The 60948-nt window shown below is 38.2% G+C and overlaps 1 protein-coding gene across 4 annotated transcripts; it reads left to right on the forward strand.

The window, feature by feature from the left end:
- The first annotated feature begins 6891 nt into the window (after positions 1-6891).
- On the forward strand, positions 6892-60741 carry nsmfa (NMDA receptor synaptonuclear signaling and neuronal migration factor a). Of its 4 annotated transcripts, none has more exons than XM_028463267.1 (15): positions 6892-7192; positions 22531-22592; positions 22893-23768; positions 26021-26093; positions 26738-26743; positions 38084-38136; positions 40707-40796; positions 45601-45731; positions 45843-45926; positions 46053-46086; positions 46561-46631; positions 46792-46871; positions 50148-50250; positions 54568-54643; positions 58327-60741. In XM_028463267.1, the coding sequence occupies exons 1-15, from the start codon at positions 7122-7124 to the stop codon at positions 58422-58424; spliced, it is 1908 nt and encodes a 635-aa protein (XP_028319068.1). In that variant the 5' UTR covers positions 6892-7121; the 3' UTR covers positions 58425-60741. The 4 variants fall into 4 exon arrangements, with proteins under 4 accessions (XP_028319068.1, XP_028319069.1, XP_028319070.1 ...); XM_028463268.1 differs by having other exon boundaries at positions 22893-23705; XM_028463269.1 differs by lacking the exon at positions 40707-40796.
- Positions 60742-60948: the final 207 nt, after the last annotated feature.

The following is a 60948-nucleotide window of genomic DNA, read 5'->3' on the forward strand; positions in this document are numbered from 1 at the left end:
ATTTGAGGTAGAGATCGTGGGGTTTTTCTCATTTCGCCATTGACTGGTATGTTTTCGCTTCGATAGTTGTAATGTCCCCTTTGGGTTGTTTATTTCAATATGTTGAATAAATCCCTCCACAGGATATTGTAACATCTTTTGTCTAGATCTGGAGGATATCACGCAGGTATTGCTCCAAAAAGTGTCACGAACACGCACCGGCCATTACAGACAAGACCAACTCAGGAACTTGACGGACATCCCAAAAGTAAATAAGGGTAGCGGGGCTTTTGCGAAAGGTCAATGTGGTCTCTTCCTTTATAAGTATATACATGAGATGTTTACTGTATGCAAGGGAACCGCGGCAAGATTTATTATCAAAAATAAACATGGGGGTGAAATTAACTAGTAACTTTTACTTTGAGTACTATTTAATTCAGCTACTTTTTACTTATACTTGAGTATTTTCTGTATGACTTACGTACTTGAGGTCAATTTCAATCAAGTAACAGTACTTCTACTCGAGTAGGTTATATCAGTACTCTTTACACCTCTGCAAGCAGCATTGTAAGATCATCGTTTCTGTGGCCAAACTGACATTTGTTCATTCATTTGTTTTGGTTTGGTTTGTTCTTTAATTTGAAAGAAAGCGTCTGACTCCTGCTAATGTATCAGTTCAAAAAAACAAAGTCCAAATATGACAAAAAAAAAAGACCAAATCAATAACTTAAAGGGTGTTTGTAACAACAATGGTCCAAACTGTTCTCTGACTAAGACGCTGACTCACTGCTTACTTCTCACTTCTCTCACCTGCTTATCAAACCTTCATTTACATCACTTGTAGTCCAGACATGTTTAGGGAAACAATGCTCCACCCAAACTGGTGAAGCATTTGGTTATAAGAGAGCATGAACGAACAAAAGGAAAACTCTACATTGACAATCAGTGACTAGTTGGTTTCAAATGGAATATCACATTAAAAAAACACATTCAGACAGGTGAAGTGCTTTCCCAGTGTTCTTAATTCGTAGTTTAGTGCGACTGCCACTATTCATGGTCCAGAGCATGTGAATTAAAAGCATTCAAATAAAGTGAATGAGATCAAAATGCATCTTAATGTTTCGTTTCTATTGGACAGTATGTTTTTTTTTTTAATGCAGGTTGGACATAAAACTGTTTTTATTACAGCCTCACTAGCATTTATATGTCTTAGGATTTATTTGATACAGACTGTAGGGGTTGTCTACTAGGGTCACGGAGCTGTTTTAATGAGGTCACAGACATTTATGTGAGTAAAAAATACAAAGATTAGTTCTGATTTCTTTCTGAAGGGAAATATCCAGGCAGCAACCCACTGTCTATTCACACCTCTTACAGTCAGGGATGGATTTGTATGAATATATAATTATATTATATGTATGAATTGCAAGATATCAATTCATTGATGCAATATTTTTTTTTTCCACTTCTTTCAGCTGGTATAAGGCATCATGCAATAACAGCACATACATGCACATGCATTTAGAGTTAAAACAGATTTGTATTACCTGTAAGTTGGACCTTTACAAAACCCAATTACATTTTTTATGTAATTGGGTTAAATTAATTAAAAATCAATATTTTTATAAAAGCTAAAATCAAAAATACAAAGATATCAGTACAATAATATCATTTATGAGATCAAACTGTGTGTCCTCAATGTTTGTATGTTTAAAGTTGTTAAAATCTAGTTTTGATCCATGCACAACAATGAATATTGTCATAATGTGGATTTCTGAAAAGGCACACAATAGTTTAGATTTATGTATAAAGTTTAAACCATTGCAACCCTATGCTTCAATAATGCATAGATTTATATATTATGTTTCAGAATAATATTAGATTTGGATTAGTGGTCATCTCAGATGAGTAACAGAGAAGAATGAATGTCTGTAATCAGTATTGATGGGATCAGTGTGAGTATGAACTTTAATGATCTTTGAAGTATGAGGGTTTCATGTTCATTGTGTTGGTACAGAGCCAGATACTATTCAAATGAATGATGTTAGTTTCATTAGTTTATGAAGCTCTCAGTACTACACAAGCTCTTGGATAACTCATTGTTAAAGTGTAAATAATTCCCATTGAGACCATATGACTGCACGTCCTTCAGGTCACTTGGTTGGCTGCTGCTTCAAGCGTCTTTGCAGACTGGAATATATTCCTACTCTGTAATCCATCAAAGTGTGAGAGCTCGTCAGGGTCACAGAAGACTCTAATATGTTGGGCAGATGTGGATTTATGGCAGCCATGTGTCCTCCTTCTCCTCTCATTTCCCTTCAGTCATTGTTTTCTCTCTGTGCAGCAGAACCACTTATAGAGTACTTCTGTCATTCACTGAAACCCTTCAACCTGCTTTTTTCATCGTTCTTGTCCTCTTGTCTTTTCTTTTTTCACATGTGTGAGAATATTTTCATCTGGTTCTTTGCATTCATTCATCACCATACTTTCTGTGCTCATCTACAGTCCATCCGCACGCACTCCCACAGTCTCGTCAGAGCTGCCCAGAATTATTTACTGCTTAATGGCCTACAGCAGCTCACACCAGCCCAGAGGTGCTTTGCTTTATCTATTGATTTTCATTCCTTTTGTCTTAGTGCATGTGAGAGAGTAACAGCATGTCCGCATAGGACAAGCACACACAAAGAGGAACGTAAAAACTCAAGGACATCTTGCACATTCAAGCCTTGATTGATGGATTTGGCGTTTCAAGGCTAATCGGCCATTAATGGGCGCTGCATTTGCCGCCTGGGCATCTCTCTGTTTATATAGAGTATGTATGTGCCAATGGTCGTGCATGTATCTGTGTGTTCATTTATTCTTGCACTGACTGTAATGAAATATATTCAACCAGTGTTCACCCCCAAAAAACAAAGACCATCCAGTGCTGGAAAGACACTTTTTATTTGCATTTTGACATTAATGTGGATTAATCATGTTGTGTAGTTATGTATATCAACACTATTATGTTTGTTCTCCCTTAGTCAAGAACAGGGGAAGACTGGCCATTTGGCATACTGGGTATAATCCCGAAGTAGGCCAGTCCAGTCAGCTACTTTTTTTTTTAATGAGCGATTGGCGACAGACATAGTAACAGGTGGCCAAAAAATGGTCCAAAAGTGGCCAAACGTCGCAAGAAAAGAGTGTTAAGTGACTAAAATAGGGCAAAACCAGCAAATAAAGAAGAACCAGGTTAAATGGGCAAAATATGGCAACTGATAGTGAAAAAGGGCAAAAAATGTGGAACAAAAAGAAGCAAAAATGTAGGGTAAAAAAAAAAGCAAGTGGTATTTATTGGGCAAAATTTAGCTTATTTGGATAAAAAACGGTCCAAAAAAAAATTAAAGAATGGACAAAAATTGGAGAAAAGTGTCATAAAGAACTTGCAAAAATGGACAAAAATAGGAAAAAGGGATATTTATTGGCAAAAAGTAGCTAAAGTCTGAAAAAAGTGTCGGATAAAAATGGGACTAAAAAGAAGTTGCAAAATGGTCAAAAAAAATAGGTAAAAAAGGGTTAAAAAGTTTCTCTCTTTTAAGGTATTCTGGGGGAGTAATAATTCAAATTAAGACACAAAAAGCCACATGTTGAGGATAACTGACTTAATAACGGCTTCTATGTGGTGTCCACTGATAATGTAGTGGGCTGATCTGAACAGAAAATGCCTGGGATGAATTTTTGTTCCAGTCCAACCCTGGTCAAGAGTGTCCATCATAAGGCTATAGAACTCATATAACCTCTAGATATTACACACATTCATTACTGCTGTCTAATTATAAACCAATCAACATGTAGGATGTTTTACACTGTGGGAGGAGCGCTGCATGTGATTAAAGCTCTGCACACACTGGGAATGCATGCATGCCTTACAAATAAAGATGCAGTGCCAGTATTCTGACTATTCCTGCTTTTGGATTTTATTTTGCAAATTGGATTTTTTTGATAAACCCTGCATTTTTTACATTAATGTTTAGGTTTTCTATACTGTCCATGTAATAGTGTTCTAATGTACATATTTTAATTAATGACAACATGAACAGACATTTAGACTACTTTTTTTTTATTAATATTTGACAAGATGTTTGCCTGTATTTTAAATATTTTTTTTAAAACACCTAATAATTTAAAGTAAATAAATGATCATGATGTTGTTTTGTGAGTTGGGTAATTTTCAGTGATTATCATTTTAAAAAGAAAGTTGATTTCTCATTGATTTGCGAGTCAAATATTATACGACAGTTGGTGGTACCGAATCATTGGCACATACCAGTTAATAAATGGGGCCCATTACCCTGTACGTGTCATGTGGGCGCCAGGGGGGCCCCATTTTTCAAATGACTACTCCTCCATTAGTTCTTGTTAGATCGGAATGCAGTTTGGTATGAATACTCTCGGAGTCCTTTTTTTTTCATTATGGGAACATAGTCGTGTGATATATTGTATCAAAGGTAATTCAAAGTAGATTACGATTATGCCTTGCACAATTCCATTAGGGGCTTGAGCCTTTTACGGCAATTTCCATTAAAATTTGTTCTAATTTATTTGTGAGTCAAATATTGGGACAGTTGGTGGTACCGAATCATTGACACGTACCAATATATGAATGGAACCCAATACTCCATATGTGCCACGGGGCACCAGGGGGCAAATGACTACTCTTTTGTTAATGCTTGTTGACTCGGGCTGTAATTTGACATGAATATTCTATGAGCTGATGTCAAGAGTCGCTTGGAGACCTTTTTTTTTTACTCGCTGGAACCGAGTTATTTGACTGAATTCTCTGGAATGTGGGATGTGCTATTCAGCGCTGAGACGTTCTGCAAGCCCGGCTGTAGTTCATCTGAACTTGTTAACCAAAAATATTGCTTCCATGTTTTAGTTTGTCAATTTTCCTCTCTCTCTCTCTCTCTCTCTCTCTCTCTCTCTCTCTCAAATTCACATTCAAAACAGCTTTATTGGCATGAGAAAACAGGTTTACATTGCCAAAGCAAGTGTGAGAACCATGTACGCACGAAAAGATTAAATGTTATAAAATTTGTGCAAAACAATAAGATTAAAATAAAATAATAAAATAGGCTTTCACTATACATGTATATGTAGAACACAATTTACAATTAAGTTATAAATGTTGTAAAAGTCAAGGTTATGTACAGAATGTTGCATATATTGATATACATACACATATGCGCCCGGTTATACAAGCACATACATATATATATATATATATACACTGTATATATAAATATATATATATATTTGTGAAATTCTGCATGCAGAGTCTCAATTTGGTGTTTATCCCATTTATTAAAGTCCTGGCTCACGGGTGGACCCCAGACTTCACAACCATAAAGAGAAATGGGTTCTATAACTGAGTTTAATATTTTAAGCCAAATTTGAACTGGGATGTGTAATTTAATGTTCTTTTTGATGGCGTAGAATGCTCTTCTGGTCTTGTCCCTCAGGTCTTTAGTAGCTTTGTTGAAGTTTCCTGTGGAGCTGATGTTCAGGCCCAGGCAGGTGTAGTTTTTGGTGTGTTCTAGGGGTGTTTTATTTAGGAGGAATTTGTGTTTAGAGAGCTGGGGGCTGTGTCCTTTTTGTAATGTCATTATTTTAGTTTTGGATTGGTTCACTTGTAAGGCCCAGGTTTGGGAGGATTGGAGGTGTTGCTGTAAACCTTCTTTGGTTGGTGACAGCAACACCAGGTCATCGGCAAACAGCAAGCATTTGATTTCTGTGTCTGCCAGCGTGATGCCTGGTGCTGCAGACTGTTCTAATGATTGTGCTAACTCATGTAAATGTTGAAGAGGGTTGGGCTCAGACTGCATCACTGTCTGACCCCCAGGCTCTGAGGGAAGAACTCTGTATGTTTATTGTTGATCTCAATGGTGCACTTATTGTGGGTGTACATTGATTTTATTTCGTCACATGTTTTTCCTCCTATTCCACTTTCTAGTAGTTTGTAAAGCAAGCCCTGGTGCCAAACTGAATACATTTTTTTGAAGTCAACAAAGCAGGAGAATAATTTGCCTTTGTTTTTGCGAGTTTGTTTTTCTATCAGGATCCTGAGGGTAAAAATGTGGTCTGTTGTGCGGTAATTTGGTAAAAAGCCAATTTGAGTTTTGCTCAGGATATTTTTTTTCGGGGATAAAGTGAAGAAGCCGGTGGTTAAAGATCATGCAGAGGATTTTACCCAGGTTTCTGTTGACACAGATCCCACGGTGATTGTTTGGGTCGAGTTTGTCCCTGCTTTTATGTAACGGCGTTATCAGCCCTTGGTTCCAAACATCAGGAAAGATGCCAGTGCTGAGGACGATGTTAAAGAGTTTTAATATGGCTAACTGGAATCATTGGGGTCCGTATATTTGATCATTTCGTTGAGGATGCCATCATTGCCACAGGCCTTCTTGGTTTCTAGAGATTTTATTTTCTCTCTCTCTACAGATGTGAAGTCCTCTACAGGGAGAAATATGTTCATGTTCAAGCTTTCCAGAAGTTTTACTGAACTAACTAGTCTTTGTAATCCTTTGCTGTCATTTTGGCTTGAATCAACAAAAAATAAAGAGTGGCACACATCAGCCTCTGATCAGAATCATAAATAAAGAGATTCTGCAATGATCCGTCTGCTTTTGTCTCAGAGTCAACATGAATGAATGAATGAATGAATGAATGAATGAATGAATGAATGAATGCATTAATTAATTCATTCATCAATCTCTCTTCAAGTAAAATTACATAACATATTAAGATTTGTCAACTAAAGGTGGATCACATGAGTCAAAGGGGTGACTGGCTGTCCCATCTTAGTCCCTCCCTTAATGATGATGATAATGGTGATGATGATGCTGATGGTGATGATGATGGTGATATCAGCCGCCCCGTTGCATCTTTAGATCAATGAGAGAGCGAGAGAGAGAGAGAGAGAGAGAGAGAGAGAGAGTCAGTGGGTTCGTGTCACACTCACAGACAGAAGCAGAGCTGAGAGGCGGACGTTCTTTTCCCGGATTTTCCTTAAACTTCCAACGTTTTTTTCTCTAATTTCCCCCGTGCCCTGTGACTGTGTTTGGGATGATCTGTTTCCTGGTCGGCGTGGTTTCCATGTCAGCATGGGAACTGCCGCGTCCAAGGGGAAGAATCTGAGAAACGATGCCATATCATCTGTGGCGGCAAAAGTTAGGTGAGTGAAGCTTGGAGCTGCTCAGTCCGCGGTTACACAGTACAGTGAGGGTCCATAGGTGGATGTAGGGTCCATGTAAAGTTATCATGTGTGACAGATGCCCTTTTGATAGCTTATTGCCACTGCGCTATTCTGGAGACCGTCTCACCACGTAAATGCGCAGAGAGGCTCTGCGCCTATAGCGCACGCTGTCTAGTCCGATCTGTAGAATTTGTCCTATTTTTATGTGTCCTAAATATTTCTCTTTAATGGATGAGGAGACGTGCTCTCATGCCTAAAGTCTGGTCTTCATGATTGGTTGGAAGAGCCAAAGCCTCTGGCGCTGATCTTATGAATGAAGCCTTATTGTATAACCAAAGTCATGCAGACAAATGTACATTACAAACATTCTCATTAATGGCTTCACCTGAAATACGATTTTAATGTTTTGTTTTTCCTTCAGTTCTTTACCAATAATGTGGCTGCTGTTTTCTCATCCTGGTTGCCAATAGAACCACTAACAAACTGATCAATCCCTCCTATTGATCGAGTGTTTTCCACGTTATCACCCATCCTGCCTGGGGGTCAGGTGTGAGGTTGTGTATTCAACCTTAGAAAACCTAATGACTGCAGCAGCCAAAAAGCTTTCAAAGCTCCATCTTAATAAGAGATTCACATTTTATGAATATATGAAGATGCAGACATTGAGCATCCATCCAGCTGTTGTAGCACCAAGCCAAGCAGGGAGAGGAAAAGCTGCATCCATCCTGTGGTGGCAGAGCTGCAGTTTACCCTAAAAGCACGTGTCCACATGGCACATGCAGACAGTGACTGCAAAGCTTCAGCGAGACCTGAATGCAGATTCAGCATCAGTGTGCTTCCTCATGTGCTCTGAGCCAAGGCTCTAATGTGTGATTGTGGATCAGTCAATGAATGACCTTGACATGAGCAGACTCAACATCCCCAGATGTGAGCTGATGTACTATTACGTCATTATCTCAGTGTGTGTGTGTGCAGCCTTCCTGTAGCACACAAGCCTTCAGTGCAGTGTTTTTGTGTGTGCACCCTTGAAAAGGAGACGAGGATGTGAGACTCATGCACAATGATAAAGGGAGTCCTGAATAGGCAGCCTACTGTAAGAAAGTGGATGAGGGGCAGTGACAGAGACCATAGGCTTGTATTTTGTCGGTTATGTCAAAAGAGCGATAGCCAGTGTTTATTTTGGATGTTGGACGTTATTCGTTTTCAACTTACTTCAAGTTAGATAATTGAGAGATGATGGCAAAGACAAAGCTCAGTAGATGAGATCAGCAGCTGGATCACATTCAGTATTAATCAGCCCCTCACCTGCACATGACCCCCGTAAATGTGGACTCAAGTATACTCTACTCAGAAGTGACACACATGCTGAGATATGCATAGAGCCAGCTGTCTCCTCTTCATTTTAACTTCATATGGATGTCTATCTATTCTATGATTGGGATTATTTTTTTCCCCACATTATTTTTGACAATCTAAAACAATTCATTCAGTGGTTTCTCTTCAAAACATTTTCATTTCCTCAAGGATCTTCAAACTTTGTACGGAGCGTGTTCTAATACAGTGTATTTAGACATGCACAATGGTGCCTTTATGCAGAATTTAATTTGTCGGCTTTGTAGTTATATGGAAATTTCTCCCCTGATACACAGCCAGTAGATAAACATTTTATTCATCAGATTACAAGGAGGATGTAAAATGTCTCTTTGTAGCTAATTGATTGTAAAACATGGAGTAAACCTGTATTGATCTCTATTGTGAGGTGAATTTGACTAATTACTGTTTACTAATGTGCTCTTGACTATAATATGTATTTTTATATTCCTTTCATAGGGTTTAAGGTCAAGTGAAAACACCCACACACTCTATAACAGTCTCATGTATTGAGTGTTGTATTACACTCAATTGCATGCTTCAACCTGTCCTCTAACTACAGTAAGTGGTTAGTACTAATGCATATGCTGTCAAAATCTAAGCAACTTTTTTAGAAATTGTCTTTTCCCAGTTACAGTTGGTGCAGACAAACTCCTGTTATGACAAACATAATACAGGGCTACAAAAGAAAAACATGTTAGGAATTGCTGCTTTGGATTAGCATCAAATCTAACAATAATGATCAGAGAGCTTTCTTGGAAAAAAAAAAACAATGAAATCTATGAGAGTTTAAGTCAGGGTTCACTTTACATTAACCCTGTCATAAACAAGTAAAAATAATACAAATATTACTTTTGTATGATGTTCAAAATAGGAGGGCCAAAGCATTACATCCATAATGGACAGATGAATCATATGCAGGAACTTAAAAATCTAAGCCCAGCCAAAGTTTTCTTAAGGAAAATATGGTATAAACATTCTCTCAACGGCTGCCAGTTTTTTCTGGCACAAAATGAAAAGTGGAACATATTGCTAAAATAAGACTTATTTAGACAAGGTTGGGCCTTGTTCTAGCAAGGGTCAGATAAAAATTTGAAACTATGCATCCATCTTCTGCAGCTTATCCATAGTCGGGTCACAACACCCAGACTTCCCTCTCTCACCACTTTGTCCAGCTCTTCTCGGCCCATCCCGAGATCTGTTGTCTATCCAGCGTCTCCTGGGTCCAAAATTCGGCCACCCAAAAAACTTTTCTCACCGCAACAGGATGTGATGACGCGACTAAACACAGCAGTCATTGTGCGTATCTGGATACGAGCCAAAGTGTCCGTGGAGTGGCCGTGTTTCAATACATCTGAGCAGTAAAGCTCTTCTAAGCAGAGGGTGAGATTTATGTATGTGTCACGTAAATACTAAACCTACGTGTAGCCCTCTGCTCTGTGGCAGAGGTGGGACCAAGTCATTGTTTGGCAAGTCATAGGTAAGTCTCAAGTCCTTACCCTTAAGTCTTAAGTCAAGTCCCAAGTCCTACCATTTGAGTTTCGAGTTATTTCAAGTTTAACCTTTTAACAACAGAGTAATTTACACAGACCATGTATGCTTTGACCATCTATATTTATTTATCATTTTTAATATTCTTTTCACATGTTGAAATTCTTCACATTAGAAAAACAAAATTCAAATGTGCTTTGCCTAAACAGTGCTGAAGTGGATTTCAACTGTATATTGCAATAGAACTGGCCTAACCCATCTCTTATTTTGTGAGTATAGTGAACATATTGCACTAGAACACAAGAGATTATGTTAAGACTATATTTTTTTTTATCCCGAATATTAATAATATAAAACACCTGCCCCGATTGCCCCAACATAAATCCTGGCAAATTGCACATTAAATTTAATGGACTATCACAAATAATGGTAGTATATTTGTTATTATTTCATAATGAATAAGTTCATAATCATAACGTAAAAATACGGTGGTCAAAATTCTTCTACATGTAGGCTAGTGTGTGGTTTTGTTTCGTGAATGATTTTTTTTGGAAAGAAAGTTAAGTGCTTTAAATTGAACGTGTGTAGCATTCCACATGTTATGTTTCCATATCTCATTAGTTTCATGTAATTTTAGGGAAAAAAATACTATATTGGGATTAAGGGTGTGTATTGCCTGGCATCTGGTGATACGATCCGTATCCCGATACATAGGTCACAATACAGTACGATACGATATATCCCGGTCACTCCTGCTGTGAGCTTGGAACGGTCGTCACTGTGATTGTTGGCTTGAAAGAATTTTGCCATGTTTGATTGGTTTACAGTCAACATGTCTTTGAGTTGAGTTACAGGAATTCAAACGTCTATTGATGTATTGTGGTGATGTTTGTTGGCTATCCCATGCATGTTCACGAGCTACTGATTATGAAATCGGTCATACTCTTTAGCAGTTCTCAGAAGGAACCCTCTAAGAGCGAGGGGGTGGTGGGTGGGCTACTTTACACAGCAGAATTCAAGGCAAATGCTTTGATGTGTTAAAGCTGAGGGTTTGGCTGAAGGGCAGCGGACAATAACCCTCTCAGATCTGTGAGTGGGGAAAAACATCATGGAAGGTAAAACAATTGGATTTGAAAAACAAAGCACCCACTGTGTCATCTTCTTACTATGACGTATATGATAGTCATTTAATTTCATAGACTTCTTAGGACATTTAATAACCAGTTGAATTATTGCTTCCTCCTTTCAGGTTATGTTTTTCTCCAAACATAATTATACGCTCAGGCTATATTATGTGTATATTGCCAATCTACTTCATTTGTATCCAACTTCATCTGCCAGGAGTGTGTCTTGGCACAAAGCCAGCTTGAAACTGCGAGTTTGATCATCTGCCTTTAAACATGCACAACCCATCATCAAAAAAGACTCCAGGGATTTACATTTTAATTTCACTGAAATATGTTGTTTTAATTCCTGCTTTTTTTTTTTCTTTTAATATCTGCGTCTCCTGTAGCTAATATGAAATTGCGTTACACTGAGAACACATTTCCAGGTTGTGTTGTATGATTTAATGTCTGAGTGCGGTGTAATGCATCACCACTCTTGAACAAATGAAATGCCTTCACAAGTTTGACAAATGGTTGTCTTGTGGTTGGGAATCCTGAAATCTGCTGGTGGGAAAAAAAACTCTGTCCTCTTTACAAGTGGAAGGGGAGATTTTCACAAAGGATTGACAAGTGTTGCATGGAAATCAGATGCATCCCTCAGTGTTGTGTGCTCACCAGTGCATTGAAATTTGAATCAATTCCCATTTCAGATACTTTGGTCACTGCTGTCCCCACAATGCACCACAGTAACAAGACTGCAATTAACATTCCCATGTCCCTTGGTCCTCAACAAGAACAACAAGGCTCTCAAGAGGTTCTCAACTCCTAACACTACAATTCTCTGTGTGTGCGCGCGCATGTATGCACATTTGCAAGAAACCCAATTCAATTACCGTAGTCCACCTGAGAGGAGGATTCAATTAGGAAGCATTATGAGTGAGGAAATTCATTTCTTGGTGGTCTGTTGTTTACAGTGGAGAGACACCCAGGGGAGACTTCAGTCCTTCGGATATTCAGATCAGCTGGAAGTCAGCCAGATCATCCATTTACAGGGCCACTGTGTTAAAAAATCAATAGTGACAATAATAGTGGGTCATTGTATTCAAGTGAACACTATAGTATATACAGCTCAATGTGTTGTGACAATCACACAGCAGAGTACTGATTAATGATGACTGAACAGACAACCGTGTGTGTGAATTTACATTACGATGAAGTCACAGACACCCGACCCGCACCTCAGTTTGAGATGTTTTAAAGGTGCAGTAAGCAAGCAAGCATGTGGATGCAGACATCCCAAATATCCTGCTAGTTGTGAGAGTCTCCCACATATTACTGTCATAACGTCATTCACAATATTCCAACAATGAGGGATGGACGTGCAGTGTTGTCAATTTCATAACTTTGTTGCTATTTAGAGAGTTTTCAGAGTCTTCCAGTAAATTTTAATCACACAAAGCGACTAGTGGCGGATATATGTAGCAACTTTTTCCAGTGTTATTGGAGAATTTTGTAGATACAAATGTGAATTGTTTCCCTTTTCAATGAGCATAGGGTGCCATCGTGAGCTCCTCCCCCATTCTTATAGCATTTACAGGCAGCTCAGTCTTTGGTGTTTTTTGGTGCTGATAGATATTATGGATAACTGATATTAATTATTATATACAATATTCACTCTGTATGACAATAAAATAAGTCATTTTTAGGTTTTGTTTAATCAGACAAGGTATTTCAGTATGTTTTTTAAATCTCCTGACATGTTTAAACTGTCAACTGCCAGTCTTCCTCAGAGGTGATATACCTTGACGTGTCCCTACGAGTTCTCTCTTAAGGAAAGCATCTGATGACATTCATGTGTCCCTACGAGTTCCACAGTCGAAACATGTCAGGAGATAAAATTTTACTGAAAAACCTTGTCTGAATAAACAAAACCTTAAAATACAAAATGAACTTATTGGAATTAATAAAATAGACAATTTTAAGCCAATTTACTGCAGTAAATATTTTCTAATTCATTTGAAAATGTGTTTAACACCCAGTCGTGCTTGAAAAAAATACAGTCAAAACTGTGAAACTGTTGTATTTTAGAAAAATGCTGTGACTATTGTTTTTTGCTCATAGTTAAAGTTTGTGTAAAGCAGAAATAAATGTGTGTTATGAGTTTGTCACATCACAGAAATGTGCCATTGACCACTGAACCAAATTTGAAAGATGAAAAAAGTTGCTAAGTATACAAAATTAGGTCTCAAAATGTCTGCTCTGAGATGCTGGGGGTGTGTCAGTTAGAGGCGCTGGAACCACGCCCACGCACGGGAAGGGCGCTGCCTCCATGTACTGAGTCTATGGGAGAGAGCAGTGTGAAAGCGGCTCCAGCGTCGATAGTGCTTCTCCCATTGGTTTTCCAAAAGTGCTGGGATCAGGCCAGACGAGGTGTCAGCAGATAGGTCTGCTGCATCTCTCCCAGGTAGAGTAAGAACTGCACCCGCTAGAGGCAAAACACACAATTGCGGTGCAAAAAAAAGTGCTAATTTCATGGAAAATGTGACACATTTTATTCCCCCGAGTCCAAATATGTGTTTTTTTTTTTTCGGTTAGGGGCCGAATTGTGCCCGCTAGAGGCCGCGGAAGTTTAGTGTGCTTCAGCAGCAGGGTCGGGTTTATGCTAATGATGGCACCGTTACGTAACGAGGCTATGATTTCTGACCCGCCCATTAAATCCTGAACACAGAAATTTGAAAGAGTTTATGAAGCCAAGCTCCACAATTAAATTATAAATGGCTTTTTACATGTTTTAAGGAAAACATTTCCGACGTATTTCAGGGGTTCCCAAACTTATTGTGCCCGAGGCACACCAAAGGCCAAGTAAAAATCTGAAGGCGCACCTATTGTGCAAAATAGCCTTTGTAACACGTGTTGTCACTCATATCATGTCACATGCGATTTGTACAAGAAAGCGCTACATATTCCCTCTCCCTGTTTCTCTGTTGTCCTACAGCCTTTGCCACAGTCTTATAATTCCTGCCTGTGCAACTGTGGGATCAGCGAAATAATGTTTTTTTTTTTTTTTTAAATACATGTATTTAGGTATATGATTTGCCTCTGTATTATGAAATTAGTGCATACAAAGTAGTAAATTAAAATATATTTTTTTGTGTAGTTTTTTATTGCAATAACAGCATCATGGCTTCCCACACTTGAAAAAGAAGGACTTGGCCAAACTCAGGATTTCACACATTTAATTTAAAGTATATTTTAAACTTGATTTTTTAATTAAATCAATGCAGGTAAGTAATCTGTAAAATTAGACATTAACCAAACAGAAAACTAGGTCAACTTTTATAACCTGAAACAATTTTCCATATGTTGATAACAATTATAGATATTACAATTTAAATTTTAATTGAATAATTTCTCAACAGAAATACTTTTATATTAAATATTTTCACTCTGAATTTTATTAAAGAGAAATTTGCTATGTTTTAAATGGTAACTTATTTTAGCCCTTAAATACTGCACATAAACCAGGTTTTGAGCAAATTCTAAACTATTTTCCTCTTCTCATATGAACAACTTAATTAACTCAGAAAATGAATTGAGCAAAGGAATTATACAATGATGAGATCACATTTTAACAGTCCAGTCATTGTGAGCTCACCAGTAGCCCTTTGGTTTCAGTCCTTTTCTCCTGCGTATTGTGCAGTGCACGTTTCAGGTGTTCTCGGCTCCGTTGCGCACAGCCAAAGGCCGTTTACAGGGTGACTTTCTCATCAGTGAGATTGCGTTCACCAGTTGAGGTGCGTCGCGGAGAATCATTTCCCCCTGGGATATATATTCTGATTGTTGCTCTGTTCTGTTGTTCTTCTGATGGAGATATTTTTTATTTTACTGGCCTTTCTTTGTAAAGTATTGGGCAGGTTGGGATATTGTTAATTAATATCCCGGCAGATAACACATGCTCATTGAACACTAACCATGCTCAAGAGCATTCAAAACATTCCTTTCATTTTTGGTAAATTGTACTATTTCTACATGAATGCATTAAGTTGTTGCAATGTGATCAGTTTCACCACCCTTTTGACCACCTTTTCAAGGACACATGTTTGATTCCCTTGCTTCATAATAAAGTTGTGCATTACTTGCAGCTATATGTTCTTCCTACCTCCTGCAGCGTCCTGTTTATACAGTAACTATGTCTTTGGGGGATGGGCTCACTGATGCATCCTAACAGGTTAAATGCCACTACTCTCAAAGTTCCCCTGAGGTGGAAATTGACTATAGCTTCAGTTTTAATACTGGATGAAGTTGTCCTGACTCTGCATTGTGTCTGCCTCTGTTGCTACTTCACTATATGTTTGATATTTAATATGCCCCAATTTTTTCAAATTTATTTTCAACCTCTCTGCCAATTCCCTTGAGCTGTAATTATTTCGCTCCTCCTCAAACACCTGACCCATGTCCTAGAGCATGGAGGGCAATTCTGTCTTCTTTCAACTCCTTTTTTCCACCTGTTCACAGAGTCTGTGCTGCTCCAATGCCCAGCCAGCTGTGTTCCTCCCTGGATCCACACAAAAACATCTATAAAGCCGAGATTTTGAATTAGATTGAATGGTGATTGTCTTCATCCATTTCCAACTCGGTTCCCCCTCATGTATAATGGATCAATCACGTAACCTGCACCGCTGTTTGTGGATTCTCATCAGGGGAGAATGAAAATATCTCCGAGCTGCTGGGGGACAAGTCGACGACGTGTTTCTCATGACATCATCACGTCGGGACGTATGCGCGCAAATTCTCGTTTGCGTTGGTAATAACTCTAAAGTGCTTTCAAGCAAAGATGTTGCTGAATTCACGAAGTGCGAGAAGGCTGGGGTTTATTTTTAGAAGTGGAGTGAAGGCAGCTGGATTGCAGTGCTTCACGTGCACAGCCTCGAGTCCCAGGGAGTCTGATTTACTTTTGCTGCAGTTCTCACACATGGAGAACAAACAATGGAGGAATGAAGATTGACTCAGCAGGAATAGAATAACAATCACATCTTAGGAATGGAACAAAATATTACAATTAAACTATTACAGTCTAATTTTAGAGGCAATTTAATTTTCATTTTCACCTAAGGAGGTCTCATATTGCAGTTTAACTGCTGTTTGCAGTTCTTTGTGAGAGGAAAAGAGTTTAATGTAGTAAATGTGTCAAGAATGGAAAAAACGAAGAATGGGGGATGAGGCAAAGAAGGAAGAAAACTAGCTACAGCTAATCATTGTAAGTCATTTCATCTGTACTTTGGAGATCCCAGATAATAAATAGATGCCCTGACTGCAGTTAAAATACTTACATCCATCCATTTTCTGACCCACTCGCTGTTTCTTTCTGGGTTACGGGGGTCCGCTGCTGCCTATCTCCAGCTCTCATTGGGCGTTAGGCTGGGGTACACCCTGGACAGGGCGCCAGTCCATCGCAGCAGTTAAAATGCAGTATTTTTAACTAAACAGAATAAGAGGTCGACAGATATGGGATTTTCAAAGACCGATGCAGACACCGATTTAAAAATAAAAATTCAGCCGATGGCCGATATCTAAAGCCGATTTTGGAAGCCGATATTTGAGGCCGATGTACTATTTTTTTTTAATGCACATTAATTATGAAAGACAATTGAAATACGCATATGATATAAATGTATATATTAGAAATTAAGTCCAATAGAACGCTTAACATTTATTAAACTTTGAATATACCCATACACAACCAAGTAACAAAAAGTACAGGATGGGTAGGTAGTAGTAAAGCATGACAACAATATACAATGTGCAAGTAGTGGGTTTAAATAAATACCTGTTTTATGTATAACCACTCACTCCTTCCCTCTGTTCACAGCCACCACCATTATACCTAAGCTTCACACTTGTCACCATATGCACAACTACAACATCACATCTCATTCTCACTTTAAAATAATCAACTCCTCCCCACCTTTTCCATTTCCTACCTTGAGTCTCTCCTCCCTGTTCCCTTCCCCCTCACTTAGGTGTAACACTGCCCTCTCTTTTTATATCCTCCCTATAATAAAGTGTTTCTTACCCTTCCTTAGGCAGGGCTGGTGATGGTGTAAAAAAAAATGTATATATATAAATATATATATATATATTTTTTTTAGCCGATGGTCGATCTTGAAAAAAGTCCAAATATTGGCCTGATATATTGGTCGACCACCAAACAGAATCAAGAAAATCTGTAACTTCATGCAGTATTTGCTTGATTCATCTCTAGATCTTCTCCTGGGTTTTATGAGGCTACTGATGCCGTTGGTCTGCATGGCAGTGGAACTAAATGAGTGATCAGCACGAAAATGCCTTCATTTTTTGCCTCCAATCTCAGTTTGGGTTCTAGATTTGTCTGGTGAAAAAAAAAAATCATAAGAACACTATTAAATGCATCTCTGTGAAAAACATTATTCTTTGCTGCACTGGAAGCAGTTTTTTGGATTCCCACTTTGATAGAGTCCTAACAAAGAGTCACTCATTACTGAAAACGCTCTCAGAATGTTGTACCGAACATATACATTTGCTTTGTTCATGAAAGATGTCCCTATGGAGTGGGTGTTGGAACTGAAAGCTGGGATTTTACTTTACTTTATTCTGAGATATGAGGAAAGGTGCATAAAAGTGTTTTCCACTGCGCTCCTGTTCAATTTGTGTGAAAGTCTGATGTAGCGCACATCAGGATAAATCTTTAAATCAGATCAGAGGGTGTGTGTTTGTGTGTGTGTGTGTGTGTCAGTGAGTGAAGAGTTTTCAGTTGATGATATAGTCTCTCAGTCAATATAAACACATTTCATTATTTCATTATTTATCATGTACAATAATACCTTCTGGAAAATTTTAAATTACAGCATCAATTTCCAAAAAGAAGATTTTGTTTTCCTTAAAAAAAAAACTAAAACAAAGAAAACATTTAATTGCTGTTATTAGTTCATAGTGGGTTTTTTGTGCTGCAGCCCACTGCTGCACACCCATGTGCATTGGACTTTTATTAACTTTCATTTAAACATTTTCAACCAACTTAATCACCATCACCTTTAGTTAAAGTTACCGTTGCTGTAGGAACCGAGTTTCCTGCATCCTCTATGTAACGACTGGCTTAGTTATCTTACTTTTGCTATTTCTAGGTGAACTTTAAGTCCTACAGTACATCTCAGGAAGTAATGAGCTACTGACTCATGCACAGGTTTGCTGTTGGTAGCGTCAGGGCAGCTCAGCGGTGCAGTGGTGAGCAGTCCTGTTGGTGTGCGTTCACTGTGTACCCTGCCTTGCACCCTGAGTCAGTTAGGAAGTGCACCCACAACTCCATATCAGGTCATTAGGAACACAGGATGGATAAATTAATGGATGAAATGGTAACAGTAAAAGTTTATAGCAATGACCAAGTTTTCCTTGGAACATCTTCAACTTTAATCTCAGAAGAGAAAGTGAGGCTACCTTTGGTTTAGGGATCAAATATAACATTGAACATTGTGAAACATTGTGTTTCTGGTACCTCAGCTATTAAATAACACAAACCCCATACTTTACCATATGTTGTCTCCTAACACGCATTGGTTATCTATGAATATTCCAGGTTCCTCTCTCAGTAGGGATGCACAAAAATTATGGTTCTTAGCCAGAACCGAAAAATGAAAATCAGGAAACTATGGCTGAAAAACACGTCCAAAAAAAATCATTATGCCAATTATTAGTACTATTTATTTAACTTCATTAAAATTAAAATGGACATGAATTAATATGAATGATTAAAAGAATAAAGCAATAAAATAAATATATAAAATAAATATTCAGTTTATTGTGTCATTGCACTCTGAAATGAAAGCATAGAACAAATAAGCAATTTTAGTTGAAAAAGAAATGATGGAATTCATGACCAATACTGTTCATCTGATGCTCATGAGGGTCTGGTAACACAGTGTGTTCCAACACTGCTTTTATGCAGACAGAGGGGGTTGGAAGTAACCAAGAAAAGTTGGAACACCTGTAGGAATTATTAGCACCAGTTTTCAAGGCTGATTCGACCTTCATTGCTGCAGAACAGCTTTAAATTGTTAACCAACTTCGTGTTCCTTGAAAAAGGTCTATTTGTATAATTCTGTTCAGTTTTGGGTAACCAAACCTTTTTTTTAACCTCTGACTGTTCAGTACTTACCTTTGTACCATTTTAAGCTATTCATTGGACTTGCACGCATTGAATTGTATTAAATAACTGGAAAAATTAGGGTGTTCTAAAACTTTTGTGTATAATAAAACATAAATAACACTTTACTTAAAGTTTTATACATAAAGGCTGACATTACGCTGTCATAATTATGACATGACACCTGTCATGAGCACAAGGTGTCATGAAGGCCCCTCATTAAAGGTCCCCTAACCCATCCCAACCCCACTAGATCCCTCCACCTAACCCAAAAAATGCCAAAATAGCTCCAAAGGTGTCATCATTTAGCTAATGACACCTTATTGACAGACTTCATGACACCTTATTCATGCTAATGACAGATAATAACAGTGTTTTGTCAGCCCTATGTATAAAACTTCAAGTAAAGTGTTACCTAATAATGTACAGGTCTGTAATATGGGCTGCATTGAAGTTCTTGATGAAGAGGATATTTTTTTGGAAGCATGCGTCAGGCTACACATAGGGGTCTGTGTCGACGCAGAGGGCTACGCATGGCAACGGCGTCAATGTGACGCATATACATAAATGGCAGTTGGGAATAAAGTTTTCATTGTTTTCACTTTGTGCTCCGTCTCAACCTCTGCCTAGAAGAGGCTTTGGTGCTCAGATGTATCGAAATACGTTCACGCCGCAGAAAAGTTGGCCCGTATCCAGACAAGCTTGTGATGGTTGCACTGTTTGCTTGTGTCAGCACAACATCTTGCTTCTGTTTTTGGTGATAGAAGTCTTTCGGGTGAAAACCGAAAATGCACTTTTGGGTTGAAAATGTTCGATGGCCAAATTTTTGCTGCATCACTATCCCACAGTCAAAAAATTTTGTTAGGTTCACTGAATGAAATAAAATGTGTTAGTTTCAAATATTACACTCAAAATGATGATGAAAAACATACACGGTACCACTTTAATATAAGCCAAAAAAAAAGAATTGTCAGACATAAATAAAGTCGAAAGAATAAAACCTATTACTTTTATTCCTAAAACATATTTTAGATAGATAAGTCTTTATTGTCATTGCTTAATTATACAAAGTACGACTTACAACGTAATTGGACCACAGTCCCCCTCGATGCATATCACATTTCATTCACACACAAGATGTAAATAAATATAAATAGGATAAAAATGTGCAAAGAGGCAATTCATCGATAATTTTTCAGAATAAAAGCTGTATGAATAATACATAATAAAAGGAGTTCGGTGTGGTTCTGTCAGGAGTAGGCAGTTTTCATTCAGAAATTATATTGCACTGTTATAAAAACGGTCTCTTAGTCTGTTTGTGCGTGATTTTAGTGTCTTGAATCTCCTGCCAGAGGGCAGCAGCTCAAACACCTGATGTCCTGGGAGTGCGCTGTCTCTTAAAATGCTGCGTGTCCTTTTGAGACAGTGAGCCTTAAACGTGTTCTCCAGGGAGGAGAGAGGGTGGCCGATGATGTTCTGTGCCGTTTTAATGACCCAGTATTTTTACAGTATTTTATTCTAGAGTATTTACCTACTGTTAAGGTAATAATAAGGATTTTTAAATGTCATACCTTTTCTTTTTTACTTGTAGTGCTACTGCTCTCTACGTCTTGTTCCTGAGGAACATATTTTGTTTTTTCTTTAGAAAAGGTAGAAAAGTTTGAGTAAAATCCTTTTCATCAGCTTATTAAAATACACAACATTTGTGGTAAATCATCCTAATAATTTGACAATTTCAACTCATTTAGTTTGGATTTTGTTTTTCAGGAGATGATGAGTTCATAAGCCAAAAAAGTCACTATTGTAAAGGACAAATGACTCTTTTCACTTTTCTTATGCCTTTGAGAGACACAAAAAACTCAGTTCAGCTGTTTCTATTTTGTTTGAATGACTGCGTAATCCTGCAACCAAAATATAATAAAACAAAAAAAAAACAGCCTTTTCATTGCCTTCTAACTCACAGAATGTAAATTCACGCAAAAACCTAAGGACAAATATTGGTTTAGTCAGCAATGCTGAATAATAACAAGAAATTGGTTAAAGCCTTTCAGTCAGATTTCTTAAAAAAGTCTGCTCTGTCCTTTCAGAGCAATGTATTATACTGGTATAAGCCTAATATCTGGTAATCCTAATATCTTCAATAGACGCTGAAAAATACATAGTCTGGATTTTATGTCTGTTTCGCCATTCCTTCCCATTTTTATACAGCCAGTGTCATTCCACTGTAACCCATGTGTGGTTTGTCCATCTGATTCATTCCTCCCACAGTGTCACTGTCCTCTCCCTCTGACTCCTACCAAGTGCCACGCCTGCTCTGATTTCCACCTTTTCCTGGTTTTAATCCACATTCATACTAAGTAGCTTTCTACAAAATCCATAAGCAAAGTGGAAAAATGAGATTTTTTTTTTTTTTTTTACCATGACACCGTACACATAGATGAGAAGTCAGGTGCTGAACACCTTTTCCTCAGCTCACACACTGACACGTCCATTAACTGAGTTTTGACAATCACAACAGATGTATTTTTTTTTAACTGATAGAGGAAAACAACTTGCTCAAAGCCACTGCGGAGCTATAATTATTGTACTAAGATGTATTGTCAAGTTGTTCAACTTTAAAGTGAAGCCCTGTTTGATATAATAAAGTGAGTGTTTTTGTCTTTGTTTTCTCTATTTCCATAAGTGAGTAAATGTAAAATGAAATTTACAAAGAGAGGAAAGCTTCACACACAGCCTGCAGTTACACAGTTTGATTCTCGGGGCAAATCCTGCAAACTTCCTCATATATACTTTAGTCGAGGATGAGTGTTTTTCTGAACTCACAGATGTTTATGAGAGTGAAAGCAGAAATAAAAACATACTGACTGTTTCCTATAGTTACATTTACTGTCCTAAGAAAAATGAGTTTACCTTAAACAATCCCTCACATTATCTGTTCCTGCGGTCTCGTTCTGGTTCTCTCTCACTCTGATGGCGCCTGAAGTCAAGAGATAAAACAGCTGCGTTCTAATCTGTGGGGGGCACAAGGCTACAAAGAAGGCAATTAGGATTATAATTTACTATTCCTTTGCCCTTCTCTGCTTCCCTTTTTCACACTCATGCCTTTCTCGCCCATGAATTAATGTCTTTTATGTGTCGTGTGTATGTGTGTGTGTGTGTGTGTGTTCCAACAGAGCAGCGCGAGCATTCGGAGAGCACCTGTCCAATACTCACTCTGAAAACCGAATAGGATCAGGTCAGCGTCTCTTCCATCCTGCCATTCCTTCCTCCGTCCGCCTTGTTCTGTGTTCATTCTTGGATTTTAATCCTTTCTGCGGCTGCTTCACCTCATAGAATAAATACACCAGGCTCTGCTCATTGGTGTGCCACACATGAAAACTCAAGAAAGATAAATATATTATCCTCTTTGTCACCTACAGGTCTTTCTTTCCTTTTTTCCTCACTTCATGTTCTTTCCTTGTTCTCATTACGGGTGATTTTCCATAATGATTCTTTGTTGTTTTAACCAGGATCTCACTTTTTTTTTACATTCTAGATCAACTTCTCTGTGAAACCTTGGTCGCCCCCGACTGTGACTCGCCAAGGAATTTAACCTGTCAAAACAACAACCACCTCTGTTCCTATTCCTGCACCAAATCTAAAAGCCGTGGAGGGAAGCTAGACGCTAGCTTACTGCAAGCACCTCCACCCGCCATCAGCCTTTCTACTGAACCAGCATCCCTGTCCCTTGAACACAGCTTCTCAGCAGAGGAAGACCAGCAAAAGTGCATTGAGTGTACATTGCAACCGGCGCGTGTGTACACCATCACCACCCAGCACGGTATGCTGATGAGCAGCTGCCAGGGTGGCAAAGAGAGCCTAGAACTGGATGTCCTAAAGGAAAAGTTGGGGAGTGGCGGGGTGGGATCCAAAGGTGGTTCCATCCAGTCCTCCACCTCCCCTTCCTCCGCCTCATCGTCGCCAACGCAATACAACCGTGCAAGCAGCAGCCGCGGCACCAGCAGCACCCACCATCACAGCAACCATCATCACCACGGGAACCATCACCATGTTGTGCCGAGCACCACCGCAGCATCCGGCAGCGGAAGTGGAAGTGGAAGTGGCAGCCAGCAGCAGCTCACCGCAGCAGGACCCAGCTCCCATCATGGTCCCCACCAACACGCACACCACCACCACCACCTGTCCCAACCCCCGCTGCAGACCTCCGTCAGTGCCCACAACATTCGCAGCTGGGGTGATGGCGGGAAATGGGAGTCAGACTGCAGCGCATTGGCTTGTGACTCATGCAGCGGTGCTCCTTCACGCAGCCAGGGCTCCTTGGATCTGGAGAGTGCGTCCCGAGAGGCAGGCAAGCAGCACAGACGCCTAGAGCGGATGTGGAGTGTGGACCGGATGACTGGGCTGGAGAGAGGTGAGAGGGCGAAGGACACAGAGAAAGGGAGAGCGGCTGAAATCCAAGCAAGGGTGGGAGGGGAGAGGGCAAGGTTGTTCTGGAAATCATCTTCGTTGGGAATGGCACTAATTACCATAATATTACAATGATAATTTCACTCTCAGGCAGGGTTGTGGTCAATCACATTTTTCAATTACAATTATGTTTTCAATTATCCATGTTTTAATACAATCCAATTACGATTACAGCTTTTTTTCCAATTACAATTAAATTTCAATTATTTTTGTATCCTCAAAAAGTAAAGTTCAATTATAATTACTGAGCCTGAAATAAATTACCTAATAAAAGTTAACCTTCCTCTTGTGTTAGCTTTATGTTAGCATCTTTTATGATAAAAGGTCCTAACTCAGTTGTAAAACACACTAAAAACAAACGTCTATTATAACATTTCTTTCCTATCTATTGGTTACCTTGTTAGGCTTCCTAATCAATAAAAATAGGTTTTGATATTTTTGGTGCGGGGGGGTCTGACACTTTTTTGTCAGTGTACCTCCGATTTCAATTTATTTTTGATGGTGAAATGTGGGAAAGCTTGATATGAAACACATTTTAATAGTTATTAACTTCATATATATAGAACTGCACATAGAGCTGTAACATGGTTCCCCAGTTTAGTGTTAAATTATAATTGATCATTTTTATAGAATTTTTATGGCAATTACAATTACAAAGTCAATTATCTGAACTTAATTACAATTTAGTTACAATTACGACAGCAACATATTTTAAAAATTACAATTATAACTAGAACTGCAAGCAGTTATGAAAGGGGGCCAAGCCTTCCCACGCGACTCGGCCCCCAGGTTTTGCGGCGCCCATAGCAGTACGTCACAAAGGATGACGGGCTTGGTGCGAGCGTCAGGACACAGGCCAACGTGCCATTTGTAGTGTTGTAATAATAATGGGTGTGGTCCAGCCCAGGAGATCCAGTGCTATTCAGGGAATCTGTGGATATGAGGCAAGGTTTGGTGCACGTAGTTCGAAAAAGTAGGTTTTTGACTTGTAGTGAAAAACAAAGAGCAATATGCCGTGAGAGTGGGCGTGGCCTATGTCAGAAGATGTGACTTTATTTGGGGATCATGTTAATGTAAAATTTATGAAGATGTGATTTCAAATATGAAAGTTACAGGCCAAAATGTGTTTGCACTCATTATAGCGCCACCTAGTGTATGGGTGGTATGTGTGCTCTTCTATATATACCCTGTAAATTTTCACAGCCCTCAACATAATATTTGACCAATTGCAATTAACTTTGAGATATGGCCTCAGGGTCATACCCACTAAATTTGGTAAAAATCAGTCTTGCCATTAAAGAGATATACATTTCCCATATTTGCAGTTTCCCTTAGTGGCCAACATTATTCAAATTTGGCTCATACCCCCACAGTCACATGCCAGCCAAGGATCTCAGATTTGGTGTTGTTAGCATTTACTTTGACTGAGATATGCAACAGTTTGTGTTTTTATAGCTAGCGAGAAAACTTTACTCGTTAGTAATTTGCGCATATTTTGACAGAACAAAATTCTTTACTCAACTTTAAATCAGGTCCAACTGAAAACTCTACCTGCCAAGTTTCACGCTGATTGGACAAAAACCCCAAGCAGTAGTTTGAAAAAGTAGGTTTTCCAATTTTCGCAGTTTTGCGCCACACAATTATTGGACTTGGCCAAACCCAGGTGATTCAATGTTATTCAGGGAATCTGTGCAACATACGGTGTGGGAGTTATAGGCCAAAACATGTTGATCACCTGCTGGCGGACATATGTGAGTTTTTGCGTCCGAGGTAAGGTGAGGGGTCTGGACCAACCCTCCATTATGCACCACTCTCCCTTGCACGGTTTCGCCTGCAGCACCACTTTTATCAACGGAAAAATAAAAGGTAAGAAGAACGACAACTATAATAATTGTACATACATACGCGGTCCCAAAATTATGCCAGAATTGTAATTAATTATTAATTATAATTGACCCCAACCCTGCTCTCAGGTATAGTGAAGTTGAGGCTTTGATGTTGGATGTGACGTGGTGGTCTGTATTTCTGACTCTTCGTCCCCCCGTATCCCCCCTCTGCTGTCCCTTCCTCTGTGTCTCCCTCTCCTCATTCGTGGAGTGGTGACTGTGAGGTGCCAGTGTTTGCTTTTGTGCCTTCATATGACTTTTGGTTCCTCATTGTCCTGCTTAACTTTAGAATTGTAATCTTTCTCCCCAGTTGCAGATGACACTAACTGGTTCCCCAAAGAAAACATGTTCAGCTTTCAAACAGCCACGACCACCATGCAGGCGTGAGTCTCCAACATTTACAAGAACCCACAGACACACATCTGTAAACACACAATCACTGTTTTTATGTTTCTGCTGCCTGAAAGGTCAGAGTAAATGAGGTGTGTCCTCCTGCATTTCCCACACCATTGGCAACAGTCAGAACACATGAATATGTGATATTAGTTGCGATGATATTTCAATTTCGGGTATTTGTGTTCTGTCTTTAAGGCTATCATTTATTATTATTTCAGCACAAAAAAAGGAAGAAATGCATTAAAATTAAATTGTGCTCATTGAGTACAATGTGTCATCATGTGCTCTTTAATTTTTAGTTTTGTTTGATGATAACATTAAATATTTAACATTAGGGAGAAAAAAACACCAAAGAGTAACTTGTGAATAGTTTGATATTATTGACAAGCACCAAATTTGACCACATTTTTAAACAAATTTGAAGTCAGTCAGAGGCAGACAATGTATTGTACAGTAGATTTAACCAGACAATTTTAGTGTGTCAGAATAACTTTTGTTTCCTGTCAGTTAAAAAAAACAACACTTTATCTGCCTAATAAAGGTTTTCTTTATATTTTTATTATTGTTGGCTAAACAGTTTTTTTCTGCTCTCTCTTTTTCAATACCCACTAATCTTGGAAAATGGCAACAGGATATCGTAAGTATTATTCCTCGTCATTGCTTAATTTGCTTTAAAACTTCAATCTCTATCATCTAACGTTCATCACTGGGCTTTGCTATAGAGCAGCATATTTCAGATGTTTTACTTCTGTGGGATAAATTGAGCTGGAAACATTGAGAAGCATAATTAATCCTTATGTTGTTGATAAGGAGACTTTGGCCACGCAGCAGATGTATATTAAATGTTTGAGTATTAGGAGTTAAAAATCTTTAAAGATCCAATATTATGATATTTTACAGCCAAACTTCCATTTGTTCTAAGAACCCCAACAACATTGTATTTGAGGTTTATTTTCTCAAACTCGCCTGTTTCAGCCCTCTGAAAAATCACTTATGTGACACTTCTAAAAACAGATTGATTGTTATGGGGCCTTCATTCATATGCATGAGTGGGCTTGCCTGTAGATGATGCTTCATGCCTTGCTCTAGGAGAGGGTGATCAGTGATCACAATAGTGATTTTTTTTTTTTTTTGCTGTCCACACACTCTTGTATTTGTTTTCAGCCACAAAACTGCACATGACTATTTAAGTGGCTATTGTGAGTCCGACAAACACTGTTTCAGGGTGTGTTTATCACATCAGCAGCGGAGTCAGTCAGCTGTTTCAAACACTCACCAGAGCTGCTACGTCGCTTTCTTGTCATCCTTACCTCTGCTGACCACGGGAATAATCATTTTAAGATGATAGTCCACCGTTTCGTACTACCGCTGCATCGCATTGGGTCACAAACACGTCAGATCATGTAAAAGGCGACACAAGGCGATATAACGGCTACTAAAAATGGAAATGATTGTAAACTGAACATAAAGATATTAACTGTGGATAAAGGGACTAGTGGTTGAGGGAGATGGCTTGTAATCGTTGGCTCACTGGTTCTAATCTTCCTGGGGGGTAATAGTGCCAGGCCTACGGTTTAAACCTGGTTTTCCCATTCCATCAAAAGCTTCTCAGCTTGGAGCTCTCCAGCTGAGCCAAGCCAGCTGACAGAGTTTAGCTTAAGTGCACGTCTTCATTAGACCCACGGGATCGATCATAGATTTAATGATTACAGAAGTAAGTGCGCATGCGCTGCAGCTTTTACAATGAATAAGCAGCCAATAGAAACCAATGGTGAGACCAACAGGAGGTGACGTCATCTGTCACTGAGCTGTATACACGTAAAAAAAACAAACTTTCTGTGGTTTGAACATTTTAAAAGTAGAAAAAGGTTAAAGATGGTGTTATTTAGTCATTTTATCACAGAGAACAACTGAAGCATGTGATCACACACTGATCATGTGATTTTGATAAGTTTGTAATGCCTGTCAGCATCTAATAAAAGATGATGCTGTAACTCACAATTAAATAATATGTCATTTTTGAGACTAGTGACTGTTTGTTGAACTTAATTCAAATGAACAGAGGGAGCACCTCAGTGGTGCTGTGTGATGCTGGATGTCACATCCAACACTGCAGACGCTCCCTGTGCATGTGAGCAGCGCACGGGAGGTGTGCACACTGCACTCACATTGGGGAGCCTTAATTCTCTGCCCTGTGAATGTCCCTGAAGCCCCTCCCTCTCTGTATATTCACAGCTTTCTCATTAATAATCTCTGATCAATGAATGGTCATTTACACCGTGCAGTAAACGGAGGCGATGGATACGGATACAGACATATTATTACTGATGGTTTAAAAACATGGAGACTGTGATCATCGAATTAAAAGTACGGGAGACATTAAACAAGTAATAAGACTATGATTCTATCCTCATTTATATCGATTTAAAATCATATTTAAACATTTACCATGACATTATGTTTAATTTCCTTTTAAAATGCAGTATTAAAGCGGTACTTAAAAAAATTTAAAAGTATAACAGAAGTCTTTTTGGCTCCTTTTTCCTTTTGTAGATCTTTTATGAGTGTTTTAAAGCATCACTAAATGACTTCTTTCACAATGATGACGTGGTTTCATGAGAGTGCGTCTGCAGCTTAAGCCAAGCCTGCTGCTTAAACCTGGTCAAGAGCGGGTTTGCGCCTCAGACTATGTTATTATGGTAACCAGTAGGGATGTAACGATTCACTCAACTCCCGATATGATTCGATTCACGATACGATTCTCTCACGATTTATTTTACAAAATGAGACTGTAGACAAATGATGAAAAATATTCCTTTATTTTTTGGGGGGGAAAAAAACTACAAAATACTGTACTATTTTCCTTTTATTTTTCATTGTCAAAAGAATCCCTTGATAAACTATTCAAAATAATGCAATTTAACTAAAAATAAATCTTGAATTAAATAAATAAAGGGATAATACAAATGAAGAAGAAGCTTATTAATTTAAATTCTGGTTCTATAATAAACAATGCAAAACTGCATAGTAGTTCTTTTTCTTTTTAAAAGTGCAACTGAAAATGTATTTTGTGCCTTAACGATTGGACTTTAAAAAAAAAAAAAAAAAATGTCATTGCCCTGTATTTACGGCAGATATTTGTTTGGACCAGCAGAGGGCGCTGGTAACCCAGTGGTCGGTTGGCATGCAACTAATCGAGCAGTGAAGAAGAGATGCTATGCTAGCAGACAGAGCTGTACTGCGATTCAATTTTCAGAAGATCGATATCAATCGTGATACCTATGAATCGATTTTTAACTGCCTTACGATTAATCGTTACATCCCTAGTAACCAGGGTGTTTTCTCGTTAATGAAATCGCCGTTCCAGTTAGAACCCGGCTTAATGGAGCCGGACTCTCAGGTTAAACCTGGACTTTACCCTTAGCTGGATTTGATGAAATACTCCTCTGGTCCATCACTATGGGATGTTGATCAGGCCCTTATATTAACCCTAACTGCTCTCTGAGTGCTCCACCGTGGCTGCCCACTGCTCCTCAGGAAGGGGTTAAATGCAGTGAACAATGTTTGTGTATGTATATGTACAGTATAATGCATATATATATATATATATATATATCGCAGTGTTTGTGAGGTAGTTTGGGAGGGAGGAGCTCACATTCTTAAGCCTATCCTGGCTTACATTGTACACAAGGCAGGGGAGAAACACATGGAGACAAATACATTAAGACCCACCAGCATTTTTATTTAAAAAAAACAATTGAGGACAACTGTACATGCAGCACCTTGGGTTCAGTTGTAATTTTGGAAATATGTGAAGTGCATTACAAATATATATTAACAATTAACAATCAGTAAATATGTAGTTGTATCACAAAGTTAGTTTTTTGTATATAAATGAAAAGATGCTCACAAAACATAAAATCCCAGCATTAACAGGGCATATAGCATGAACTTATCTTTAGTCAAGTGAGTGATTTATTTCTAGCAGTGTTCTCAGCTTTAGGCAAATGTCAGCTTTGACAACTCCATGGTACAATTTTTATTTGAAGTCATAATCGCACATTTAAAGTGGGGCATTTTACAACATTTCTGTAGTTCGACACTTAAAAGTGTGGCGTGAGCCTGACGGTGTCACTTCTACCAGTCAGAACTTGTTAGAGTTTCACACTGACTAATGATAGCCGACCCCTTTAACAACTTTCCACTTCTTGCTGTAGACAATTTTCTCATCAATTATAACGAGAAAAAGTGTTCACAGAAGATACACAACAAGCTGTGAATCAAAAGTTAAAAAAAACCCAACAGGACAGGCCAAGACTTCCCAATTCCAACAGTCATTTCACTCTCAGCTATTAATAGTCCAAATCCTGTGGTTATCTCATAACCTTTTAGTGTTTGTTCTTCAGCTCTCACTAGCTGGCACAAAAACCTTTGCGTGCTATATACGGACCAAAGGTGGCAACGGCCACTAACCCTGCCTCACACTGGACATCTCACTCTGTAATCAGTACCTCAGACTGTAACTGAGACCCAATGCCACATTGGGACCCTCCTACTATAGTGTGTTCTCCAGGCGGGTGCCCCCTAAGCACCCATCTTTTCCTGTCCCACAGGTTATTCTCCCATATGCTGTAATCACTCATTTTTGTGTGAATTTTAAGGCAAACATTTAGATTTATAGTAAAAAAAAAACAAAACAGACTATCTGTTCCAGCAACAAGACAAATTCAATTCAATTCAACTTTATTTGTATAGCGCCATTTACAACAAAGTCATCTCAATGCGCTTATCAAAATATGAAATTCACAATAAGAAAGAGAAAACCCAACAAGATCCACATCAACAAGCATTTAGCGACAGTGGGAAGAAACAACTTCCTTTTAACAGGAATAAATCTCCAGCAGACCCAGGTTCAGAGGTAGCAGCCATTTGCTTCGACTGGTTGGGGTTAGTGGACAGAAGGACCAACAGAACAGGATAGAGAGATAGAACATCAGAGTGTCCCAGACTAATTCAGCCGTGAACCATAGATCAGGAACTGCCATCATCAGCTTCACGACACCTGAAATAGAGAAGACAGAGAAGGGCGAGGAGAAGGCACTGACTGCAGAAAAACATCATACAGTATTATCAAGTCATCCTGCCTTGGCCTTGGGCCTCACTCCCAGTGGCCTAGTCAATACTTATTATAAAAGTGACAAATCCCTTTTCATTTATTGGTAAGCTAACAGCGACTCCAAGGTCTGTAAATGCGACCGTTCACAGACAAGCCCATGTCCGCTCTAGTGGTTAGGTTATGTTATTATTCATTCCTGTTCATGCGGACTGTAAATCATAACTAGCTACATCAGAATTTGAATTTCTGCCCGTTTATATGAAATCTAACAGCAACTCCAAGGACTCTAAAATGCGACCGTTTAAGTTAATGCTATTATACGGTATACACTTCAGCATATAAATAGGTTTTGAGTTTAGTCTTAAAGGTGGAGAGAATAGCAGCCTCCCATACTGAGACTGGAAGCTGTTTCCAAAGGCGAGGGGCCTGGTAGCTGAAAGGTCTGCCTCCTGTTCTACTTCTAGACATGTTTAGGAACTTCCAGAAGGCCAGCAAATTGAGAGCGGAGTGATCTGCCTGGACGGTAGGACACTAACAAGTCTCTAAGATATACAGGAGCTTGATCATGCAGAGCTTTGTATGTTAACAGGAGGATTTTAAACTCTATTCTAGATTTTACAGGAAGCCAATGAAGGGAACCAATATTGGAGAAATAAGCTCTTTCCTTTTTGTTCCAGTTAGTATTCTAGCTGCAGAATTCTGAATTAACTGGATACTTTTTAGTAAGTTATTGGGACATCCTGAAAGTAGAGAGTTACAGTAATCTAGTCTAGATGTAACAAATGCATGGATTTGTTTTTCAGCATCACTCTGGGTCAAGATATTCCTGATTTTAGAGATATTACGGAGGTGGAAGAAAGCTGTCCTTGAGATTGGTTTAATATTGGAATTACAGGATGAGTCAGTGTCAAAGATAACGCCTAAAGTTTTTTACGGTGGTGCTGGGTGACAGAGTAATGCCATCCAGAGACACTATTTGCTCTGATAATTTTTCTCTGAGGTGTTTTGGACCAAATAAAATCACTTCTGTTTTGTCCTGGTTAAGCAGGAGAAAGTTACAGCTCATCCAGGATGTGATGTCTTTAAGACAAGCCTGGAGTTTTAATAACTGATTAGTTTCTTTTGATTTCATTGAGAGATAAAGCTGTGTGTCATCCATACAGCAATGGAAATTTTTCTCTGATAATGTTACCTAGTGGAAGCATATATAATGTAAAGAGTATTGGTCCCAAAACTGAATCTTGTGGAACTCCATGATTAACTCTGGCGTGCGCTGAGGATAGATTATGAACATGAACAAAGTGGGTTCTGTCTGATACGTAGGATTTAAACCAACCCAGCGCTGTTTCTTTAATCCCAAAAACGCTTTTCAGTATCTGCAGCAACAAATGATGATCCACTGTATCAAAAGCTGCACTGAGATCCAAGAGCACCAGAACTGAGATCAACCCTCTGTCTGAGGCTAAAAGGAGATCATTGGTTACTTTTATTAAGGCAGTGTCTGTGCTGTGATGGGCTTTAAAGCCAGACTGAAAGCTCTCGTATAAATTGTTCTTAAGTAGGTGATCACATAGTTGACCTGCAATGACTTTTTCAAGAATTTTGGGAACAAAGGGAGATTGGATATTGGCCTATAATTGGACATGTCACTTGGGTCGAGGGTAGGTCTTTTTAAGGAGAGGTTGATTACAGAGGTTTTAAAGGCCTGTGGTACAAAACCTGTTGCTATGTGTTAATCCAGTTCACCTTATTAGTGCTAATGAGTGGAAGAACATCTTTAAATAGTGGAGTTGGGATTGGATCTAAAAGACAGGTTGTTGGTTTAGAAGCACTAACTATTGAGGTCAGTTCAGACAGACCAAGTGGAGTGAAACTATGTAAATAAAAGCTGCATGTTGGGGATACCTCAGGAGCTGTTTGTTTAAGAAATTATTGAGCACTCCTGCAGGGGGGACAATAGCTTTGTTTCTAATTGTTAGAATTTTATCAGTGAAGAAGTTGATGAAGTCATCACTGCTCAGGTTAACAGGATTAGAGGGTTCGACAGATCTGTGGCTTTTGGTGAGCCTGGCTACAGTGTTGAATAGAAACCGAGGATTATTTTTGTTTTTTTCTTTTAGAGTTGAGTAATAGGAAGTTCTAGCTTTGCGAAGAGCTTTCTTTATAATTTAACAACCTCTTTCTCGAGGCTATATGAACTTCTACCATGTTTGAGGTGAGCCACTTCCTTTCCAATTTCCGCGATGCCTGTTTTAAAAGACACAATTCAGAATTATACCAGGGAGCGACCTTTTTATGACATATCGTCTTCTTTTTAAGTGGAACAACAGCATCCAGAGCTGTGTGCAGTGATAACATTGCACTGTTGACAAGATAATCTATTTTCTCTGTCATTAGACATTGATAGCTACTCTCTGTTGCGATATCATATGGATCAGAGGTAAGCAATGATGGAACTAAATCTTTAAATCTAGCTACAGCTTTTTCAGACAGTGATCTACTATAGTGTGGGACGGGTGTGTCGCGGAGTTGCATGACTTGCTTTAAGTGAAGCTAAGGGTAATGTATAAATAATGTCCCTAAATATCCCTCAAGACCATGGCAAATGTTATCAGTGTAAGATGGTATCTGGCCTGCTTCAGAAACAGGAGACATTGTGTAATCACATATCAAGCTTGAGGTTACAAAGACTAAAGGTGGCTAAGTTTTAAAATATAGTCTCATTAAAACACTATCCCAAAAAAACTCACTAACCCTTTGAAGATACACTTAGGGCCAAACAATGTGCAACGATGTCTATTGGAAGATGGAAGATATCTAATACAAGCTGGTACATTTTCATAAAGAAAAGTTATCCTATAAGTTACTGACAACAATGAAAGTTTGATGTTGGACACCCCAGTATCACTGTCCCTTACTATGCCAACAGTCCCTCTTTCATTCCTTTAATATTGTGCCAGGGCTTTTCAGGGATTTGTGCAGAGAAAAAGCAGAGAGAGAGGGAGACAAATTCAACAGAAGTCACCCAGAGGTACAAAGCCATCCCTCAGCTAGTGCTGCGATCTACTCAAGCACCCATTGACAGTCGTTTCCAGCTATCCATTGTTGTTTATTTACAGCTGCGTAATCTGATTAGTCACATCTGAAGAGTCATGATGAGACCCTAGGAGCTTTGAGAATGCTGGAAGCATTAACAAGGACCAAAGAAGAACTTTTTACAGCGTATTGTTCTAGGTCACAGAAAACTACCAGATAATTTTCTTCTTTGATCTCAGTCAACAGCTCTAAATTATCACATAAAATCTCCAGGCAGTTTGAGTTGAGTTGAATGATTTTGCAACATTCTCTGTCAGGTTGCAAATACAACAATGGAATTTGAAGGGCCACTGCAGCATTTAGGACGAGCCCTTTGGATGTTTGGAAAAAAGATTCCCAGTGCGACTTGTCGGAGCGATGATTTCAGTAACAAGTTCAGAAACAGTCCCACTCAGAGGCCCAGATGCTCTGTCACAAAGGGGCAGATGGTGACAGTGACACCAGGCAGTACATCTCAGCTCTGACATGTTAGTGTTATCCATCTGCAGTGTTATTTTATCAAAATAAGTGATATGGAAGTTTTAAAAAAAAAAAACAAGTGTTGTGTAAAACTTTTAATATGCCACGTTCGTCTTGGATTAATAAAGTAAGGAGCTCATTATTCTGATCACAAAAGTGAAGGGGAATCTTATTTCTGTTCTCTCCGAGTGGATTGTCTAGTGCTTGTTCAGCCCAACAATATTGACATTCTTACAGACTTAATCAATTATGTCATTGAATGGCTACATCTCTATTCTCTAATTAATATTATAATTAGAGATGTCTGTTTCCTTACCCAACCATCAAAGTTAGTGATGATATTTTTATTCACATTTATATTTTCTACATTTTATGCAATCTTAATCGTACACATATGCACAAAATTTCACTTTCACAATAAAATCTACTGTTCACTTTAAATATTTATAAACTACTTTAGAATATAATCTACTCAAATTCTTAGATACATATTTTAGCAAATTCTACTTTACATTATTATTACGACATGAAACTATAAAACTAAATATACACTTTTTGTTTTACTCATATTTGTGCAGTTAGCTTAAGTAGAGGTACTGACTGACAAGGGTTATTTGCTATTTTTGTTATATCAGAGGACATAATAACAACTCACAGCCTTGTTGTTACTATACAGACAGAAGAGTTACAACAGAAGTCTATAAAAGAGACAGTCAGTGAAAAACGTCAGAGAGGGCAAACCTCAGATCATGTGATGGTAGAGTTTATAGAAAACAGAAAGCAGTCAAACTCAACACCAAAATTGTCATTTATTTTTTGCAGGGGCTATCCGTACGGTTGCCGTATAAATATACTGACATTCCATCTGTACACAGCACCCCTATTTGGCCAGTTTAGGTCACGTGACTAAGACTAAACCTTACCCTAAACCTTACTCTAACCCTAACCCTAGCCCTAAAAATGGGTGCGATATTGGGTTATAACCTAACAATAAACCTAAACCTAATCCTAACCCTGAGATGCTACGTACTCGTACTTCGGTAACCGTACCAATAGTACTGGGGGTTGTCCGTACGGCAAGCAAACAAATAGACAATTTTGTTATTTTTTGGGGTTTTAGAAAAGTAATAGCGGCTTTTTGATAAGGATTCCATCCATATGTGATTGCTTGGCATGTGGAACTCACTGTGCCGCTGCGCAGCTATAACTTTAAATTTAAAAAAAGCTTGTGATTTCCTACGCTTTGGAGAGCAGTGTTTTTAAAAAACAAAATGTTTCATTCTGTAACGTGTTGTTGACCAGAGACTGAAAGCATGGTTGTCATGTAAGCAAACCACTAAAATACAGGAGATTTCACCTGAAACTGTTGCACAAACAGATTATCTTATATTAAGTGCATTTAAGGAAAGAGGACAAACTCATCCGATCTTTAATAATAAACGTTCCATCTTTCATGGAAAGAGCATTTATATAAATGCCATTCAGGTGAAACACTCATTATGTGATGATAGCACCAGGACAATGCTTTTTGTTGATTACTGCTGTGTTAAAAACCTCATTTGATGTTATCGGTCGGCTGTTGTCTCTCTGCATTCATTATGGAGGTGAAACAAGGACAAAGACTCTTTATAGTTCCTCTTCTCCTTCTCTCCTACCTTTCATCTGTTGTCTATATTTATGTGATTCTCTAATACCAGATAAACATGAATACCTCCCACTCCATCATAGTCACATGCTGAAAACATTAATAATGAGTGTCCTCTGGCAGACAGATAACTGCACGAAAGCGACACATGGGAGCGGTTCAGAGATGTTTATCTGGGGCTCCTGCATAGAACATTATGTCAGGGTGAGGCTGCAGAACACAATCAAATGCAACAAGAAACACTTAAAGTTGATCAGACAACGTGTGAACGTGGAGTTTTAATAAACTATCTCCCTTAGAGAGGAAAAGCAGTGTCAGCTTATACACGGCTTAAACCATTAGCTAATCTTTTAATTACTACATCATCTCAACTCAGGGTAGTACGATTGCAGCTTTGTACTAACGAGTTAGCGCCTAATTAGTTGGAGTGCTAATACTACTTTATGAAATGCCCCCTTTGGACAAGTAGAAAGATTGTCTGTGGTTGAATAGAGAAGCAGTAACCACTTATTTAATGGATTGAACCCAAACTTACATTCAGTTTCTTTGCTAGTTGTCTATTACATAAAAACAATATAATAATAAATGTCATAAATACTTTGGTTTAAATATAAACCAATCTTTCAATAGGTATGCTAAGCAGATTCTAGATACTGGGAAACTTCAGGGTGAGATGGAGTTGTGACCAAATTAACTCGATTCAACTTTATTTATATGGCGCAAATTATAACAATAGTCATCTCGAAGCGCTATCAAATTATGAAATTCTTAGAGAAAAAAAAAAAAACAAATCCACAGCAAATCTTGTTAACTTTTGCTTCTTCTTTTTTTCTTTGAGAACTTTAATGAAAAATATACAAAACAAGACAGGAAAGCTCCAGCACAATACTAATAATTTTGAATGGCAGAGCATAACTACATACATAAAAACACATAAAAAAGTTAAAAACAGCAGGGGTAAAAACCTTTATTACTGACGAGTTATAACAGTTATAACAGACAGTATTTTCATTTTTTCTTCTACCTCTGCAGAGCGTCACTATGCATAACCCTGTGCGGAAACATTTCAGGACTGATTATTATTTTTGTTATGCTGCTCTTATGCCTTTGAATAAATAAACTTTTTTTAAATGCAATTGAATGCAGCAGTTTGGTTGACACTGCACAATTGCAAATTGATGTTCAATGGCTGTCCGACTCACCGTGCTCACTGTCTCCCTATTTGAACTGGAAATGCAAAAATTCAGCACTTTAAAAAAAAAAAAGATAAATAAACAAACTTGTTGGGAGAATAAATAGATCCGTGGATGATTATCAACATTTAGTTTGCTTTATCCTTACTTTTTTTTTTTTCCATTCCATTATCAAAGGTGAGGCTCGGTCTCACTCATCTCCCCTGACTGTACGTCAATGACACCCACACAACTGTTTCCGGTAACCACAGCTGTCCATTTACACTGACGAGTACATGTATATAAATAAATACCCATTTGTCTATTTTTGAGTCTCTCGACAAGTATTGAATATTATTAGTGAAGTTAGTTTTCTGGGTCCTTCCTGCCTGGCTTTATTTGCGCCCACCTCTTCCTCCTGCTTTCTTTTCTTCACATGTTGCTTCAGCCTCTGTTATTCCTCCTCCACTTTGATTTCTCTACCCACAGGAACTTCCGGAAGCATCTTCGAATGGTGGGCAGCAGAAGGATTAAAGCACAGAGTGAGTCAGATGGGTGTGTGTGTTTGTGTATATGTGTGTATGTGTTTACACTGCTTTCATCAGTTTGTGGATGTCACAGTTTTTCATTTTAGTTTTTTTTGTTGCATGTTTGTTGCATTGAGCACAGCTGCATTGCTAAAATATAAAACGGGGAGTTCTATTGTCTTTTTAAGATGTTTAAGCCACTACAGTGCATGTGTATGTGGACAAGGGTGTAAGACAATCAGTTTGCGTTCTTTCCTGTTTAAACTTTGTTGTGTTGTGCTATTTGTTCTCTTTATTTGTAACTTTGGCAATAACATTTTGAAAAAATAGAGAGCCATAAGATTTTCGACTAAGATCATACTGTTTTTCTGTTCTTGATCAACACTACAAGAGTATGACAAATTACAATCTTACTTCACCCACAATATAATAAATGCGATGATTAAAATGCTATATTACTTAAAACATCATAACTGATCTAATGAAGGTCAGCACAGTGGACCCACACCACTTTCACCATGAAGAACAACTGGTTGGAAAATGACTGATTAGGGTTTTTAAGTTTGCTTTGACAAAACGAGAACTAGTGACTTTAACTACACAGCAAATATTGAATATTTAGGAATTTAAGAGATCTAAATATTTATTTGCAAATAAACAAGTTGGCATCTGCAGCAAAAGTGCCAAATAGATGTGAATATATACTATATACAGTGGTGTGTAAAAGTGTTTGCCCTCTTTCTTATTTCTTACTTTTTTGCATGTTTTCCAAACTTAAATGTTTCAGATCAAACACATTTAAACATTAGTCAACGACAACACAAGTAAACACAAAATGCAGTTTTTAAATGAACGGTTTTATTAATGAGGAAGGAAAAAAACCCAAAGCTACATGGCCCTGTGTGAAAAATTGTTTTGCGCCCTAAACCTAATAACTGGTTGGGCCACCCTTAGCAGCAACTACTGCATTCAAGCATTTGCGATAACTTGCAATTCGTCTTTAACAACGCTGTGGAGGAATTTTGGCCCACTCATCTTTGCAGAATTGTTATAATCCAGCCACGTTGGAGGATTTTTATGATGACCTTTTTAAGGTCATGCCACAGCATCTCAATAGGATTGAGGTCAGGACTTTGACTAGTCCACTCCAAAGTCTTCATTTTGTTTTTCTTCAGCCATTCAGAGGTGGACTTGGATCATTGACGTGCTGTAGAACCCAAGTTCGCTTCAGCTTGAGGTCACGAACAGATGGCCCGACATTCTTCTTCAGGATTTTTTGGTAGACAGCAGAATTCATGCTTTCATTTATCACAGCAAGTCTTCCAGGTCCTGAAGCAGCAAAACAGCCCCAGACCATCACACTGCCACCACTACGTTTTACTGTTGGTATGATGTTCTTTGTCTGAAATGCGATGTTACTTTTACTTGAGACGTAATGAAACACAAACCTTCCAAAAACTTTAACTTTTCTCTTGTCAGTCCACAGTATATTTTCCCAAAAGTCTTGAGGATCATCAAGATGTTTTCTGGCAAAAATGACGAGCCTTAATATTCTTTTTGCTTGGCAGTGGTTTTGGTCTTTTTCCCAGTCTTTTTCTTATGGTGGAGTCATGAACACTGACCTTAACTGAGGCAAGTGATGACTGCAGTTCTTTAGATGTTGTTGTGGGGTCTTTTATCACCTCTTGGATGAGTCGTCACTGTGCTCTTGGGGTAATTTTGGTCGGCTGGCCACTTCTGGGAAAGTTCACCACTGTTCCGTGTTTTGCCATTTGTAGATAATGGCTCTCACTGTGGTTTGCTCAAGTCCCAAAGCTTTAAAAATGGCTTCATAACCTTTTCCAGACTGATAGATTACAATTACTTTTTTCTCATTTCTTCCTGAATGTCTTTGGATCTCGGCATGACGTCTATAGCTTTTGAGGATCTTTTGGTCGACTTCACTTTGTCAGGTAGGTCCTATTTAAGTGATTTCTAGAATGAGAACAGGTGTGCAGTAATCAGGCCTGGGTGTGGTTACAGAAATTGAACTCAGGTGTGATCAACAAACACTTTTTCACAGAGGGCCATGTAGCTTCATTTAAAAACTGCATTTTGTGTTTACTTTGACTAATGTTTACATTTGCTAGATGATGTGAAACATTTAAGTGTGGAAAACATACAAAAAAGTAAGAAATCAGGAAGGGGGCAAACACTTTTTCACACCACTGTACATACTATAAATACCTTCAAGTAATCTAAAAATGAGCCAAAGTGTTCAAACCAGTGATTGTTTCATATAAGAGCAGTTTGGTAAATGCACTAAAATCGACTAAAAGTCTTAAATAATGGCCAAGTGAACAATTAGGCTGGTGGTAAATCCGTGTGTGTGTGTGTGTGTGTTTGGTCGGCAGTTTGTACGTGTATCGTATGTAGCGAGATGCTGATGTTTGTGCAAATTATCTGTGCACTTGTTGCATCCGCCTTTGCACTCTGGTGTCCTGGTGAGTGTATGAAGAAAAACAGCCGGGTTGTCGGCTCCATTCAGTGCGCGTGTGTGTGTGTGTACAAGTGTGTGTGTGACTATCTCCTCCCACCTGCACCAGCATTTGCTGAACGTAGGTCGAAGAGTTTCAGCCGATCCTGGAGTGATCCCACCCCTGTCAAGACTGACTCTCCCAATGAGCCCAGAGACAGTGAGTTCAACTCGACTCACATGTGGTCGTGCAAAAAAAAAACACATGCACACACAAACCCACCTGCAAACGCTGCACATGCCTCTATGAAATCAAAACGATGAACATTTGGTTGTGAAAGTGCATATTGAGGAGAATATATATAGCGCAAACATCCAAGAGTAGGCGTGATAGGAGGAGCGCCTTTGATTTTTCATGATCGTGAAAAACAGATGGAAAAAACTGATTCATTTTCTGAAAAGGAAAACTCAATCTGAAACGGAAAAGGCAATCTGACCCGTTTTTTTTTTTTTTTTCTCTCTCTCTTTATTTAAAATTGGGCTCATGACGCTTAAATGCCTCACAATCATTTTTTGGAACAAATTCATGCATTTACACGCTATTATTTACCTGAAAACAAGTGATTGGATGTCTGGACAGTGTGACAAACGGACAAATATGTCAAATTCCAAAGAGATCCCGTTCATGAAATCTCTTCCTTTGTGTCATGTTTTGTGATTATTAAGACTGTAGTCAGATCTGAATAGGTTTTGGTACAAAGACAGGTTTAGCTGTTGGTGTATTAGCTGAACTGGTGGTCGTTTTACCTGGTGACACGTCATGGCAGCAGCATCTCCAATCACACTCTCGTCCAAAACATGAAGGTGATTTGCTGGTTGGGGCTGCTTAAAGGTTTCACAAAATTAGTTTTAGGACCATATCACAATCACATGTTTCCATGGGATTTATTTCAAGTCATTTGAAAAATAGGGCCCACGGGGGCCCCGTGACACAAACGGAGCAATTGGCCCCATTTATATATTGGTATGTGCCAATGATTCGGTACCACCAACCGTCGTAATATTTGACTTGCAAATAAATGAGAAATCGACTGTTCAGGCTCCGAGCATCGATGCGTACACATCCATAAATTATACCTACCAAATTTCAACCCGATCCATTAAACGGATAACAGATGATTAGCGATTTCAACTAGTGTACACAACAAGAAAAAGAAGAAGAACAATGAAGTGAGTGGTGTTTTGAGTCCGGTAGCCCGACCTAAAAATTGGGAAATCAGGCACTCCAAAATTGAAAAAATCTAACAGAGGAAGGAGATACTAAAAAGCCTTCATTGTAATGGCCAAATCATTAAAACGCCAACATGTTTCAACCAGGCATGAACTTCATCAGGGCTAAACATTTATGGTTCTTGTCACACTTATATATAGATATCAGCCAACTAAAAATAGTCACATGACGCAAGCATGGTGAGAGTCCTCCCACTCGTGGCTGAGGGTCTTGCATTGTGGCTAGTATGAATCTTGCAACGTAACCTTGTCTGTGTTGCTACATACTGTTGATAATTTTACTGTTTAAAAACTCACCAAAACACCTGAATCAACCCTAAATCTGATCACTATATAAATATATAACACAATAGGTGCAACAGGTGTCAGACTGACCAACAACAAAGTCTAAACTCACAAAACTACTTTTATTTTGTTGTTCGATTAAATCCACTGAACAATTTTAACTTACTGTACGCTCTCCCTTTTTGAATAGATGTGAATAACATAATTGTAGACCTGTCGATATGTCTTTGTACAATAAGGGTATTTTATAACTTTGTAGGTGTGTAGAAAAAAAAAAAACATATGGGGAGCAGGAAAAAGCTGCATTATGATGGGGTCAGTCTTTCATCTCTCGCTCTCTCTATACTATATATCTCTCTCTCTCTCTCTCTCTCTCTCTATCTCTCTCTCTATCTCTCTCTCTCTCTCTCTCTCTCTCTCTCTCTCTCTCTCTCTCTCTCTCTCTCTCTCTCTCTCTCTCTCTCTCTCTCTCTCTCTCTCTCTCTCTCTCCCCCTCTCCCCTCCCTCCCTCCCTTTCTCTACTGTCAGTATGTCTAGAGTAGGTGTCCCAGTCCGTGTCTCAGCTGGCGCTAACGTGACTGTGAGGCTGTGCTTGTCTAAGGCTGTCTATCAACACACACAGTTTGCATGCTGTTTGTCTTTGTGGATGCCTCAGTATTTTCCATCCTCATCAGTGTGTGATTTTCCCTGTGTAATGAAACACTAATGAACTGTTGACAACGTGCTGATGGTGTTGATGCCTCACCCTTGCTTTGTAATGGTAGAGAGTTTTTCTCCTTTATTCGCAAAGATCCACTGATGCCTTTACAATGACTCGTTCTTTTTGGTGTTTCTGCTTTTTTGGAACATTTTTAGTATCTACATCTATGTAGGTAATTTTATTGTCCACATAATTACACTAATATAATCAGTGCTATTTAGAAACCTATTCTTTATTAAAATAGCTTAATACATTATCTCTATGCACATGGATGCTCTAATTATACTATAGCACAGAATTATCTGCAATATGGAAATTGAACAACTTGTACATATGATTTAAAGTATATATTTTTTTGTGATTCCTGCAAATGTTTAGACACATTCTCAGACATGTATCTATTGGTAGCATGACATCATTGAAAGATTTTATTTATTGTGGCCCTTTGCTCTATTTATGTTTAATAAAAAGCCTGTTGTGGTCTCATGTAAGCTGCAATAAACTAAAAGCTACAATAAGGAAATTACAAATAACGCAAATATTCAGGATGCTAGTGTGGTTTGCTTGTCTCTCTGTCACCATTTTCGACATCTTTTGTTTTCAACACCATCTTATTCTATGAAAAAAAAAAAATATATATATATATATATATATATATAGCCAAGCAATGCTCAGTTTGTCCACAATCTTTAATTAAACGTCAGAATTTTCATTTCTGGCCATCATCTTGTTTAGGGTTTACTGAAACCTCTTCAGCAGGCTACCTGTAATTTGACAAGTGATATGACAGAAGCACACAAAAGTTTGAATTCTGAAGAAGTTCACCTAAAAAATGTTTACTTTTCATGCCTGGATGCAAGTGAATCTGAGCATGTGTGGCAGGTAGACATTCTGCTTGAAGGATTCATTCAGGCTCATGGATATGAAACCTATTAGAGTGATAAAAATACTGAAATCCAACTGAAGCTATTAAAGGCTCCAGACTGACATCGTAGATAGGGGTTGTGACAAATTCTGTGCCCGACAAAACGATGGCTCTGCAGAAGTCTTCTCACAGTTATAGCTGCTACACAGCCTGGAGGCACCTTAGAGAGTAATTCATGTAATGATAATTATGAAGATGATGATGATGATCATACTATAACTCTATCGGTGTTATTAGTGTGAGCTATCAGCGCTGAGGTGAAGCTGAAGAAAGCTATGTAATATAATGATATAATCATTGTACGAAAAGCAAACGGCAAAAGGCAACATAAAAATGCAAACTTTAACATTAAAATGGAAATGTTTATGTAAAATATTTTGTGGAGACACCATTTAGGCATTTAGCATCAACATGAACAATGGTGACATAGGGACTTTTAACATGAAACCTACGTATGTGTCCATAAGGCTCATTATTACAGTTTCATATTTTCAGTTAGGATTTTTTGCTGCTCAGTTAGGGCTCTATTCTCCCACGCAGCGGCTCTGTTTTTTTGCTATACTTAAGTTATTTGCTACGCGCCTTCATCCCTGTTACGCATTGTGGGTGGAGCAGCCCTGAAATGTGGGTGTTCATATTCAAATCTGGCTTTACTCGCATTCTCCGGTGTGCGTAAGTCCTTTTCCTCTTACGTGCTTCCAACCCTGGAATAAGTGCAGCGCCCCGATAAGGTGAAACATTATATTGCACTAGAAATATGGACTTAGTTACATTTGAAGCCACACGGACTTGTGTGTCGCGCAGCAGCAGCTGTGATCACTCAGCTGCTGCTGCGCGATTTATTAAAACTCTGACAGACGCAGACTTCTGTCCACGTTGGTCACAGTGATTCAACTATTTTCATACTATGTCCAATGTAAAGTCACACTACAGAGTGAAACAAGCTGTCATATGAAGATGAGGATGGACGAGAAACTGTTCCCACACATATTTTAATGAGGCTCAGCTCAGGTCACTTTAAATGATTTATATTTAAAACTGTGTATTATGTGGAAGCCAATAGTTCTGTTTCACTGCAAACATCCCTCTGTAATAAAGCAGGACGCTCTGCGCCAGGGTTATTTCCTCATATCTCCAGTGCATCTAACTCGGTCACGCTTTATAGATTAAGATTACAGATTTTTACAAATTAAAAGTGAACTTTATCATTTTCACGAATTTCAATGACATTTACAAAACTCCATGTTCCGTGATTTCTAGACAGCCCAAAAAAATGAAATCACCACCTCCTTTCCTTCAACCCGCCTTCATTGACAGACTACGCGGTTTTGCTCTACTTACGCAAAGTGGGCGTGTCAGGAGCCTGGACTGTAGAATACGCGTAGGAGAGAAGTGCTTAACTGCAGATGCACAAAAAAGCTCTCAAGTCTAGACGGGAGAATAGACTCCTTAGTCTGTATGTAATGAAAATGGTTTAAATTGTGAAGAAATAGGACATGATGCTACATAAAACTCTTGTTAAACCCTTCTTATTTGTTGAAGTCCTGTTGCCCTTCTCACTCTCAGTCATTGCTTTCCCTCTTTCTGCCACCTGTCTCTACTTCTCTCTCCTCCATCTGTCATTTTCCTTACACCACTGCCTTCATTGCCCGCTGCATCTTTTTCTTCGCTCACCTTTTCTTCGCTTCAAAGTTATTTCTGTCTTTGAATACCTTCTCTTTTCTTCGACCCGTACATGGAAACACACATATGCACCAGCACATTCAATTACAGTATCTCAAATTGGTTTCTTCACAGGCGTGCTATATTCTCTCTCTTTTTCAGGTGGGGACCTGCAGACATCTTGTGGCACACTGGATGAAGGAGGACTGGTTGAAGGTATAGACTGGGAAGAGGAAAGAGAGATGGAGAGGTTGGCGTGTGAGGGAGATGATTTCATACCTCCCAAAATTATGGTGAGATAATTACTCCCGCACAAATAGAAACTAATTGAAAGCTTTAAATACTTAAATATACTGTTCACAAATGAACTTATCTATATCATCTCCTTCCTGCTTCACTCCCAGCTGATCTCCTCTAAGGTTCCCAAGGCAGAGTACGTTCCCACCATAATTCGCAGAGATGACCCATCCATCATCCCCATCCTCTATGTGAGTCAACAATAAACCTACAGCCAGCAGCTATGGCACATATGTAACCTCATAAACCTTGTTTTCTCAACACACCATTGTACTCTTTCAATAAAAGGTTGTTTATTATTTCTTTTTCACCATCAGGACCATGAACATGCAACGTTTGATGATATTTTGGGTAAGTAAGTAAACTGGCTTGTTCAGCCCAACCCTAACTCCTCCATCATGACTTATTTTTGCTCTAATTGTTTAGTGTGAATGCTGAAAATCGTGTTTAACATAGAAGAATATGAAGTAAGGGTAAAGAAAAACCTTGCATAAGAGTAGAAAGGATGCCGTGTCGATATTGTTTGTACAGATGTTAGATTCCATTTTCCACTGTCACTCATGGGTCGGCGTTACTTCACACTGACATTTTCTGCTGCCTTGAGCTACATTCTGTTGAGTTCAATTTAAATTACGTCTCAGACTTGTGTCTTCACTGTCTATTATTGCACCTGGACTTGAACTCACCCTCTCGAGATTTTCCTTTGTCTTTTCATTCCTCCCTCTTTCAGTACATTGTTTCTTGTCGCATCATGTTTTCCTTATTTCTTCACCTCCCACCATCTTCTTATATTCTCATTTATCTCACGTTTTCCTGTTGTTACAGAGGAAATAGAGAAGAAACTCACGGCTTACAGGAGAGGAAGCAAATTCTGGAGGATGCTTATCTTCTGTCAGGTGAGGAGACTGTGTTCCTTGTGGAGGGCTTGAAGCTTTACCCACAGTGAAGTGTTATCAGATGGTGCACTTCTGCAAGAAATCATCTCCACTTTGATATTTGGGTTGTTAATGGAAACATTTGTGATAAATTGTACTCTATACTGTGTGTGTCCACTAGGGGGGCCCTGGTCATCTGTATTTACTGAAAAATAAAGTGGCGACCTTTGCAAAGGTGGAAAAAGAGGAAGACATGAGCCAGTAAGTTACTGATTCCTCTGGGTTTAACACAACACAACTAATGTGGAATACACGCTTTTGTTGACTTTTTAACAAAATCCAGTTTTGAACAAAACTTATCTCATATGCAGGCTACATGTCAAACTGTTTTAATGTGATACTAATTCCCAAGCTATGATAATGACATAAATTATGTATTAATAATAATAATGATAATAATTGTAAGGGCCATAAAGATACTATTTTAATATAAATTGTAATATTTGTGTTTAAAGGTGCCATGGCAACTCTCAGATCCCTCTATCTCCCTCCCTCCCCGCTGCTCTCTTGCTCTGCCTCCAAACTTTCCAAAGTCCCTCCCTCAGAGGAGCTAACAAGCTAATGTTAGCCCGACAGAAACATCACAGTAATATAACATGCACTGTTAAAAGCATATTACTGTAGCGCTTCTCTCTCTCAATGTGCACACACCTCAGCAGCAGCAGCAACAACACAGTGTCACTTACAACAGCCCACACGGAGGCTGCTGCGTGCACATGAACACATTCACCACAGAGTTCTAGTGTAACAATTACAAATCAAACAAAGTAAATCAAGCAGCAGTAATTACCTTTCAAGCAGAAAAGTCACCAATTCCATCTTCTACTCCTCCAGACCATACTCTGTAAAAAAGACGGCACTCTAGATTTCGGAAAGGGGCGGGGACTGTGAGCAACAGCTGTCAGACAGTCCATCAAACACAATCCTGGCTCTGATTGGTTCTTTTTGCTCGGTCGCGGTGCATTCTGGCAATCTGCCAAAGGCATCAGGAGCAGCAGGGGGGACTCACTGAGTCTGTTGTTTTTTCACACAAACTACTAGTTTGATGTCATATATTTGTTTAAGCCAAATATGTGATGGAAGCAACACAGTCTTTTGACCGTGCTTCAGACACGTTCTTCAAACTTTCTTTTATTTTTGCAACTAAAAAGTTGAAAGACAGAAGGAGGTTGTTCTGTCTTGTTGCTCGCGTCTGAAACGTGGTGTTAAAGATTCAGTTTACATGATGGTACAAGAGATGAACGAGCCGAGTGCCATTACAATAATAATAATAATAATAATAACAATCATTTATTTTATGGTTAATATAATTTGTTTGGTAAATGATTCATATTTAAATCATAATTACACTCCTCATCCCAGCTCATAAAAACAGTTGTCCCCTTCCAGGTTGTACATCAATACATGGTTGTGAGTTTTATTATTATTTTTAAAAGATTACTTTATGCTCATACCAATGTCTGTCCTTGGATCTGTCATGCTACTTTATGCAAAACTGTGCAAAATAAGTGTAAATTATTAAATGCTAAACTAAACCCATGCTCCACAAACTGTTACGGTTCGGTGTTGGTGTGGACCCAAATGCAGGGAAAGGAGGCAGGATCATAGCATATCGTTCCTGGAACCACTCCATGTTTTTATTCCAAAATCCAAAATCAAAACAGGGGAGTAGGAACAGGGAGCGAGACCAGACAAGAGGAAGGCGACAACGAACCTGACATCACACAATGATCCCGCAGTCATACTGTGTCCAAACACTCAGCTAAATAGTGGAGGAGGCCTGATTGGGAATGGGCCACACCTGGGTGAAAACACGAGGGAGCTAATCAATCACCAACCAAGCACACAGACATCACTGAGGGGTGGAGCCACAAACAGGAATCCCTGAAACACTGACAAGAGTAACACAAACCAAAATAAACAAAGACAGAACAAAAAGAGGACCCAAGGGTTAAAATAAACAGAACCTAACACAAACCTTACAAACCACCTGAAATCCTTTTACCACAATTTGATGGGAAACATCACGTCACCTCTTGGATAATGTCATCTAAGAAGGTGAAACAGTTTGCATAGTAAAAAAAAACACGACTGACAGGAAGGTGCAGGTGTAACCCTAACCTATCCATAAAGGGTACCGTAGTGGAATTTAATCGCAAGCTGTCAAAAAAAATCAAATATAATACTAAAGGTTAATCAGGTAACATCTTCATGAATCCCTGTTAAGCAGAGATAGAATACAACAATACTCAATAAAGATTAAAGAATGTTACTATTTAATGGAAACAACTTTAATTTTTTACCTCTTGATGCCTGAAGTTGCCTGTATGGGCGCAGATTGTAAAGTGTGCATGCTATAAAAAAAAACAAGCAACTTTTTGCAACATTTAGTAACAAACCAAGTTTATAAAACGTATGCATTTTTTTTCTAATGTTACTTTAGACCAGATTTCATGCAATATTTGTGAAATGTATAACATTAAGCATTTATATTTAACATTTAGATTTAAATGAAACATTTAAATTTAGATTCAATATTAGCATTTAGCATTAGATTTAACATTTATAATTTAAATGTAACATTTAGATTTAGATTCACTATTTAGCATTTAGATTTAACATGTATATGTTAAATGTAACATTTAGATTAGATTCAATATTTAACATTTAGATTAGATTCAATATTTAGCATTTAGGTTTAGATTCAATACTTTAGTATTTAGATTTAGATTTAATATTCAACAATCAGACATAACATTGACATATTTTTTACGAGAGAAAAGTAAACACGTATTGCTGTAAATCTGGTCAAAAGGAACACAAATATTTCACATATGATTTTTAAATGTGGTTTGTTGCAAACGTTGCGGTGTATTTTAGCATGCACAAGTTACAATCGGAAGCCCCATAGCCTTGATGAAGTCAATTTAACAGTTTGATAACTATTTATAACTTGAACTTGAATGAAGAAACGAGACATGGATAGATGTCATATATATTTAAAGGATGATGACTGATCGGAAAAATGAAGGAGGGGGGGAGGCCATTGGAGAACGTGAGGATGCGAGAAATCCTACAAACAAACTAAAATCACCAAAGATACTTGGAAAAAAAAAAAACCTTTGTGTGATCATTCTTTCACTCGATGAAATTCAAAGACTCTGGGATCAAGCACTGCTCTCTTTCATGTAGGTCTTTATTGTACAGTCAGTGACTATTCCAATTTTTCCCAAAGGAGATCATGTTCAAACAGGTGCATATCACATCTCTCCATATGTTGCATTAAAGGCAACTCAATGTGCTTTATATAAATAAAAACAGGAAGCAATAAACAATCAACAAGAACATTAAAATCAGCAGTAAAAACATTAAATCAACAACAACATGATTAAAAATCTCCCTCTCGATCATATTGATGCTCATTGCACTCATTAACCATTAATCCATGTGACTGTATTTTTATTTGATTTTTTTTAGGTTTTGGAGAAGACTTAGTCGCTTTATGAGTAAAGTCAATCCGGAGCCAAACCTGATCCACATTATGGGATGCTATGTCCTTGGCAACCCCAATGGAGAAAAGGTAATTAAATAGCTTTATATTTTCAAAACATAAATTTATGAATATAATGTGTAAACCACAAGGGAGGAAAGAAGGAAGGCAGGAATATTTATGCTCACAGCTATTTACAATGTTTTCCTTCCCATCTCTTCCGGCACTTTCTCTATGACTACCTTTGTGAGATGCAGCCAAAGAGCACATAAACACAACGAATGATGCTGCACACAAACAAGCTGTTACTCACACACACACACACACATGGACAGACGCCATAGCTGACAGTGTTTGTCTGACCTGACTCAGCCTCATCCACATCTGCCAAAGCAGCTTTGTAATATAAAGTGGATCCATCCACGGCTGGAGGACAGTGAGACCAACAGACTGAACATCTGTGGCACAACTACTCACACACACACACACATCCCTTTGTGCAACATTGTGAACATAAAACTAGCATCGCTTTCTACTCCAAACACTTTGAAGCTTAAAATGATGTTTTAATCTGAAGTAAACAGAAGTATTAAGAAACACTTTTTTTAATACTTGATACCCTAGAACAGGCTTTTGAAGCCACTTCTATCTGCAGTGTCCTCTTTTCACTTTGAATCACAGAAAACCAGCAATCCTTTCAAAGTATTATCATAAAAATAGCACAGCAATGTATAAATGCATTATTTCAGAGGTTTTGAAGCCAAACTAATAAAGAACCACTGGTCAGTAATAATATTCACTCGCAGTTATTTAAGAAGATATAAATGCATTATTAAAGCATAATTACATCATTGTGTAAATCACAAACTGCTTCAGTTGTAGATAATATGACCCACAAATGCAATGGACCTTCACAATACTTGCAGAGATCAGAGTTTTCCCCACACTTATTTCTTGATGGCAGTCGTTTTTTATCTATTTGTTGAAAGAACTAAAAAATCTTTCTGAAATCTTGGAATTCTTCTCAAAATATTCCACAACATTTTCCATAAATTAAACAGAAGCCAATCACAAATTCAAGGAAATGCAAGGTAACATCCTGCAATGACTGATATCTGTCAATCATTGCTTTGATATTGTTAATGCTTTACATATCATTTATAAGTGAGTATCAAGTATAAGTGCCAACTAGGACACATGTCAGGATTACTTGTTTTTCTGCCTAAATTTGCATCTCACTTGAGATCAAACTGGTCTGTACTTGTCCCTTTGAACTAAAATGATTTTGACACCCCTGTTAAAGTATCATGATTTTAGAACAATGTTCATTTTACTATATTTAAAGGATTGTTGAAGTTATTAAGGTTTGTTAGATTGTGTAATTCTGTTTTCAGTAGTATCTGTTTTATTGAAATATATACACTCTCCAGTCGGTGTTGTTTTTTAGAGGAGCTAAATTCATCCCTTTATGCTTCATAAGTGAATTATAGTAGGGTAGCTAAGAAATTACAGCAGGTCAGATATCGTGACCCAGTTTTACTCGTCCAGTCAAAGGCTCTCAGTAGAGCTTTGGATTTGTTTGCACAAAATGGAATCTTGAAAAGTCTTGGAAACAGCAAGTGCAGTCACACTGAGCGACTTAAAAGCCACACAACACACACGCACGGACGTGCACACAGTTTGTTATTTGCCTGCAGCCCTCACAGCACCACAGATGAGCCACATGCACAGCCTGCATCGCCCCAATATGTTCTCCCTTCTACATCAGACATCGCGCCGTTTTCTTTTATCTCCTTCAAAGGCCTGAAAACAAAACAGCATGAAAGGAGTCTTCACTTCTCCATCACCATGTTCATTGAAAAGTGAAAAACAGATGCATTTCCAATTCATTTTAGCCTTTTGATTTTTAATGACGGCAATAGCTGTGTGTGACCAAATTTCAGCAAAAAAAAATCAGTGAATCTTCAGTGAATCAGTGTGGGCGACACTGCATCAGAGACGCTAAACTAGACTGAAACAAAACCAGCTGATGCTCTTTGTCTTTTTAACTTTTATCTTGGGAACTTTTGTTAGAATATTTTATTGATTTTTTTTTTTTTTTACTTCCTTGGCAATTTTGTCCCCTGCTTGTAGGAATAATTTAAAGGTGTGGTATTGTGCTATTTTTCACCCATCTCCATTTGTTCTAAGAACCCCGACAACATAGTATTTGAGGTTTATTTTCCCAAACTCGCCTGTTTTTCAAAGATTTAGCCCTCTGAAAAGTGACTTTCTGAGCAGTTCTAAAAACAGGCTGTTTTGGGGCCTACTAGTGCATATTCATGAGTAGGCGTGTCTATAGACGCTGACTCCACACAACAGTTTGCTATCCACGCACTCTTGTTATTGTTTTTAGCCAAAAAACCGCACATTACAGTAAAACACATAGCTAGTTAAGTGGCTATTGTGATTGTGAGTCAGACAAACACTGCTCCACGGTGTGTGTGTGTGTGTGTGTGTGTGTGTGTGTTTGTGTGGCAGCAGCAGCGGAGTTAGTGAGTTAGTCAGCTGCTGCTGCTGTTTCAAACACTCACAGGAGCTGCTATGTTGCTTTCTTCTCCTCCTCTCCACTACTTATTACAGGAATAGTCCATTCAAGGTGATAGTCCACTGTTTTGTCCAACCGCTGCGTCGCATTGTTTCACAATCACATCAGATCAAGTCGAAGGAGATACGAAGCGATATAACGGCTACTAAAATGGAACTGCTCTGGGTGCTACAACCGTTGCTGCCCACTGCTCCTCAGGGAGGGGTTAAATGCAGAGAACACATTTCATGTATGTAGCTTTTCATATGACAACAAAGTATAATGTATATTCTATATTAAGCTCAGTGTTTGTTTTACATTGAGATAGTTTTGAGAGGGAGGAGCTCACATTCTTATAGGGGAGGAGGAGCCAGGATTGTCAGGAGGAGGAGTTTCCGCTTCGTTGACATCACCCGCGCGGGAAAATCCAACTCGAGGGCTAAAGGAATGTATATCACTGAAGCAAACGCATTATAAAGTGATTTTTTTTTACAATACCGCCCCTTTAATAAAAACCAAAAATTGTCACAATGGATCCACTTTATTATTATTTATTACTTTTGCTAATGTGTTACTATCTGTATCTAATGTAAATGCCCTGAAATGGTATTTTGTTTGAATTGTTTTGTTGCACATAAAGGTGAGAGTTGAATCCCATCTCTGGTGAACTAGAAATGCGTATTCCTTAATTCATCGTCTGACCCACTTGTTCCTATTTAGAGTCGTGGGGTCTGCTGCTTCCTATTTCTAGACTCCCATTAAACTAACACACATGTACCTGGAGAAATCACACACAAGCACAGGAAGATCATGCAAACTCAGAACTGCTTATATATTATAAAATACGTTTCCTTATCCAGACAATAAAGGAAGCATTAAAGCTGTTTTTCAACTTTTTTCAGGTTGTATCCCCATTTTTATATCACTAAACATTTTTTTCTCTGGAGTTCATTTTTGATCATTTTTGTTATACTGTGTTTAGAGTAGCCAGGATTAGTGCACAATGCGCTAGCTAAAATATTATTTTATTCAAAATACATTTATATTTGAAAAAGTGAAAGTATAAAATCCAGTTGTTTGAGATTGGGAGGTGTTTTAATTTGAAACACAATATTTTTTATTTTTTTAAAGCGGTCAAAAATATCATTTTAATAAGTATTTTTTTTTTATCAATTACTAGACATTTAAGGTGACCCCACATGGGGTCATGACCCCATGGTGGAAAAACACTTAATTAAAGGCTGGGGGACGCTTAGTCAAATGATATAAAGTGTGGCTGGTTCCAGTCTGATAGATGCAGAAACTTTTCAATTCAAAGGCATATTTTTTGTGTAAATCTGACTGACCAATTACAACAGCACATTAGCTGCCATAAGGAAACCCATTCGACACATTGAGCAGTTTGACGACGTGCGCATACATCTGAAATTTGTTCTCATATTATAAATACAACATTTTATAGACACACTTTAGTAACTTTTGCCGGATTTCAGTTTGAAAAGGATCTTTTTCTGAAGAACATTCAGCTACTGATGTGTATGTTTTGACAAATACTTGAGCTTTGGCATTTACCTGTTGAACTGGAGGGAGAAAAAGAAAGCTGTGGGAAAAGGAAACTCTTTGCAACCTTTTTTTCTCCTCCTTGTTACTTAAACATGAAAAGTGTGTCTGTCTTCTCAAGAGAAATCAGCTGAATTTATTGCTGGCCCTTTTATGTTTGGTTTCGTGTGTGTGCGTGTGTGTGTGTGTGTGTTGCATCCATAGATGCAAACTGCCTCGCTGCGAGCACGTCTTAATGGAGTAGGATTAATTTGTGTGTGTTTCCTATCTCTGCCCAACAGCTGTTCCAGAAACTGAAGAATCTGATGAGGCCTTATTCTGTGGAGTTTGAGTCACCGCTGGAGCTGTCTGCACAGGGTGGGTCCTGACAAACATGCAAATGCTTTCACACATGCACAGTTATTCATGTGTGCAGACATATGCCTGTGTTTTCATCTGGTACAAATAAAATGACACAGGCTCCTGCCATCTGTCCCGCACTGACTAATAGAGGTGGAATATGCTGCTGTTTAGAAACACAGGTATCATTTCTACTGGATGCTTTTTTTTTTGTTATTAGGCTCGAGCGCCACGGGCTGGTGAAGGGCCTCTTGCTCTTGTAGTGGCCACACTACGAGGGAAGGGGCAGAGCCTATGCGAACAGAACGTGTCCCTCAGTGACCAGGGACCCTTGTCATGTTGTAGGCATGTCCCTGCGCTTTCCGAAAATGTATAGTTCATGGTACTCAAAGAGGGGGAAACATTGTTATTGGGTTGGATTATTCTTTCTTTTTTCTTTCTTTCTTTCTTTCTTTCTTTCTTTCTTTCTTTCTTTCTTTCAGAACCAACTCACGTACTTTTCACCCACTGAACCATTACGTAGAATCTCAAAAATTAAAAACAAAATTCAGTCGCGTGCTTCTCTAATTTCTGGCTATTTCCAATTTTAAAAATGCTAAAATCTCACGCGCCAGCGCCCCCAAGTATGCCAAAAAAGCATTACGAGATAGGAATAGCCTTTATCGTAGAATCATAAAAATTGACACAGAAGTAGACAATGACAAGACAAGTAAAAAATATTATTAAGACCACGCCAAAAAATACACAGGAAGTCTAGAATCTTGAATCTAAAATTGCAAAATTGCTATTTTCACTCACGTTGTATTTTAACGCATTTCTCCGAGGACGTTTCACTGATGAGGTTCAAAATCACAGGAGATCATCTAGAGAAGTGGGACACCAAAAGCTATGCATAGATTTTTGATAACTTTTTTCAGGACGGAGCCGTGAATTTTGGGCAAAAATGACAAAATATAAAATTTTATGAAAATGTCGGCGCAGCAAAGGTAGCGCGGCGAAGGTGACTATATTTATTATTATATTTATTATTTATTCATTATATTTATTATAATTTCGTTGTTTTGGTGATACAACAATATAACATTTTTAATCAACAGTTTTCCCTTGTATACAATATTTCAAACAAAGACACACACGTCACTCATTACAACACATTATTTCTTTTGTATATCATAATCAGTCAACTATTTATACACACCACAGAGACACTCACATACATTTTTTTTTTACATATATCAAATGTTATACCTATATAACCGTACATACATAATAAAACAAAAGCGAAAACAAATAAAAAAAAAAAAAAAAAGAAGATTGCAAGGATTTGCAGTATCCCAAAAATTATTTATTGCCTTTCGCTGAGAAAATTATTTACTCCAGTTTAATAAATATCAAAACATCTCTTAACCGCAGGGATATTGAAGACACCTTAGAAGTTAAATATTATGTCTAGGTATTAGTTTGTAAAAGTTAATATTTTAGAGTGAGCAGGTTCTGTGAGCAAAGTGTTTACTGGATTCCCAAAAACAGCCAAGAAATGGTTCGTAACAACTTCAATTTTAAGAACTTTGGAAAGAATCGTGGGATATGGGCTTCAAAAGTTGTTGAGTCTTCCCCAGATCCATGATCTGTGGGTAAATTTCAGTTAGACTGGTTTTTGGGGAACCCTATATAATACCTTACTGGATGCTTTTTATGTCATGTAGCATTGTTGTGATTAACGCTTATATGCCATACTCTCACTTTTGTTCAATATAAAAGACTTCAGTATTCTAAGACCGCTATCTAATTGTAGTTCACCAGCAATAATAATGGAGGCTTTTTGTGCGTCTGAGCACAGTGCTTCTGTGACTGTGACTGTGTGTCTCATGTACACAATGCAAGAAGGTCACAGCACTCACAGATGACCCACAAGAACTAAATAACGAGGATGCTGAGACATTATTCTTCTTCATTAGGAAAATTATGTCTCCAAATCGGCCGCTTTGCTAAAATCTCACACTAAACATCCAATGATGGCAAAGAATTCCTGTGACCTTTATAAGGTTTTAATTGGGGACAAGAAAGCCAGATGTTTTCCTCTGGGTTATATTTACTTTTACCTTATTCCTGAAGGCACTGCTGTGAAAATGATGATGGGCACAACTTCTGTCTTTCGAAAATGTAGCAATTAGCGTAAGGGCAAGTCTTGATGATGGCAGCAGTTCTATTCAGGATAATTTTGTTTCTGGTGCAGTAGTAGAAAGTCGAGTATGGTGGGATTATAACTTTTGTCTATACATGACTCTTGTTATGGAAGACTACACATAGAAGACATCAGTGTTACCCATCAAAGTCATCTATCACATAGAGCTACTCAATTAATTGAAATTCAATTACGATTTAGATTATTACAAAATCGTAATTGCAAAAATAATATAATTGAGAAAAAACGATTAGTTAAAATAAAAAAAAAATATATATATATATATATATATATAATATATATATAATATATTTTACGTTTTTTGTACAAAAAATAAATAAAAATAAATTTTTTTCTATAATTGAGCAGCTCTACTGTCATACAATAAGTTGTGAACGTAATGATGAAGTAGAGCAACAATAATCAGGTGGATACTGATCAAATATTTTCTTTACCAGATAGTTGCGGTTATCTGGATCAGTGACCCTAATCATTCATACTTAAAGGCTTCTTTTTTTTTATCATTAATACCGATACAGTAGGTCTAAATGTGTGTTGTTGAAAAATTGCAATGAAATGCGTAATTCAGATCCAATCTGGATGAAACTCAGTAGAGTAATTTACAAACCAACCCGACATAACTGAGTCAGAAGATTTGAATTTTTGAAATTTTGCAAATGATGAGAGAATTTATTTTTATTTATTTATTTATTTATTTTTTCAACTGATTCCAGAATCAGTATATGGATCAGGATCCCCTCCCAAATCTAATGCAATCTTCTTCCATGGCATAAGGTCTGTCTTTGGTTAAAATTTTGTGAATTTTGATGAAATACTTTTGTTTGCCTGCGAAATACAAAAATAAATAAATGTCTTTGAAAATATCACCTCCTTGGCGGATTATTAATAATATAACATTTTTAAGCAATAACAAATGAGATAAATGTATTTATTTCATTGCAATAATAAAACATGCCGTACATAGCTATCGCAAAACGATTGCACTACATTACAAAAATGTAATATAAAATTTTTCTTTGGTTTAAGTAGAAACGGATGTTTTTTTATTGAGGATGTACGCACTGTAAAAACCACTAGTTTGATGTAAAACTGTCCTTACGTAGTGACAGCTTTAGCAAATTTGACAAAAAGTCCCTTTTATAAGAGTTGCAGACTGCACCTTTAAGCCAGTTGACCATTGACCACATTGTAAAAAGGCCTAATTCACTCATGCACAGCATACTACAGTGTAATGTTAACCACAGTCGACTGCAAGAAAGCACTTTGTGCAGTCCTGTGGAGAAATTCCGCTGCAACAACTTGTACAATTATTGTTAATCACGCCGTCCTCCTCATCATCACTGTCTCTGCACACATGAGTTGTTTGTAGATTCTGGAAAAACTAACCTGAATGCTCATATCTCAGCTGAATGGGGGCCGGGGTATCTGTCAATGTTCTGCTTTGATAGTTTCCTTCTTAAATATGTCATTCATTAAATGTTTTCTGTCATTTCAGGCAAAGAGATGATTGAAATGTACTTCGACTTCCGCCTCTACCGCCTTTGGAAGACACGTCAGCACTCCAAACTTCTTGACTATGAGGATTTATTGTGACAGAGACATCTGAGCAACCCGTACAGCAGAACCCTCCAGTGCCCCAGTGAAACTGTTTTAACCATGTTAATCCAGCAACTACACATCATGTTACTGTTGTGTGCAGGCCTGTCATTTTCAAACAGTCAGCCCTCCTTTTATCCCAGAGAAAGCAACATGAGGAGCAAAGGCAAAGCAGAAGAAACAGACAATGAGAAGTAATGCCTCGGCACGTCGTCGCCTCAAACGTTCTAAACATTGGAAAATCAAGAAAAATTGAAGAGGGGTGGACTTCTTCACAGGAATCACAAACCCTGTCTGCCATAATGTCTGTTAGTCCAAAATTAAAAAATGTATAATTGAAAGACTGGACGATGTTCATGTAAAGCTAACATGCTTCAGAAAAATGTGAAACTCATCCTCATGTGGCTCTGTGTTTTGACTGAACATTTACATTACTGCTAACTCATGCCGTACATTAATGTGTGTAGCACACATACAGTATATTAGCATAGCTTTACTCATGCAAATAACCATATATGAGATTAATTACGTGTTGTTTATTTTTATTGTGTTGTTCAGTTTCATATGAAATACAACAGAATAACTCAGGTTCTCGCCATGATGTAACTTATCTGTCTATCAAGTTATTGTATGATCTATCGCTTTTGCTTGGAATGAATGTCAAATCATTTTAGAGGTCTTTTTACTTTTGGAACTGAAGGTTTTCACTCTAAGGAGGGTGCAGGCTGTGAGTGAGTGTCCGTGCATTGTTTAAAAGAAGGAAAGAAGCAGACGTACTTTTTCTATCCTAAAGTATCTTTGCTTTTAACCTCACGCTCACCGTGATGTGACATGCAGCCAGAACACAAAGACAGTTTAGTGTGATTCATGATGTCAAGAGGGATGTAACAGCCATCCAAGCACTCTTACCAATGTCCTCCAGGAGTTGTCCTTTTAATGTGCCCTGCTCTTTGGCAGGCTGTTAAGTCTGCTTTACTGGCCTGTGTCCACACAGCCGGCTTCTCTCTCTATCTGCCAGAAAAATCATGGTGTCTCATAACTGTAGTCAAAGAGCTTCTGCCACTTATTACTTCTCTGGGATGTGATCTATTTAGAGGACCAAAGCTTTCTGAATAAAACAGATGTGCTCAGAGTTTAGAATATATCTGCCATTGGCCGGCGTCTGAGAAAGCGACTCAGAGCATCACATCGCCAGAATAGTGTACACATGGATCACTGTACACTCAAGTCGTTAAAGGACAACTCCTTACAAAGGACAGACAATACAGGCATCCATTTAATGAAAAAACATGAAACATGAATTTGTTTCTACGATTTCAGGAGCTACAGTGGGTTTTACTCTAGCTGAAGGGTTATTGTTCAAATCCTACTCAATCCCAAATGTTTTCATTGTGTCCTTGGGTAGGACACTACCTCCTTTGCAGCTGTGGCTACAGATGTAGTTTACCTCCACCAGTGTGACTGTGGTGTGAATGAACAATAGAGTCTGGCTATGCTGCTGGGGAAATGAAGCGCTATATAAAACCCAAGCCATTATTATTATTATCATTATTACTATTAATCATTTTTCTCATGAGAATATTTTACATTGTGTAATTTATTTCTCTTTAAGCACAAAACACTGATACCACTTGGTGGGATGATGAGTAAATACTAGATGAGGTCTGAGTTACATTCATCCTTCAGTCTGCCTAGAAATCACAACCTAAAAAGTAATCAGGTTGTTTTTATTGTTATCATTACTGTTGTTATTATTGTTACCTGAGGATTTGCTGAAAGGGTTTAAAAGCCTGTAAAAATGTCATTGGAAAAAAAAAATGATTGCAAGAGATACATCACATTATCAAAGTAGGCTAGTTACGGACACACACAGATCAAAACATGTCATTCTAAATCTGCTTAAGTAGAAACTTTCTCTCTCTCTCTCTCTCTCTCTCTCAGGAGCGCCCCCTGTGTCTGCTCTTTGACAAACCGGGCCCCACATTTTCCCCTGACGAAAACAAGTGCTCTCTTAATGTTTCCAGTACATACTTTAAATAGATCAGTTACTGAACCATCTCAGCAAAAAAAAAGTCCATCCACAAACACTGTTAAATGGGAAAGTGTTTTCTCCGTTAATATGGTCAAAAATTGTTTTCAGAACAAAATATATGTTGCAATAAAATCACTTTAAAAAAAAAGATTTGTTTAATCTCATCACACCAACAATGATGTTCCGAGCTCTCATGAGTGGTGGCGATTTTCTTTGGCTTTTTTCTTCTGCAAAAACTGTTCAAACGCACTGGAAATCTAATTAAAGATGCAAATGTGTTCAGTGGTGTGACATTTCAGTTTGTTCTATCTACAAAAAGGTAGCCTTAGTGAACTCACCTTAAAGGTGCAGTCTGCAACTCTCAGATCCCTCCCAACCCGCTGCGCTCTTGCCCTGCCTCCAAACTTTCCAAAGTCCCTCCCTCAGAGGAGCTAACAAGCTAACGTTAGTCCGACAGCAACATCACAGTAATATAACATGCTCTGATTA

The sequence above is a fragment of the Gouania willdenowi genome, chromosome 12 (genome assembly GCF_900634775.1).
Source record: "Gouania willdenowi chromosome 12, fGouWil2.1, whole genome shotgun sequence".
NCBI lineage: Eukaryota > Metazoa > Chordata > Actinopteri > Blenniiformes > Gobiesocidae > Gouania > Gouania willdenowi.

What these genes read in the sequence shown, in the direction of transcription:
- nsmfa (XM_028463267.1), top strand. Translation starts at nt 7,122, where the DNA reads ATGGGAACTGCCGCGTCCAAGGGGAAGAATCTGAGAAACGATGCCATA. An exon ending in TCTGTGGCGGCAAAAGTTAG is followed by an intron (nt 7,193 to 22,530) that starts GTGAGTGAAGCT and finishes GTGTTCCAACAG; the next exon opens with AGCAGCGCGAGCATTCGGAG. An exon ending in CAGAAGGATTAAAGCACAGA is followed by an intron (nt 38,137 to 40,706) that starts GTGAGTCAGATG and finishes CACCTGCACCAG; the next exon opens with CATTTGCTGAACGTAGGTCG.